This window comes from Photinus pyralis, unplaced genomic scaffold (assembly GCF_008802855.1).
Source record: "Photinus pyralis isolate 1611_PpyrPB1 unplaced genomic scaffold, Ppyr1.3 Ppyr1.4_LG3b, whole genome shotgun sequence".
NCBI lineage: Eukaryota > Metazoa > Arthropoda > Insecta > Coleoptera > Lampyridae > Photinus > Photinus pyralis.
In genome coordinates this window covers 2,046,929-2,119,017 of record NW_022170510.1, presented here as the reverse complement: position 1 = coordinate 2,119,017, position 72,089 = coordinate 2,046,929, and the positions used below count along the sequence as shown (strand labels likewise).

At 35.7% G+C, this 72,089-nt stretch overlaps 3 protein-coding genes across 3 annotated transcripts; 1 reads left to right on the top strand and 2 right to left on the bottom strand.

Annotated features, from left to right (window-relative positions):
- Positions 1 to 4,891: 4,891 nt before the first annotated feature.
- LOC116166975 (pro-resilin-like) lies at positions 4,892 to 6,400 on the top strand. Its single transcript, XM_031482202.1, has 3 exons — positions 4,892 to 5,053; positions 5,105 to 5,156; positions 5,205 to 6,400. Exons 1-3 carry the CDS (start codon positions 5,033 to 5,035, stop codon positions 6,323 to 6,325), a joined length of 1,194 nt encoding a protein of 397 aa, XP_031338062.1. The 5' UTR covers positions 4,892 to 5,032; the 3' UTR covers positions 6,326 to 6,400.
- A 3-nt stretch (positions 6,401 to 6,403) lies between these two features.
- Positions 6,404 to 14,942, bottom strand: LOC116166974 (high-affinity choline transporter 1). The gene is made up of 5 exons (XM_031482200.1): positions 14,649 to 14,942; positions 14,291 to 14,465; positions 13,550 to 14,242; positions 13,178 to 13,499; positions 6,404 to 13,129 (listed from the first exon to the last, which is right to left on the bottom strand). Exons 2-5 carry the CDS (start codon positions 14,454 to 14,456, stop codon positions 12,535 to 12,537), a joined length of 1,776 nt encoding a protein of 591 aa, XP_031338060.1. The 5' UTR covers positions 14,457 to 14,465; positions 14,649 to 14,942; the 3' UTR covers positions 6,404 to 12,534.
- Positions 14,943 to 28,777: 13,835 nt separating this feature from the next.
- Positions 28,778 to 68,546, bottom strand: LOC116167406 (ras-related and estrogen-regulated growth inhibitor). Its single transcript, XM_031482758.1, has 4 exons — positions 68,434 to 68,546; positions 64,202 to 64,338; positions 29,722 to 30,033; positions 28,778 to 29,673 (listed from the first exon to the last, which is right to left on the bottom strand). Exons 1-4 carry the CDS (start codon positions 68,537 to 68,539, stop codon positions 29,239 to 29,241), a joined length of 990 nt encoding a protein of 329 aa, XP_031338618.1. The 5' UTR covers positions 68,540 to 68,546; the 3' UTR covers positions 28,778 to 29,238.
- Between the last annotated feature and the right edge of the window lie 3,543 nt (positions 68,547 to 72,089).

Here is a 72,089-nt window from a genome sequence, read left to right as displayed (position 1 = left end):
AAAATTTTACCGGCGCCGTAGAGGATTAATTCAGTCCGTGAAATATGTAGACTGACGTTATTGTGTTATCCGGCAATTCGCTATACAATGATCCTACAATTCCCTGTAATTTATTTGGTGACAATAAACTTATTATTATTAATGATTTCACACAAATATATTTATTATTTGCAAATTTGGTGAAGTATTCGTTATTTGCTATAACTGCGTAATCGAAAGCAGAGAAACAGAGCGTTTCTTTTGAAAATTATATATAGAAATTGTTTTTTTAGACAAAATTAGGTACTCCATTATTCATGTAACAAGCCATATTAAATTTCAGCGTAATTAGTAAAAAAAATACTTTTCAATACAAACGAACTTTAATTAAATATTTCCACACTGTAAATAAAGAGCTTAAATAAACGTCTTAACATTTTATAAGCAAAAATAACATTACATTCCGCTACATCAAAGAATTTCAATTACCTCAAAAGAGACTATTAAGAAGTTTCATATTTTGTACTAGTACATTATAAGTCGAACAATTTTCGAATCAGATGCCAAGATCTCCGCCTCGTTTAATTAAAATTAATCGAGGAATTCTGTTGGATAAGTAAAAATGCAAAATAAAAGTTCCACAGCTTAAGGGTTGATGTTGCAGTGTCGCAAACAGTCAGGGGTGGAAACCCATCCATTTTAGTTGATCTATTATACTTTTTCCCATATGTTCAAGTTTAGACGAGTCACTTCGTACAGAGTAATGGTGTTGTGAGTTTATACAATCATTACAGTCATTAGATCATTAAGATATCGCCAATAGAATCAAAGGTTTATTGTGCGTCGCTAACCAACGAAACCATACACCTTTGTTTTTATTGGCTATTTCTTAATGACCTAATGATAGGGAGGTATTGATAATGATTATATAAACCCACCATAAGAAAATGAGGTTAATTTACAATTCAGAAATCAAACAATATTTCAATATCTAGAATTCCTCTTTGTTAACGCGTTTCTTTTTAGGTTATGTCATATGTAGTAATTTAATTACCTTTGTTTTACCTATATCGCAATCCGAAACCCGTTTATTAATGGTGTACGTAAGTTCGAATTAATTGGAATTTGGTGCGATTTTTGCATTGTATCTTTGCGATATATTTTTCTGTGTACGTTACTCGCTTTCGAATTAAAGAGTGCTACCTGTGGATTAGCCGGAACTGAGCTATTACGTTGTCAGTAATATCGAAGAATCGCTAAGCAAATGTTATCTCACTTACCGGAAATTGCAAAAGTGCAGGTAACCTGTTGGTAATTGCTTTTGTCGTTAGTTTATCTTTCTGTTTATCTTTGCCAATATATATACTAGGTAACTTTTGCAACTATCATCACTCTATACCATAAATCGCCCCAATTCCCTAGATGTAGCTATTCTGAAAATTTTAAGCGGATTTCAAATTTGCATACTCTTCATTATCTTATCTGGATTTACTTATTTCCACAGCAAGCGCTTTTCTTATCACAACAACCTCCTCGAAATTGCAACGACCAAACTTTCAGATTCTATCTTTCATAAACATATAGTAGGGGAGCTAGCACGAAATCCACTGAACGAGAATGATCAAAATTTTAACCGATGGAGTTCCATTTTGCCCTATCAGAGTATGCTAAAATCGATCGTCTGCCGCCTCAAGTCATATGACTTAAGGCGCTGCGGGTACTTCTTGCGGTGCCAATTCTGAAAGGTTGTTTTTCGAGAAAATAAGTTATCCACCAAATGAAAACGTTGATAATAGCTCTTAAAAGATATTTAAAAAAATCGCGCACATTTGATAACTCCGTAAAAAAACATTTCTTAGTCGGTTTTTCACGAACTTTCTGCGGATATAACTAGGTTACGGTTGGATGAATGAAGCTGATTTTTCTTACAGACTAATGATAGGCACAGCTAATTATAAAATATCTTATAATGTTCAGATGATAAGATAGTCTTATAATTATTATAATTATTATATAATTAGAGAAAAAATTTAAAAACGAAACACCGTTAAGTCATTAGTAGTACCTATCATCAGTCTGTAAAAAAAAATCAGCTTCATTCGTCTAACCGTAACCTAGTTATATCCGTAGAAAGATCGTGAAAAACCGACTAAGAATTGTTTTTTTACGGAGTTATCAAATGCGCACGATTTTTTTCAATATTTTTTTAAGATTAATTATCAACGTTTTCATTTGGTGTATAACTTATTTTCTCGAAAAACAACCTTTCAGAATTGGTAAGGGAAGAAGTACCCGCAGCGCCTTAAGTCATATGACCTGAGGCGGCAGACGATCGTTTTTAGCATACTCTGATAGGGCCAAATGGAACTCCATCGGTTAAAATTTTGATCATTCTCGTTCAGTGGATTTCGTGCTAGCTCCCCTACTAATAATATTTCCACAATTTCTGCAAATAAATAAAAGTTCTGGAATCTGGATAATATTAATTTGCGTGCATTTGAAATTCCCTTACAAGTTGAAAAAGTACCTTGCGCCCGACCACCGAATTGCCTCCCCTATTGAACAAGAATTGCATTTTTGAAATGGTTACTTCTATTCGCTCGGTATGTTTTGGGCGGGAGTAAAATCATCCTAACACCACACATTGTAGAGTGCTCTTTTATATTCTGTGGTCATCACGCGTAACGCTCGGCAGGCACAGGCGAGCTCGGCACGCTCACCCACACTACCTTGTTTAAAGCAATTTTGTCCATTTGAAAGGAAATATGGCATTAAAATCGTGGATGTGTCTTTGAAATTGATTAATATACATATTTGAAGCGTAATGGATGGATTCAAAGTAAATAAAAATAATATAAAATAAAATATAATAAAATTTGAATTCATTTATACAGGTATGTCATAAGTTTAACAAACTAAATTTACTTGCAATGCTATTACAGGTTTCGTAGGTATGAATGATTCAACGGAAAAAGGAACTTGATCGATTTCCGTGCATCTTATTCAAACATACTAAAAAGTGTAGAAAATAACTAGAAATATCGGTGAGGTGCCGACTATTCGTAATCTAGTAAGCATTTTCTGACATCGTGACAACTTCCTTGATTTTTTTTTCGGAAATTGTTGGTATTTCCGCAATAATTGTCAGTAATAGCAGCCTCGGAAGGTTGCTCGAAATTGAAAGGTTCGTTACAACGTTGACATTATGTCTTAAACGAAACGATGAATAGCGCAATCATATTCTTATTTGTAAATAAACCATCTGCGGGCTTAATTGGATCTAAATATTAACGAGTTAACAATAAGAGGGTTGCTGAAAATCAATAATCGCTTTCCAGTGAACAGCTTTAAAATACTGCCTGCTCATCGTTATCATGCACTTTACTTTCGACTATAATAGTTCGTATACATTATTGTGTTTGTTAGGGGTACCAAATTTGGATATTATTATTACATTTGCATGCTGACTATGGGTCTTATGCATTAAACATGATAACTCGATTTTGAATACAGACCATCTCAATACGAATGGCCCTCTCCCACTCCGTTCCAAACGTTTAAATTTCCATTTCTTTTCAAGACTTTTTGTGCGAGCTTTCTGCTGGTTTTCGGCGGCGAAAGAATTATTTTGAGCTGTCACAAGTTAACGGGGCTACGTTACAAGTAGTGGTGCGTTTTTAATTATTTCATACTGTTACGGACGAAAAATAAAAAATAGGAGGTCCCAAATTCAAATATCATGATCAAAATTTGTGTTCAATCTCAAATTAAAGCTTAAAGAAAATTGAAATTCACATACCTGGTGACCAAACATTATTATCAACTTTCTGTTCAGCTGCTTTGAAGAGAGGTACAAACTATAAGGGCATGACTGGGTACGCCTTAAACTTCCCTATGTAAAAAAACAACTTTCTTCAATAAAAGAGCTAGTCTTTAGCATACGTTTCACACTCAACATCAGGAAAATGATTGCCGCTATTCCGGAAGGAAACGTTTTCGAATTTAAATTAAAGCTCTATCTTTTACCCAACTCCACTATAATTTTTCTTCTATACCGGTTTGAATAAATTTTGCAGTGTGAGCTCCCTACACTAATTGTTGCACAACTCTGCTTAATTTTGCGTGCAGTGGTGAACAAAAATCACACCAGTCACAAATGTTGACTAATTGAGATACGGTGCGCCGCTATATTTAATTATTATTGCTTTTCTTAAGCGGAAAGTACACGTTCTCTTCAATTATAGTACGAAGCGAGGAAGAACCTTTTCCTTATTAATTCAATGAAACTAATTAGTTGGGAGCAACTATCAGTAGGTATAGTAAGTTTATGTCAACTCTCAATCTATTGATAAATAAAGACAAAGGTGTCTTGCACAGCACGCAGTAAACTCTAACAACTTCCGTGGATGAAAAGTATTAAACACTTGTAATTATGCCTTACGATCTGAGAATTACAGCATAATTAACGTACATATAAGATCAGTCAATGTAGTGCTAGGTAAATATTAATCCGTCAAGTTCGATTATTGCGATTGTTATGTAAATATTCTACAGAAACTTTTAGAAGACAGAAATTTGTAAAATACTTCCCAAATTGGGTTTAATTCTATGGCAAATTTATTATAATTATAGGTTTTACGTTGGTGATGATAGTCATTACTGTTTTTCATAATAACATGGCATTAAGTGATTGCACTCGATTTGGATGAAATTGCAAAAGGTTAAAGTTTTCGTATTTCAGCGGTGCTGACGAACTTAATTAATTCTTTCAAAATCTGCGTATAAAAAAAACTAATTTAGTTAACATCCTTAATAGCTAAATGAATTCAAGGACACAAATCTTAGGTACCCCTTTGAAATGGTATGACATTCCGCAAGGTCTTCTTTTAGCTCATCTCCCACACAAATAAAATTAACGAATGTACTTTCACCTACAATAAATCTAGGACTATAAATATGTGCGGACGCTACTACCAGTCATTGTTAAAGCGGAAGACATCCGCTAAAGAGTTGAATTTGCTTCGCTTCTTTTAACAGTAAAAATAACATCAAGATGCATTCGTTATCTGTTGTGGTAAGTCCAAGTGACGTGCATCTATGCGGTTTGAAACGATGTTGTTTTTAGGTTTGCGCCTTATTCGTACAGTGCTTAGCCGGGGCCGTTGAAAAACGGGAAGGTGTGTACAACATTTGATTGTTACAATTATGTTATGTCATAATTTCAGCTCCTCTACCCTCTAATACGTACTTACCGGCGAATTCAGGATTTGGGGGAGGTCACTCGCAAAATGGCTACAATTATAATGCACCCCAGAATTTCGGAGGCGTAAGTGCTAACGGTGCGTTTAAAAGTTCTGGTTTTGGCGGCAAATCTAGTGTTAGTGGAAGTTACCTACCTCCTTCAACTAGCTACGGAACCCCCTCTCAACAATACGGGACACCCTCCTTCGGTGGTCGTGATTTCGGATCCAGACCCTCATCGCAATATGGAGCTCCATCTTTCGGTGGACAGTCCGGACATGGAAGTTTCGGTGGACATTCCGGGCATGGAAGTTTCGGTGGACATTCCGGAAGTTTTGGTCAACCATCGTCCCAATACGGAGCACCTTCTTCTGGAAGTTCATTCGGATCTAGCTTCGGAAAATCGTCGCCATCTCAAAGCTACGGAGCGCCTTCGCAGTACAGTGCACCCTCATCTCAATACGGCGCACCATCTTCTCAATATAGCGCTCCCTCTTCCCAATATGGCGCTCCTTCATCTGGATCGCACGGATTCGGATCTGGATTCGGTAAATCGTCACAAATCTCTCAACAGTACGGTGCTCCATCATCCCAATATGGTGCTCCTTCCTCCCAATACAGCTCACCTTCATCCCAATACAGCGCGCCTTCGTCACAGTATGGTGCTCCCTCGTCCCAATACGGCGCACCTTCATTCGGAGGATCTGGGTCTGGATTCGGAAAATCGCCATCATCTCAATACGGAGCTCCATCGCAATCGTACGGTGCACCATCCAAATTTTCATCGTCTCCATCTCAAAGCTACGGAGCACCTTCCTCGTTCTCTTCGCCCTCTCAACAGTACGGCGCTCCATCCCAGAGCTACGGCGCACCTTCAGGCCATAGCTCCGGACACGGTCATGGATCCCGTCCTTCATCTTCCTATGGAGCACCATCATTCGGCAGCGGAGGCTACTCTGGATCAGGATTTGGTGGCGCTTCATCCTTCGGTGGTGGACACTCGGGCGGTTACCAAGGACATCATGGAGGTTCCTCTCCCTCGCAATCTTATGGTGCTCCATCCGGCGGTCAGGGTTACGCCAACAATGGTGGGTATTCATATTAGAACGAATTGTGCATTGTAAACTAATTTGTAAATAAACATTAAAGTATTTATTGCATAAATTAGAAAAATAAATAATTTAACTGACCTATTTATTTTTTAGTAGCATCTTATTTCGATTGTGTTCTACATTTTTATGCACAGGGACACTATTACAGCAGATAATACATTCATGCATAACAGTCTTAAATTATATACATGGATATCAACAACAATACACTTTATTTTTTCACTAACCTCTACGTGTATAAAAGTTATTCAAAAAAGAAATATATACTAACCGTTTTATAGATTATACAAAATTATTACACATGATTCTTTACCTAAATTAAATAGGTACTAAGTTATTATTGAGACTACTTACGTAGCTTACTTAGGGAGTTACTTAATTATTTTAATGAATATTAAAATAATTATTGAATAAATGATATGTCGTTTTCAGTACATTAACTATCTTCTAAACCTTTTATGTTGCAACAATCACATCAAGATTAAGTAACACTTAATTTATTACCAGAAAGATTTACAACAGTTTCACAGTAACAAGGTATTTGTGTAGCAACGTGTGCGTAAAGTGAAAATAATAACAGATTACATTAATCTATGAACCATTATTTTCTTATTTATCTAATTGAAAATCCCGCCCTACACGTATTTAATAAACGTTCCCGTGGCTTTTTGAAAAAAATGTTTCGGATTTGTACTACGTTGATGAAATATGGGAATGTGTACAGCGTAATGTTTTGAATGAGAATGACCATTTAGTATAATTTACTGTAAAATATAATTTAAGTACTCACGGGATCATTGTGCAGAAACTTTCTTGATTTATTAACACTTTGCAGTTACTTACATTCTTTTAAAAGGCATGTTGGAACAACCGACTCAAACCCAAAGTGGTGACCTACTTCAAAATGAACTAAGATTAACATTACAATGGGTTGCTTTTAGAATTTGAATTATAAAAACTATGGGAATGCTTTACGTATACTGTCAGACATCGTGCATCGTGGTTGTGGGTATAGAAATTCTTTAAACCAGATTAAATTATATCCTCAAAGTTGAATGAAATGTTTACTATCAATGCGAGGAAGAGCCAGTATTCTTCATGTTTTTCAATTCCAATTTGTGAATCACAATACAGAGGTGGTAATGTCATTCGAAAATAATCTCATTCTAATGCAAAAGCGGCCATAAATGTCAATTACAAACCGCATCCTGCCAGTTGGATACTTTTTTCCAACCCTAATAGCAAAAGGGTTCTACAATTACAGTACAAAGCATTCCTTCATATTCAATATTGCATTAACGCATTGCATAGGCGTTTTCATTAATGACTTTTTGTATTATGTTTATTAACGGTGAATAATTCGCTGTTAAAAGCTTGCATCTCAATAGTCGATATCAGCACTACTATCGACACAGTTTCGTTCACAACCGTCACTGATTTCCAGTTTTCATATTACGTACAGTGAAGTTTTTGGGGTACACTATAAACAGGGATGCGCTAAAATTTTGATTCGGAAAGCTGATAATAACCCATAGTACAATATCCGACATAAGCTCAATCTTCGCTCATCTGATTATGGAGTGAAATACATTTTTTAGCAATCTTAATATGTAAACAAACACATTGGAAATGGGTTGCCTGAAGAAATTAAACCCTTAATTTATTAAATATTAATTACATTAATTTCAATTAATAGTAGTCTTGACTTAATTTTTTTAGGCAACCCATTCCCAATGTGTTTGTTTACATATTAAGATTGCTAAAAAATGTATTTCATTCGGTAAACAGATGGGCCAAGGTTAAACTTATGTGGGATCTTAGACTACCACAGAAACGATTCTATCTTCAAACATTTTTGAATTACTTTCTTCTGAATATTAGTTATTTCCAGAAAACGATGGATCATTTCTTATTTTACGTCAACCTGTTTTGCTAGCCCTTGACAACTTTCTCGTACTTGGTGAGAGAACACTAAACGACAGAAACATACAGGGGGTACAAATTAAAAAAATTGAGTGCTACAGAGACTCAATACAAGCATTGTATTCTAATAGACGAAGAGCCCAAACAACCGAAAATTTGGATTTTTTCTTAATATTATCACAGCAACCATAGCAGACGGAAGAATGGAATCTGCGACTTTAATTTTCGTGTTTGTTTTGTAAAGCTCTTCCTAAAACGCCAAGACCTCTAAACAACGATGTAAAAAATAATTCTTCTCTCGACAAATTTAGTATTTAGGGTTTTTTTTTGTAGAAAACAGCGAATCCTCCAATTGATCAGTAATTGTCTAGTTTCGCTGTTTTCATGGCCCTTTTGTTTATGAGTAGGAATTTTGGAAACATTTTTCAAGAACCAAAAAGGCAAATGTGTTAGTTTCATCCTCAAACAAAACATTCTGTACATTACAATGCTAAATCCGACTACTTTAGTGGTGTCTTCCATTATTAACGAGCGACCAAAAGCGAGTTTATGATTTTGGACTTCCGTCCGTCTGTCTGTGGACTCGATAACTCACTAACGGTTTCGAATTTTCCAATTCTGTTTTCAGCAATAGGTAGACAATGGTCAAGGGACTAAATGATTAAATTTTGGTCAATTCGTCAACCGGAAGTGTCCTTATGCAGTTTAATGCAGCCTAATTCTCTACTCCACCATATCAAAGTGTACGCATTGCAGAATACAGTCGTAAATGGTAACCAAAGAATTATTCCAGTTGCTAGAGCCTTCTAGAAATTCATTTTTGAGTCACTTCATCATGTTGAATATGACATCCTTCTTTCCATGAAAAGGAAAAAAATTCTGGCTTAATTGATCGGTAATCTAATTTATTATTACGCAAATGACAGAAATATTTTGGTTTTCAAGAAAGTTTTAAGGGGTTAAAGCAACAAATGTGACCAGAAGCGTGTACGTTTGAAACTAGATATGGAAATTTTGTTATCTTCCAAAAAGAACCTTGGGTCGCTACAGGAGACATTTTGTAACTCCTCAAAATTAATCTCTGAACTCACGCATTCGGCCGTAGCTATGTTGAATTTTTTAAATTTCCTATTATCAGTATTTTGTGAACAATTGTTAGGTACAGCAGGCTGAATTGTTAAGATTTGGTACTATTCACTTCCCTTTTGCACCTATTGTGGGCCTTTTTGCAAGTATCATCCAAACTTCTATATCTACAGATGTGTTTATATGAACTTCTCCTGGACCATACCAACACCGCAATGTCTCTTATTTGGCGAGATACGAAAAATTCGTCAAATGTAATTTTATATGCGACTATCCAATCGCATATTCAAATTTCCGGTTTAACCGGTAATTGATGCAACTTTTGTTTTTCAAATGCACTGCCTGTTTTTTTACGATATTTGAAAGGAGCAACCAATTAGCTGTACGACAATAAACTATGCATATGCACATAAAAAAACATGGAATTTCTAGCATGCCGTGTGCTGTCGGGATGTACAATATCTGTTGCATTACACGAGGAGATCGTATCTCGTAAAAGTAAATCTTCAAAACGGAACATTTAACAAGTTATTGTAGGTGTTTTCTGCACACGGCATGCTACATTTCATACATTTTCTAAATATTGAATAACAAATTTCTCTGTTTTTTTTGTGTATTAGCCATGTTAGCCATTTTTATGTTGTCGTACAGCTAATTGATTGCTCCTTTCAAATATCGTAAGAAATCATAGGCATTGCATTTGAAAAACAAAAATTGCATCGATTTCCGGTTAAAGTGATACTGGAAATTTCAAAATACGTTCGGATAAGATCGTAATATCACATACAAAACTATATTTGATAATTTTATCGTATCTCGCCAAATAAAAGAGATATTGAGGTGACCCTTTTATCTCGAACGCACTGTATTCACTCTTCCTCCTGAAACCCTGATAATAGGGTAACTTAAATGAAATGCTGATTTGAGTACGAGGATTTCCGAAACTCAAAAAAAGGTAATCGTTTTATGTCATAAAAATGAACACAATGGAGCTACTTTACCACCTTTCTAAAATTATAAATTCCAACTCCCCTTATTTTTAAAAAAATGCCGTAAAGAAAATTTTCATGGAAACATTTCATTCAGAAGAAGGTGCAAACATGATCCTAATTTTTTATTGTAATAGGGTGAATTTTTAGTCCATTATTGAGCCGTTAGTTTGGATTAGGGTAACAAATTAGTACCAAGCTACTGGTCAACTACAGACATTGCTTATGCCCGTAGGTATCATACTTTATTGTTGATTTTTTATCCTTTTTTAAACTTCTCAGTTCAAAAGTTATGGATACGAGTACTCCACTTTACCTGGCAAATTCTTACCGACCATTAATATCTGCCATTTACATGCCAATTTAATGGCATAGGTAGCCGATTTTTCGGTTTTCCAGATCCAGAAAATTTAACAGTGTACGGATACGCCATTTTTTTGAAAAAAGACCTAACCACAGCTTTCCCCTGAGGTAACTATTTAAGAATATATTAGGAATTTTGCATTATAGATCTCTTGTTACCTCGCACAAACCACCACTCTATAAGTGGATCATTGCATATTTTCAAGAGTTCCGTGTTTGATTTTCATTTGAGGTCTAAAATCCAGCAAAAGTTTTACATTTCTTTGTTTTCTTTCTATCTGAAAGAGGAATTGCAATAATATTGCACCATAACGGAAATGTATAATTCGCCTATCAACAATTCAAGCAATAATCCCCATTTGCACAAAAAAAGCTCTCAGTTGTGCTGAATACATTAAACATTTCCATGACCCAAATCAGAATTGAAAAACTTAAATGCGACTGGGTTCTCCCCACACCTATGCTCTAAACCACTAGGTAGGTAATCAATTAATTGTATGTCCACGCAATTTAACGGGAATGTATACCATTTGTGTTACTTCGCCGGCATTACCCCACAGCATGTCATACTGTTATTTAGCCATGTAAGTTCTTATAATAAAGGACTTTTTATGTGCTCGATTCTCCGTCGTCGGTCTGCCTGTCTGGTTGTCTGTCTGTCTGTCCTAGAGACTTCGGCTTTTCGCTAATTGGTCTATATTTGCCCGTTATTCAACATTTACAGTTGCGTTACGCGGCAACACCGGCGAGTAGGGTTTGAAAATTTTTTTAAATGTAGAACTTTAATAATGATATTCAATTGAGTAGTTCACGGTTCCTAAAGTCTGGAACATTTTGATACCTGGAAATCATTATAATATAATCTGGAAAATAGGTTTTTCTAGATCATAAACGTCAAATCACAATCTATATAATGTGCAGATGATACTAGTGTGAGTAGATTCTGAATTTACTGTTGAATGATTTTTAAGATCATGGAAGAGTCAAAAGGAATCGCAGTAAACGGAGTCATTTCCAATGAGTATAAAATTGTAAGCGATTTTACCATGATACCAACAGGTACTGACAATAAAATGCTTCATTGTCCTAACTTTTTGGATCGCAGTCCTAATAGCTCTTGTTACATTCAATTTGCTCGAGAGATTTACTTCGTAAAGTACGTCGTTGTCTTGGGCGTATACAGTGATGAAGTTGACCATGCTGATGAAGAGTACTTACAATACTTACATAATTTATACTCATTTGCACATTTAGCTTATTTATATCTCGATCGCGTCCAAATGTTACACACAATCTTAATTAAATGCAGTGTAAGAACCTTATTGATTTGTTCCCTATTTTGGTGACGTATTTTCAAACTAAAAACGTAACTAAATCTACAAAGTAGGTACTACTGTTAGCGTGAGTCCGCATTATGTGCCAAATAATTGTGTTGTCGGTAATTACGTTATTACCCTAGCTTTTAATAATTACCCTAATTGAAAACTTTCTCGAACTCCATACACGAATCTAGAATAAATAACTCCGTGCCGTCTCTTTTTCCGCTAATACTGCTTATAGTATATGATACACATTTGTACAACACTTACTTTAAAAGAGCAACAATGATATGCATTAGTTGAGTAGGAACGGATTCCTTGATATGTTTAGTTACGTTTATACAAGAATAACTTACTTTCGATGCAAATATAACTTTGTTAAATAAATATTAATAATTCGAACAATCCTACAACTTTGTTTGCAACTAGAAATAGTGCAAATATATGCCGACCAGCGGCTGTTTAAGACCTACATAGCACCTAACCAAGGAGGGTATTATTAGGTTGCATTTTAGAATTCCGCTATAGTGTGGTTTGCACTTCACCTGGATTAATATTGCCTTTGGTACCGCCACCGCTTCCTACAGATGCCTTTAACCGTTCCACCTCAGCTTGTGGGATGTCATCGTCGGCCTCAAGTGCTGGGTTTACTCTACCGTTCCTTTCATCTTTGCCAACCATAGTGGCAGACCCGTACATTTTTCCCATTGCACCCGATGCCATTACAGACATTTGTTCACCGTCTTCCGATGGTTCACCGACCCTCTGCACATCTTCAGGAATATTAACTACGCAGCGGAATATGTCATATCCTGGTGCTAATCGACCAGTTTCGAACACCCATTTTGACCACCACGATACTAATATTAATGTAATTAACGAAAGTAACATCGCCATCGTTCTAAAAGGAAACAACTGCACTTGGTTTACTTCGTCCCATCCAGGATAATGTATAAATGGTTCCAAATGCATCACCGGTTCTCCTCCAGAAAGACGTACAAAGAAAGCTACTATGTAAGCAGCTAAACTACCGTACGTATTACAGTAATTTTTAAAATGCACTACCATCAACAGTTGTGGGAACAAAATTACATACACGAGATCGGAGCACATCGACCTTGAACCAGAGCGGTCATAATAACAGCACAGATTAGATTCTACTCACCATAATCCATAGATAGAAGGTATAGTTAAAGCCATAATCGTAGAAAGTACACCAACAATAAATATTGAAACACGCATCACCCAAATAATTTCCATTTCGGATGCTCGTTGTCTAAATATTAACTTATACACATTTCTCGCAAACATTGAACTAGCGGACAGCACGCTTGAATCGGCGGATGACATAACGGCAGCCGATACCGCACCTAATCCAAAGAATGATACGAAATCGGGTGTTAAATATTGCAGCACCATCGGCAAAATCATCGGTGTTTCTACGTCGCTCAACGGATATGGACCTTTATAGGCTGTTTCATTCCATGCTAATGATTGGAGAATGTTACCATTGCTATATTTGTATCGGCCATATTACCTGTGGCTTTTGCGATTGCACCAATCAGAACCGGAGGTATGGCCATTAAAACGCATCCAAATGCAGCAACATACGACAGTACTTGTGCTCGCCCAGCCGATTTACTGGACAGGACTCGTTGGAAATACACCTGCCAGGGAATTCCTCCAAAAATTAGCAATAGTCCATAATCTAGGTAATAGAAATATTCTTCTGACTTGACTTCCCCGATCCAATCAGCTTCAATTGACGACAACGGCACAACGTGCTCGTTATACCAGGCAAACGGAATACACATCCACAATCCGATAAATATGCAAAACAACTGAATGACGTCCGTATATGCAACAGAGTATAAACCTCCAAATAATGTGTAAAATACTGCTATGCATGCGCTAAATATAACGCTTGTCCGATGATCCATGTCAATTATTACGCTTAAAGTAGCTCCTAAAGCTGCTAAAATGCCAGCAGCCCAAAACACTTCGCCACACAGCGCAGGTAGAAAAAGTAAACCGCCCATCCGTTCACCAAAACAGTCTTGTAAGGGATCTAACATAGTGACATAGCCTTGTTTCCTCATTTCGTTGGCGAAAAAAATTCCGCCGAACACCAAACTCAGTGCATATCCGAAAGGTGCCTGACACCATACCAATCCCCTCGTGTATATTGCTTCTGCAGTTCCATTTATGTAGCCACCTCCTACCCATGTAGCTGCAAAAGAACTGATTACAACAATTATCGGCGCAAACATCATCTCACCGGTCATTGTGAAGATCCCAACGAAAAGCCCAATGTTACGTCCGGCAAGCATCACCTCTTCCTCCGAATCATTTCCCTCTTCTTTTTTCCTACCTGCCCAAATGCCGACTGCGAGGATCAGTACGTAAAATATTACAATGGAAATTACTCCGGCTATATTAATCATTTTTGGTATCTAGAATTAAAGAAACCCCATTTTATCATACTTTGGGTGCTTATTGATTATTGAGTTTATAGGTTGAAATTATGCTAGAGATCAATTGCCCTTGGAAGGCAATTTCAGGGCTACTCATTCTTAAATTGTAAATGTAATTTGACAGGTGGGAAGTACGCAACATTAATTAGAATAATTATTTACCTCTTGATGCTATGACGATTTAGTATCTAATGTTGAAAACTTTAGGCTATACTTATAGTAGTAAATATCTAATAAAATATATGTGATATATAACACCGGTCCACATTTATATTTAAAACAGTTTATTTACTAAGATGGACTGCTTGTAATGTAAACAACAGTCACCCCAGCGAAGGGATGTCTTCTGCGAGGGACTGTTTCTGGTCCTAAATCCTAGGCCGCACATCGGCGCTCTTTGGCCTCATCAAACCTACGTATTCCCAGTAATTTGGAGAATATCACACGTATTGTACGCGGTCACGGCCAGGACTGTCTTGCTCCCAGAAAACCAGGTATTGATCCCGCATGACGTAAGCTCGGCGCAGGACACCATTGGGCGTCGGATACCCCGCGCCCATCGAAATGAGTAAAATTTTGAGGAAACCAAACATGATCGCGCATAGGTTTCTCTATTGGCGATGGTATTTGGCAATCCCACCCAACACCCACGCTATTCTTTTTACACCCCGTTCAACCGCCTACAAATGCGTTCGATAGTGCATTTACATCACGTTGAGGTATAAATTAACCCTTTAAGTAGGTCAAATCTACGGGGGTGCGATGCATAGTAAACCAAATATCGCACCACCGTAAGCCCTATTAACCACTTGTACCGAATTCGCGTAACAAATCCTCGTGCTAATTTTAGTTGAAATTAATTCACATCACTCTGCCTCAAATAAATCATTCAGAAAGCGTGACGTGAATTTTCCTTCTAATAAGGGCGACTATCTCGCCTTGGTTTGGTGTAATTACGTTGAACGTACCTTAGAATGTAGTAAGAGCTTTTTTTAGTTTAAAAGGCGTTTTTTGTATCGATCGTGCATCGGGAGAAACACGCTACTAGGTCCTTGATGTGACATCCCAATGCAATAATATTTAAACTTTAGATAGAGACTTACTATAAGAGTACAGGGAATCGTTTGGAGCTGACAACTTGAGAAACGCGTAACAACCATTATGCCTGCTTTTAACAGAAAGTAGGTACTTATACATAATTAAATCCAATTTGTAAGTATAGCAATTTAGTTGCCTACTACTTGTAATTCTTGCTCGATAAACAAAACTAAAATAGCCAAGTACGTTCGTTATTAATAACTGTAGACGCCCTAATAACTGATTCTAGAGGAAAACAGTGTATGTTCAAGTTGTTTGGCAAAAAATGGTAAACAGACCTGCAACACAAACATGTTTACGAGGAAATAGTGTCTTTCGAACGAAAGTGATGTAGAAAAGAACGACAGGAACACAGGCAATAAGTTTTGTGTATACGAGTAATGTTAAAGAACAAGAATGCAAAAGAATATGTTGCAAATCAAAGATGTTGTTTGTAGCGATTTAGGGAAACGGAAAAATAGTGCCATAGCAAGCAATATGTCCTCAACATAAAACCTACTTACCCTCCTACCAGAGACTTCCCGAGAATTCTCAGAGACTTCCCGGGAATTCCCAAAGACTTCCCGGGAATTGCCAAGAACTTCACGGGAATTCCCAGAGACTTCCTGGGAATTTCTGAGAATTCCCAGAGACTTCCTGAGAATTCCTAGACTTCTTGGAAATTCCCAGAGAATTCCTAGGAATTCCCAAATACTTCCCGGAAATTCCCAGAAACTACCCAGGATTTTCCATATTCATGATACTAATGGGGGTGTTCAAGCCAGATCTGGCACTTAAACTCGAGCTTATAGTCAGCGATTTTAATGAAACTTCATTTTTGTTTTAGCAGCGCAGATTTTTAGAATTAAAAAAAGCTTAAGTAATTTCAGCGTTTTAAACGAGACGGTTGTTTTTCCCATTCTTAAGTTCCATCGATCGATCGATGGCTTCATGTCCATCGTTTTAAAAGGGAACGGATGGACCAATGAACGCCAAAAAATAAGCAAGGCCCTTTTGACATCTCCGTTAGTTATGAACCGAATTGCAAGAAATTTTGTATGTAGGCACCTCGGATAAAAATAAAACTAATGCCGAAGTAGAAAATGTGTTTTGCGCATGCGCAATTTGTTTTCCAAATATTTAATTGAAATGTTATATACATCCTCGTCGCCATTGGCAGCGTCAGGCAAAGTACTATAGGCACCTCGAATAAAAGTAAACCTAATGCTGAATCAAAAAAATGTATTTTTAGCATGCGCAATCCGATTTTTTTTATTTGTTAAGAGATTTAGTTCTAGTGTTCGCAAAAACTCGACGCTAACCAAGATGCCGCGGGTGTCATCCATTGAACCTAATGTGACGTTCGATTCTGAAGATGTCTGTAATGAAAGAGATCCGTAATGAGAGAGATCGGCTCACAGCACAGGTGTATTTTCTTTAAATTACACTTTAGGTCAAAAGTCTTTGGCAAAAATCATAAACTATTAAGACCTATAATTTCATTGAAATCGTCCAAAAGTGAAGATCTCACTTGAAATCCCCCTTATCTAGAAATCCAGAGTGCGGACCTGTGAAAATAATAACTAGCTGTATGCCAAGTGCTAAGGAGATTAGTAATTGGGAAAAATCAGGAAAATTAACCTAAGCGACATTATTCCATGATTTGATTTCAAACAAAGAATACAAAACTAATAAAAACATAAACAAATAAATCATAAACTAAAAAACAAACAAATACTGTCGATGTGTAAATAAAAAAAACAGCAGCAGCAGAAAATTAGCACAAATTAAAAGTCAAACTTTTTCAGTGTTGGACATTTTTTGGTGATAACCTGTCGCTCGAATTTTGAAACTTTGAATGGGTGGGAGTCCACCATCTTAATTGGGCCATAAAATATGAATTTTTCCGTCATATCGGGAGAGCAGAAAGAGAGCAGAACCATTCCATAGTTCCCGTACGCCATATCCATTTGCCAGGAAATGTTTGATGCAGATATTCCTGTACCTTAATTCCAAAATGAGGGGGTGTCCCATCTTGCTGAAACCATATTTTTTCTGCTTGTAGATCTGGACCGTTCTTATTCAGAAACAATCGTGTAACATCTGGATCAATTGATTCTTGCAAACTTGCAAAGGTGTATCGAGCAGAGTTTAAGTTTCCAGTTATGAAATATGGTCCTACGATATTTCCACTATTAATGATTTTAATAATAATGCTTGCTGTTTCTAAGATACCTTGATGAACTATCTACAAAATTTCAATTTCAGTGTTTTAATAATTTTAATTTAATTTTTTTGTTGAAAGTTGAGAAAAGAATTAAAATATCAGATAATGTACAGGGTGTTTATTACTACGTAACACACGTTGAAGAGCTCCAAAACTTTTGAATAAAACCTTTTTGATATCTTGCATATTTTTCCCGATAATCGACCGTTTCCAGACTTATCAGCATCCCTGTATACGGGGTGGTGACTGGACTATCGCTCTATAGGAATTTCAATCGTAATTTTTTAATTTTCGATTATTGGCTCCCCTAATTATTTTAGAAATAAAGTCTATTTAGGTTTTTTTGTAGAGAAAGAAATTACGAATCATCCGTAGGTACATTCCATTGTTTCCTTTTTATAAATTCAGAAACAGTACAAAATTAAAAATTAAAACCTAGTTAAAAACTGTTGCGTTTGTAAAGTCGGTAATGCCATGGTATAATGAAATCAAACAAAAGCGCCTGCATTTGCCAATAGTTAGCTTTGCTTGATCTCGCCGATTTTCTTTAAAGTACCAGTTTTTATAGTTATCCAATTTCTTGGTTTCAAAGTTCAAAAAATTAAAAGGTATTGTATGCATGCGGATTCGTAATTTTTTTCCTTACAAAACACCTAAATAGACTTTATTTTTAAAATAATTAGGGGAGCCAATTACTATTGAAATTCCTATGGTGCGTTGTTCAAGTCATCATCCGGTATAAAGGTTAACGATTAATAAATTAATGTGTCAGTTTTGACAGGAATCTGGTTGACAGGGGAGGTAGTCGGGTAAAGTCTTACTGCCACAGTCACGGAAACAAAAATTTCCTACCATAAAGTAGGAGCAAAATACATAAAAGTCACGAAAATGACACAATACTTTTAGGACCCTTTGGGACCGAGTAGGCGAGCACTTTAACTTCCGAGCCAAGTAGTGTCATTATTTTACTGACGAGTTTTGTATTCAATTTCACACGACATCCTCTTCGTTAATATAAGGTTCAATTTGCATTACCTTTTTTGTAATGGTTAATCTGTCAGTGATGACATGAGTCATTAGAAATTACCAATGTGACAAATGCGACCGGAAAAGTGACAGGTGCGGCCGGTAAAGTGATAGGGTTCAGGGAACGTAGTCAGATAACGTGTTAATGCCAATCACTGTCAAGGAACTAAAATTGCCTGACATAACGTCTGCATGAATATGAAGCTTTTAGAACGATTTCATGTAAATTACATTACTTGGGCATTAATATCTAGACCCTTAACGAGTACGTACTTTTACTTGAACTTGACAATCTTAACTTCTCATTCATTTTTAATGGCCTGTTCAAGAAATATTTTCCTCAAATTGTATTTTATGTCTATTGGCTCCCAATACACTTCAAAGTGCTTTAAAAATTCATTCCTCTACGTAATCATCATCTTCACCAACCCATTTAAATTATTATTTCATATGACAGTCAAATCATTTATATGCATTCTAAGAAATGGGAATGGTGACAGTATATCGAATAACGTAAGCGCATTATTGACTTGATGGTAAAAATGGCTGGTTGTTGAACGTTTAAAAATCAACTAATGGGTCGTTTCATTTGATGTTTAGAACTGCACTTTTCCAAAGAAAACACTTTCAAATGACGTCACCATGCCTTTCAGATAATCATGTGTGGATAATTTGCGACAATTCAGTTGTCCCGTGAATTGATTAGGTATGTATTTATATAAACAGAAGTCTAATGTTGCTAAAACACGACCGCAGCATTCCTTCAGCAATTGGTGTAAGGTATCCAGAAATCCATGGGGTAATACTAGTCAGTACTATCATACACATCAAAGCGGTCGCCAAGCGACTGATTACTGACTGATGGCTGTGCTTCCAGATATCAAATACCAATCCATTGAGTATGTAATGACAGAAACCACAACAATAACAACAAAACTGTTTGGAAATATAAACTGAAAAATTCACTGTGGAACAGGAACGGCATCCCTACAAGGATTCGTATCAAATATCAATGCCCATGTGGTCACCGGAGTCGGTGGCCAAACCTAAATTCCAATTGGCTAAACTACTGCCTATGAATACAGCCACCTATATTTTCCGGACGTATCTTCAATTCCAGAGGTGCATGAGCAATCAAAGGTTTGCGGTTGGTCAGTGAATAAGAACGGGATTGTACCCAAAAAATCACAAATGCAGCTCCTGACATATACTATAAATAATATGTAAATGCCAGAAAAGTTGCAGCACTGCAGCCTGCAATTGGCAAACAGAAGGAGAGGTAATGTCCTCCACACTTTGCCCAGGACATGCATGACGGGACACTTATTTGGATAAACTAGGAACGAAACTAAAGTTTTCCGCATGTTACATTAAATCGGACAGCTAATTTCTATGGAAATAAAAGTGATTCAATATATGAAATATGTACCATTAACGGTAAATACGAAGGATCCGATTTTTGATAGTATAACAGTTAAATCAAGCAAATTAATTAAATTCAGTGTGGTTTTCTTGTTCTTAAAACCCTACAAAAACAAGTTACGTGATGATTTAGGCTCACGCGACGTGACGTAAAATATCTTATTTCAGAACTTCTTTCAGAATTCAAAGCTACTTCATTATAATAATAATTAGAAAAAACCTACAGAAGTTTAAATTCGAGTTTTCTGAAAGTATAAAATTCACTTTCACTCAGACACTCACATCTCATTTTCTATGAATAAATTTTGAAAGCTTTATTTTATACAACAATTCGAGCCTAAATTCACGGAACTTTGAAATTAATTTGTAGTATAAGTGACCTATACCAATACCTACTTATAAAAGTATGGTACCTCCACCTGATAGAGCAAAAACTATTCAAACCTAAAGCAACGAACAATAATAATTATAAGTTACTCTTTGTCGAAAGTTAAATGACATATTTGGAACGCGGTTCTAACATAAAAAAGCGAGATTATTTTTTGTAAGTACAACTTTCTATTTTTGTTATAAAATACGCGAACCACATTAAAAACAGTTTGTTAAATAGGGTATAGAAAGAAATCAATGCAAATTCATGAAATCCATACAAGGAATGTGTTCGCTGGACATATAGTGCCATCTAACGTATAGCTGTGATATTAGGAAATTGGAGAGCAGGACATAAATAAGAGAAATCTGATCGATAAAAAGGAATCCCTTTATTGATACATTTAGTTGGAAATCTGTGACCTCTATCGGGATAAAATGTATGCAAATTAGAAAAATTTAACCAGAATATAATTTAGTATGTATAGCCATTCGACGTTGTTTATTCATTTATAAACAATGGCAGAGGTATGCATTTAATTATAATGAACTTACTACCCATTATACATCTCACTTTTAATAATACAGAGCTGGGCAGTATTCGATTTTGTAAATACTTTTTAGTATTCAAATCCTTTAAAGTATTCAAATACTTTGTAATTAAACACCTTTATTGAAGGAGTATTTGTATTTGTAACTCAAATACTTTCACAAATATTTAGTATTCGAATACTTCGCAAAGTATTTGACCTTCCTTTATTACCAAAAATCGACTACTCCAAAATTTCTCGGGAAAATACTTTTTCTTATTAATTTTGGTGGGTAGAATCCAAAACAATTCGTACTTTTTCGCTCAGACTTCTCAATCAAAAGTTATAGATTAGAAACCAAAGTCGAAAAAAAATTCAAAGGGCTGTAACTTTTGAACTAGTAGCCCAATCTTGGAACTGTTTGAAATTATTGATCCTACAGGCCACATTCTATAAGAACATTTTTTTTTCGAGTCGATCTGAGACAATTTTTTTTTCGGGGCTCAAAAAAAGGCAGTGTATAACCTTCCTTTTTTCCCAAAAATCGACTACACCAAAATTTCTCGGGAAAACATATTTTTTTATTAATTTTGGTGCGTAGAATCCAAAACAATTCGTACTTTTAGGCTCAGTTTCTCAATCAAAAGTTATGGACTAGAAACAAATGTTGAAAAAAAATTCAAAGGGCTGTAACTTGTGAACTAGTAGTCCAATCTTGGAACTGTTTGAAATTATGGATTCTACAGGCCACATTCTATAAGAAAATTTTTTTTCCGGGTCGATATGAGACAATTTTTTCTTCGGGCTCAAAAAAAGGCAGTGTATAACCTTCCTTGTTTACCAAAAATCGACTACACCAAAATTTCTCGGGAAAACACTTTATCTTATTAATTTTGGGGCGTAGAATCCAAAACAATTCGCACTTTTTCGCTCAGATTTCTCAATCAAAAGTTATGGACTAGAAACCAATGCTGAAAAAAAATTCAAAGGGCTGTAACTTTTGAAATAGTAGCCCAATCTTGGAACTGTTTGAAATTATGGATTCTACAGGCCACATTCTATAAGAAAATTTTTTCCGGGTCGATCTGAGACAATTTTTTTTTCGGGGCTCAAAAAAAGGCAATGTATAACCTTCCTTTTTTACCAAAAATCGACTACACCAAAATTTCTCGGGAAAACACTTTTTCTTATTAATTTTGGTGCGTAGAATCCAAAACAATTCGTAATTTTTCGATCAGACTTCTCAATCAAAAGTTATAGACTAGAAACCAATTTCGAAAGAAAATTCAAAGGGCTGTAACTTTTGAACTATAGTAGCCCAATCTTGGAACTGTTTGAAATTATGGATTCTACAGGCCACATTCTATAAGAAAATTTTTTTTCCGGGTCGATCTGAGACAATTTTTTTCTCGGGCCTCAAAAAAAGGCAGTGTATAACCTTCCTTTTTTACCAAAAATCGACTACACCAAAATTTCTGGGGAAAACACTTTTTCTTATTAATTTTGGTGCGTAGAATCCAAAACAATTCGTACTTTTTCGATCAGACTTCTCAATCAAAAGTTATGACTAGAAACCAATTTCGAAAAAAAATTCAAAGGGCTGTAACTTTTGAACTAGTAGCCCAATCTTGGAACTGTTTGAAATTATGGATTCTACAGGCCACATTCCATAAGAAAATTTTTTTTCCGGATCGATCTGAGACAATTTTTTCTTCGGGGCTCAAAAAAAGGCAGTGTATAACCTTCCTTTTTTACCAAAAATCGACTACACCAAAATTTCTCGGGAAAACACTTTTTCGTATTAATTTTGGGGCGTAGAATCCAAAACAATTCGTACTTTTTCGATCAGACTTCTCAATAAAGAGTTATAGACTAGAAACCAATATCGAAAAAAAATTCAAAGGGCTGTAACTTTTGAACTAGTAGATCAATCTTGGAACTGTTTGAAATTATGGATTCTATAGGCCACATTCTATAAGAACATTTTTTTTCCGGGTCGATCTGAGACAATTTTTTTTCGGGCCTTTTAACGGCACAAAAAGTGTTCCCAACAAAAAACATGTTAGTTCTAATGTTCCCTATAGTTTCTGATAATGATTTTTTAAATTAAATCAAAGCACCGAAATAGAAAAAATAGTATGAAAAACGCGTGTTACAATGCTTTATTGTAATACTCCTATCTTGCGGGCACTCGTGGCTACGCTTCGCGTCGCCACTCGTGCCACAAGATAGTCGTATTACAATAGGTCGCATTGTTACCTAAATAAATCACCATTCTTTGGAGAAAGTATAGGTCCTTACACGTATTTTGCCCGGTTGCCCCAGGAAACCTTTTTTTACTCTATGGTTAAACAAAATATTATTCACTACCAGTATTTATCGTATTGACTGCTGTCAAAATATTGGTAGAGGTTTATCGCTATTCTCTTTTCCTTTTAATATAGCCACATTTTTATCTCTTTTAACTTTTGTAAAGGGTTGTTAAGGGAAGGGAAATTTCGTCTCATGTAACTAGATTTAAATTGAAATGGACCGCGAATTTTTTTCCCACAAACCTTTGAATTAAGATAGACTAATCAAATCTGTAAAATATGGCTGAAAGTAAGTAGGTAGGTAGGTACATAAATACTACAGCCACTACAGGTATTAAGTGATTAATTGACCATATATTCGAATAAACCATACTTCTATTGTATGTATATAAAGAAAGTATCAAGGAGCCATTGAAAAGTAAGGTTTCCTATTTTTTTTCACTTATAATTGCACAAGAGGTTTGTATTTTACCGAGTAAATTTGGGTTGTTTAGGTAATGAAAATCTGTTGCCTAGCAATTCGACGAGTAAAACTGTCAACTAATAAAAATGCGACACCGAAGGTGGAGCATTTTTAGGTTGACAGTTTTTCGAGTTCAATTGCTAAAAGGAAACAGATTTGAATTTCAACAATACAAATTTACTCGGTCTAAATACAAACCTCGAGTGCAATTCGGCAGGACAATTTAACGAACAAGAAATTCACCAAACTAATCAATTATTGACAGACGTCAAACTAGTCATATGGAAAAGGATAACGCGATAATTGGTTCAAAATGAATAAGTGAAAAAACCACTAGTGCATTTGTCGCTGGAAAAGTTGCAGGTAACTTTTGCCGCTGTCAAAGTGACAATTGCACTGCGGCTTATGCGATTTTTTATACATGAGTTGAATTGTCATAGAAAATCAATTTTATTCACAACTTTCCGCTGGGAGGTTTGAACGTTTAGCTATTTTTTATAAAGTCGCCTTAACGATTTATCACTTTTTGCGTAAGTGTGGTGTCACACTATGCGTTTTTACCGCTCCCGCTAAAATGCTCCTGTTTGACGGGATGATAATATCACACGTTATTAAATGGTACCAGTCACATATATGCGTTTTCGCCGCACCAACCGGATGCAACCGCATCCTGCTGCCGCTGCGCAGGATGACATGACAACCCAATGACATGAAACCACGTGTTGTTGCACGTTGGTTGTCATCAGTTGTCACACTGAGCGTTGCAACCGGGTGTTTTGTTAGGTTTACAATGTTTGATGTCGGTTTATTCATCTAGTGCGTGCATGCAAAAACTGCACTGTGGGAAAAACAATCTAAAGAGTATGTAGACAAAAGCTGTAGGGAGAAATCATGGGTAGAAATTGAATTTTTGGACATTCGGTAATATACAAAAAATGTTTTCTTGTTCATTCGAATTTTTTCATAAAACTTCGCGAACCTATTAGTAGATTCTCGTCCTGAATTAAAAGGATCAATCTAGTATTGACAATATATCTACTTTCGCAATAGCCCCTCCGCCTCAAGCGCATAAACCATCTTTAACAATAATTGAGACATGACACTACTTAGACTGCCAAAATATAGCAAAAACGCATCCCGTTAAACCGGAATAGTGTGACAAGTAGATCTCATCCTGTCAAACCGCATCCGTTTTAGCGGGAGCGGTAAAAACGCATAGTGTGACACCACACTAACTCATACCCCTCTTCCGTCGCGCCGTGAAGCCAACTAATGACTTTCTCGTCTGACTTGAATTTCTGTCCCCCAAGGTGTTTTTTGAAAGCAGGAAACAAGTAATGATATGATATCCCAGATGAATCCATTGTGTTGTCGCTTGATGTGATACATGTGGACGCGCATTGTCATAATGCAAACACACTCCTTTGGTGATGCTAACCCTTCTTTTGATTTGGATGGCTTGCCGAAGTCTCTTAAGAGCCTCGCAGTAGCTTTGTGAGTTGATTGTTGTTCATTTCGGCATGACATCCAGTGTTGAAGTAAAACGTCCTTTTACCACCAACTTTATCTAAGGTGGTGTCTTTTGTTATAATTTAATATTCGTATCTGCCATTATAGAAACTGTTTTAATAAAAACGTTGTTCAAGTTGATGCTTAATCGCAGCTTTTGCCCAATTTAATACCATCAACAAATTCGACAGTATTTTCGATTAAATCGGTGCAATTTGTGGTGACACTATTTTTATCTTGAACGAATACGTAACGGTTTAAAATTTCCTGTTCAATATTTAGATTTAGTTGGGGAGCAACCGGAACTATATAGGAGTTGGCAGAATTCTCAATCTACTGAATTTATTACATACACGTTTTTCTATTAATAAGGGATTGAATTCTCTGAGTTTACAAAGCGACCTTATTATATACTCAATTGTGGTTTGCATGTCAATATGAACAAGATTATTTAAAATTTGTTGTTCATTGGTGCTATTGGTAAACATACGTAGGTAATAAAAATTCCGCTCGCAGTTTGTACTACACTTTTAAGTTAATACTCAAATTGCAATAATTTTTGTCTGAAGGTTATCTTTTGATTTAAAAGTATTGGTAATAATAGGACAATCACCCTAATTACAGGCAAGATGCACAATTGAGTCCAAGCCGCAAGTATTGGTCAGAATATCTTGCTGTCGTTTAATATACTATTAGGTTTTAATTCAGGACAATTTCCGTTTCGGATACTATTAATCTGTATTGACTGTTGATTTTGGTTTAAATCAATTGCCATTGCATTTTTTTTTCAAATAAGACGTTCTCTTCCCCTTAGTGGCGACCACTGCTCCTTTCTAATACAGTATAAACTCTTCCGTGTTGTGGATTGGTTCTACAAAAAAAAATCGAGTAGTTAACATTACGTAAACTTGATCAATTAGAGTACAAAAGTAGATGCGTATGTGTTACCCATATAAGTGTTCATACCTATGCGTAGTAGGGTAAGGGACTCGACCGACGAACTTATATCACAGATTTATAAATCTGTGCTTATATCTATCCCCGGGGTCATTACGATAAAAAATGGACAAATTTATACATATGATTGACAAACAACATTGGATTGAGTTTCTATCATGGTTAGGTACTATTAATTTAATAACAATGCTATTAATTAGTGTTCAAATATGTATAGATATGCACCACACTGGCTAACAGAAGCAAGAAAATTCCTGTAAAGAAGTCATTACATTCAAAGGTGCATCTGGAAGATGGATATACAGGCGATCTCCAGGCAAAAAGAGCTACATCCTCGTCCCGCTGCCTAGTCGCTTTAAATGCTATTACAACGCCTTATTTTTATCGTGTATAGACACTTACTAAACGGACCAATACGAGAATATCAGTGATAATTTTGTTGTTGTTGTGCTGGGGCTGAAAACATGGACTTCTCTTTCGAATAAGCCCAGGAAAAGATACGAAGGAGGTAAAAAGGTTTCAACCAATTAACTTGCTTCAAACATCACAAATATATTTCGTAACCAACATTTTTGACAATAAAATCAAATACTTCCTGGGAAGTCTTAATACTTAGGCCAATACGAAATACAAAAGCTTTAATCACAACGTCAGCAACAATATAATTATACATTACTTAGGAAACTAATTATATATTTACACGAATAACAATCACAGTGAAACAATGGTCCAAATGTTGAATTAAAGTGTATACTGTGATATTTATTAAGAAGGAGACATATGGATTTACGTGTATTGTTTTTCCCTGTTCTACTATCAAATGACAATGAAGGGTGCCTAACTTTATGCATCTAATAACTGATTAAAACAAATAAAGATCTGGCTGTTATATTAATTAATTTGACTATTGTTGCTTTGGCTTCACAGAAAATAAATCTCTTAGGCTCCTTAGAACTGTTACTGGCAATATACCAATTAATATCAACTCTTTTTTCAGTTTAATCATTGAATCCTCAATTCTTCACTCAGCGGTTTAATCCATCGCACACGAACGAAAATAAAAATACTGAAGCCAAAGCAACATTTTTAATTTCATTATTACGCAGGCCAGATCTTTACTTGTTTTAAAAAGTTATTTTGGATGCATAAAATTCGGCGCTTTTCAAAAGATTTTGTCATTTAAAAGTTGACATAGAGAAAAACAATACATGTAAACCCATATGTCTACTTCTTAATAAACATTACTCTATATTACAGAGTGTGCAATTGGTACATTCAAAATAAAGAGTACTTATCATTAAATATTAAACTTCCTTCATGTGAGAATTATGCCCTGTTTGTGATTTGATATTAGGGCGAAAATACTGACATCTTGACAATAGCCCTATGTTGGGTGTATCTGTTGTACACTCTGTATGTATTACGATACAATAAATATGTATCAGACAGATAACAATCAATACAGCACAATTAATAGATAACCATGTGATTCGATTAGCTTCTTTTCAAATAAAATATTCTACGTAGGTACATGATTTCGGTACCGATATTGATAGTGATAATGATTAATTTATTAACAGTACTTGTTGGTATAAATGACATTGCGAACATCCCATTGGTGGAATATAATAGATTATCTTGCGAAAATCAATAATTATAAAATTGATCTGTTGCGCTCATTTCCAATGTTCGTAGACAAGTAACCATTTATAACATTAATCCTTTTTACATTATTTGTTTTATGGAACGTACCAAAATAGCAATGTTTGTGCATGATGCAACTCGATCGCATAGATTTGGTCTTCATTCTAACCGTCGCGTCGTTTGGGATAAAAATGTAGATATAAATACGAAACCTATAGCCGCTTGGAATTTACTAATACTGCACAAAAGCATTGAATAAGTAGTTATAGATTTATAGATATCGTAATATATTACCCATATACAGTGTGTCTCAGATCGCGTGCAATTGCATTGCATGGGTAACTTTCTTATTATTAAAGATTGAGAATTGGTTAATGGACAATGTTTTGCAGTTTTAGATGCTTATTTAAAATTTCCTTGTGGAAATTCAAAATGTCGAATAGGTTTGACGTGAATTCAAAAAAACTAATTGAATTTACATCAAACCTATTCGACATTTTGAATTTCCACGAGGAAATTTTAAATAACATCTAAAACTGCAAAACATTGTCCATTTAACCAATTAATTCTCTATCTTTAATAATAAGAAAGGTACCCATGCAACCGCAAGCGATCTGGGACACCCTGTATATCCCCGATATACCCATTGACGCATTTCTTATGATACTTTTTTGATTTTCTGTTTATAGATAAGTAGAATTCCAAAAATATTTACAGAACATCCAACATCTATTTGTGTATATTAAACAACAGAATATAAGTAAACAGGTTTAATAATTAGAACTACTAATTGCTCTCCTGACACACATTATGCAAAATACGCATCTAAAACGAAATCTGCATGTACTAATACTCCGTTAGTTAGAATGGTTTTACGCTTTAGTAAATTGACGGTGGACACCTACGTTAACATCTGCAATGTACAATAGCAAAGTGCGTGTAACTTATGATACCGTTTCGTTCTGGCATGTACAACACGTTGCGTCGTGTAGGTATCTTTACAAGGACGTAAATAATTAAAAAATTGTCAGGGTAGCAATAGAGCGTTTTCGTCAACATTATGATCGTTATACATATTATTGTCAAAACATGCTCAAACGTTTATAAAACTCTTCTAATCCGATTTACTAATAAATTTCGTGTAAATACGTATAAAATCGCTTAATTGGATATGTGTATTAAGCCATTTTGTCAATGTAGGGCTACTTTCGTTAGCCTAGTAACTAGCATTGTTTCCCTTCATTGATATACTCATTCTTCTATTGGCTCTTGTGTAAAACATTTCGGGATTTGATTCGGCAGCGGGTGGTGGATATCGCCACCGCCAAGGTCTTTGCAAAAGATGGCCGTCGGTGGAAGCCCTTTCTCGAAAGGGACCTATGGATTCGCTAGGACTAGATGAAGTACTCGCTTTACTAGTTTCTGATTCCGCGTCCTCTTCCAATTCTATCTCAGTCCATCGATGGCCAATAGCGACGGAAGATTTCGAGTTTAAAGACGAAACGGCGACTGGAGATACTGTCGAGGAACATATCAACCTGACAGTGTCAGGGGAAACAGCTTCCTTCTCACTGCCGGATCTTTTCAATTTACTCGGACACTTACTTTGTAGTCTCCAAAAACGGCAGACATCGCGAAAAACAGCGAACACCTTAAACGTTCCTGTGAATTACCCCTTTTCAAACGAGATTATATTTACCTGCTCAATACTCTCACGAACGGAAATTTCATGAAAACAAATGCAACCGATTTCTTTGCTTCTCCTTTGTCCCTCTTCCAACGATACCATCCTGTCTTCGCTCTGATCAGTCTTATTTCCTACTAAAAGCACCGGAACATCGCAAGGACTGTCCTTTGAACCTCCACCCAGACGCCTTCTCCTCTTGTTATAGTTAATTAGAAACTTAAGGCGATTGCACTCATCAAATGAACACTTGTCGGTTACGGAATAAACCAAAATAAACGCTTCCGCCCAACGAATATTCGCTTCCAATGCTAAACACTCGGTTTCCTATAAAGAAAAAAGAATGATAATTGATATTTTTTATTAAAGTTACATCAGCATACTGTTAGAATTTCGTTTCGTTTATAACGTTTACTACGTATATAAAAAAATTTGCATTCAAAATATACTCAACTTCCACATTGAACTGTGACTTTCTAGACATGTATTTCAGCTTTTATTTCTCTACAACGATTTAATGCAACTTTAAATCTTTAATAAAAATATAAATAAGAAATACGGATTAGGTACACAAACTGAAATAGACGATTTACATTTTTCCGTTTCAAGGGTTTTCCAATTTTTCTTTTCCGAGCGGGTATAAAAGTGTAATTTTGCGTAACGCATAATTGCACAGCTTTATCTCCTAATCGTAAACAATCAACGCAGTGAACTGCGCTAATGAATAAAATGCGATTGTTTTAACTATTGAGAATGAAACAAGTGGAATGAAATAATTTATCTTTAGTGATACAATAAAGCTTTCTAAAGCTGTAAATTCACACCTGTTCCATTTATACCGAGATGCTGCAGTGTTCAAGTATTTATTTACTAATGAATTTACAACCAGGAGACGCGCGTTTGTTACACGCTCATCACATCATATATAATATATGTAATGTAATCCTCCATTTTTTGGGGTTCGTTGAGATTCTTTAATATATAAAAAGGAACCACAATTGTTTATTGTTTCTATAAAGCTATAATATATTGGCATGCAAAGGAGAAACCTAATTTATGGATAATAAATAGTAAAGCGTAAATAAGGTTCACATGCGTTAGTTTAGGTTCCCGTATTCCACTGTATTCTACAAGGAAAGTCCTCAATTAACACCAACAATCACCATCAGATGCGTTTCGCGATTGCACTGGGTAGGTATAATGGGGAAGGGTACATTTCGAACAGGTGAACATCCGTTACATTATTAACTGATGCGTTATTTTAATTAGGGCCAATGAAACAAATAATTCTAATAGACAAGTCCACACAATAAGTGCTTGGTAACTGCAGTTCTGGTAATTTGAACAACATTTTTGTTCTATTTTATTGAACCAATGCGATGAATCCAAAAGAATTTCCATAAAGAATTGAATCAAATTTCAAATGATCACAACGCACCCTATGCGCAATTGAAGAGATCTCCGCAACGGTGCGAGATACAATGTAGGTTAAATGGGGACAAAGGTGCCCCTTTTTGAAATTTTAATGAGATATCACCGAAAAAATGATAATGTCCAATTTCGTTTTCATTTTCCCTAGCTTAAACGGTCGGAAATGGACGGTTCCCGTTAGCACCTTTTATCGGCACTTTTTTTCGGAGAATCTGAATCTGTTTGCAGAATTTCCAGAGCACGCTAAATATGTAGAAGCTACAGGCTACTACTTTCTTATTTCTTATAGGCACCATATTGGATTTTTACGGAAACACAAAGAGGACAAAAAATAAAAATAATGACGTGTCACTCACACTCTACACTTTTACGTAAATTTACAAGAAAAGTTTCAAACGAATTTTACATTCACTTCTCAACAAAACATCCCCGCAGGCCCGTAGCTAGGGGGTGGCCAGGTGGGGGCCAGCCCCACCTAGAATGTGTTCTTGCCCCCACTGGAAATTGAAAACAATCTTTATTCATCTTTTATCCACTATAGGAATTTTGGTACTAAGCTCGCAAATAAATCAAAAAGCACCATACCCGCTCAAGTGCTCTATTTAGTGTGTATGTATAAAAACCAAAATGCATAAAATATGCACTACCTACACATATTACTCGATCCACCATGAAGCATTTTTGGGATGTTCATATATGAAGAATTTTTGTGAACAAAAAAGTAGCATAAAAAATATAGTAAAAGGTTTCTGATATTAAACAATACAGGGTGTCTTTTGGGAGCTTTAGTTAAACGTTTCTGGGAAAGTAAAATAGGTATGTTTTTGAAATTTTGTACTTATTCTGAAGGCCGAATCGATGCCAAATATTTTCAAAATGGCCGCACTTCTGGAAACACCGGAAGTAGATAGTAACTTTGTTATTTTAAATGGCAACCCCTATTTTTTATTGCATTTTTGGATTCTCGTAAAATTTCAGTTCTTTTGATACCCACATGTCTATATCTGCCATTTATGGATTTTAAGTTATTTTGACTTTAAGAAAAAAAATGGCGGATGCAGATTGTACCTTGATAATTGATTAAAAACGGTTATAGTCATGCCAACCTATTTTTATCAGTGCATAGAGAACGAATGGGCTTTATGTTAGTGCACTTAAAACAAAGTTAAGTTGCATGCGACCACTCCTATGTAGATCCAAATTTATGAAACTTCAAAGATTAAAACGGAACGTTTGAACTGAACCTTTGAATATAAAATTTTATATTCAAAGATTGAACTCACTTCCGACGTCAGCGTCCGGCATTACTCAAGGTAACATTTATTCTTATAATGTGACCTAGTACTTGGCATTATCGGTGCGAATTTGTGGTCGGAATATCATTTTACAAGTTGGCAATCGTTGTCAGATTCAGTAAACGAATTTATTCGATCATTATTGAATCAGGGGTTTATTTATTTGGTGGAATTAAGTATGAGTTTTATTTGAAGTGTAATGTAAATGTGTGGGATTCGCGGTAGATGTTTTGTATGCGCGGAAATTTAATTTCCTTTTATTAAGTTTATTAATTTTGATTGTCGTTGAAGAATAATATACAGGGTCGATATTAAAGATGAAACCAAACCTCTCACGCTCAAACTGTGCGAGCACCATCTTGAGTTTTTTAAATGGTAACATAAAGTCATTTATTAAAAAAAAATCAAGGTGACCGTCGCATTGAAAAACCATGTGTAACAATGTAACGTCAAAGTATGGTAATAATTTCAAATGAAAACGTTTTAATTTTGATGCCCATCTTTAATAGGGAACTTGTATATCAGTATTTTCGTATTGAATGTCATTATTACTTCCCTGGTATCTTCCCAGTTTTATACAGAGCTAGTTCAACTTTTTAAAGAAGCTGGGTAGCATTCTATGCAAAGAGGTTATAAAGATTATTTGCCCAGAACGAATCAACCGCTGTGCAAGTTCTAAAATCCTTTTATTTCATCATACTTGAGCTAGCTGGCCATTTATGTAGCGGGTTTGACCCAAAGCAGCATCAGATTAACTCAATGTTCTGGTCACATCTCCTATCGTAATCATCTTCGCAGATGCTTCTAAAGTATTTTGTATGAATGAAAAAAAAATAACAAAAGCAAAGTGGATATAGCTGTAAGTGTTTTCGAGAATGTCAAAAAATAAGACGTGAACTGTGTCAAATTTATTAATTTTTTGTCTTGGTTTTTTTAAAAAATAATTCATAACCACATTATCGAAATTAAATTCTTGGGGTATGGGTATGAGTATTTGGACAATATTTTAAAAAATGCAAGCAGTTTTTGAATTGTGTAAAGTAATGTGAATAAATGTATTGATGGCAACGGGGGCAACTCCAAACATTTATAATAAAGAATTGTCAATATTGAGTTTTTCATACCTTGCTGGAACCGAAGAGACCCTCGAAAATATGTCCATGTAACGTGCAAGTACGGACAATGTCCTTACTAGATCACCAATCACTTAAATGTGGTTCGCTTAGAATTTATAATTTCCCTCGGATGCTACAATAGGATTTTGTTATTCATCGTCTCGTCTTGTGTACAATATTTTTTATCGTTCACCTATTCCAAACCCTTTGCCTCCGTTTTCTTTATTGAGATAACCCGTGAGAAATCAAATATTGTTATGGACTCCCAAGTGTTACATCCCGGAAAACTGTCAACCTAAGATAGTGACAGGCCTGAGTTCAGACCAACAGCACAACTTGCCTTACTTTAATGACGTTTAAGAAATAGTCGACACTAAAAGTAATTTCTTAACGTACATACAGAGTTCAAAGAATCCGAATAAGCTTAGTAATCAACGAGAATATTTAAAGACGGTTGGAAAGAAGAGAATATTAAGAAACCATGCATTTAGAGGTAGAACTCAAATTTCACATTAATAATTACTTTCCTTAAAATTGCGTAGAGTAATCATAATGATCCAATAGCCTTATTGACTTTCTCTCGCTTTCCAAACGATTGAGAAATTCAATTATACCTACTTGAAAAATCCTTATTCCAACAGTTGGTGTGTAGGTAATCCATTGTTCTAATCTAAAATTTTCGAAATGCTCACGAACAACTTGATATTTAAACAAATACCTAGTCAAATTTTACAAATTGAAAGTAAATATTAATGTTCTTAGAGAGGAAGGACATGATTAGCAGAAAACGGTTGGCATTCCATTTAAGTTGGGACATTTTATCGTTTCGCCCGATAAAAAAATTCTTATTGCTACTGATGACGATAAGGAACATAAAGTTTCAAGCAAAAGAAAAAATAAGTTGAAAGTAACGCACGGTTGCGGTTACAGCATTATTATGGAATTGGAACGATATAAAAATGAGTAAAATTTTAAGACGGCGAGTTTGTATGTCAACGAGAGACTGCGGTTAATGATTTTTTCGTTCAAGTGTGGTTCTGGGTATATAACGAGATATAGCAAGATTTAGTCAAACATGGCCATTTCCATAGATAGTAGTTCTCTAGTCTGCCCTGATGGCCGAGATGACAAAAGGGCGCTGTGAGTGTTGAATCGATTAGGCTCAACTTTTGACATTGAGTTTTATGCAATTCGGTTCATAACTAACGGAGATGTCATTCCTTATTTTTTGCCCACATTGCCAATTCAGTAACAAAATTTCATCGTATACGGTGCATCCCTACTCTTTTAAATCGATGGACATTAAGCCATCGAGTGAGTGGGCGCCCCTACGGCGAGCGAGCGAGCGATTAGACGATTGGGAGAAATCATAATCGTCTCGCTAAACAACTCGACGCTAAAATCACATCACTGTGCAAAAGTTGGATGTGCGGTTCTTCCTTTTTTTCTGAACAACCATAAGAGTTATGCAGACTGGTGGCACTTCTTTGAATAGGTTTTTGGGCATGCAATTTCCGTTTTGCAAAAAACTTTTAAAATTCCTACCACAAAAGGGCTCATGCGGGTGCCAACAAATCTGGCTTCGGCAAAATTTAGTATCTGGGGGTTTTTAAACATGAAAATCACGAATCCGAAATCAGTTCTCGAAAGTTCGAATAAAAAATTCCACTGAAATCCTTGCCGGAATAACGAAAATGGAGAGAATTCTACGAAATTGGTTGACTAGTTCTTTAAGATCACTTTTCAAACTAAAAACTTATGCTCATTTAAAAATTGGTCCTTCAGATCAAAAAAGTATCCCTTGCCTACTACTGGGCGATCTAATTTCGTATATACTCAGTTGAATTGAAAATTTCGCAAAAAACAAAAAATTCAGGTTATTATATTGGAAGGAAGACTGGAAAATGAACTGGGTCATATTTTTAGAGACCAATATAATGGCCTAATCGGTCGATTCTGTACAGTTTACCATGCTCTTCACGTAAAATGAGTACGGTTTTAATTTGCCTAACACAGAATTTCATAGAAGCTTCAGACGTGTCATCTCCAAGAAAGGAAGGTAAATATTTACATTAGACGAGGTAAATATCGCTAGTATGTTACTAAACGAAATAGCCAAGTTTACGATCCTTTAGTGTATAGTGAAAATGTGCGTTTGTATCTTCAAAATTATTAACGTTTATTAAAAATGGTTGTGTTCCTAAAGTACCTGGGGTTTGTTATGAAATGAGTTCAAGTAATGTAACAATTTTAATCAAAATTATTGAGCGGATATCAAAAGCAGGTTTACAACTGTAATCTCAAAGGGACCCGCTTTGAGAAAATTGAAAAAACCGCTACAGGTCAAGATCGTGGTAACGCATATACATATATTGTATCATGATAATGTGTATTATATTATAATACAAGTATACAGAAAAATAGCATTTAAAGCACGCACACCGATTTATTTTTTCGGAGAGCTTAAAGCGATTCGCGACATCCCGTTTGCATTTCGCTGCTCAAACGTTGAACTTTGAAGCGGTATAATTGAGGTCGTCCGAAACTTATATTTTTCTCAAGTCTACTCTATTGATCTCCTAAAAGCTGGTAAAAGCTCGACTGGCATAACAAGATTGATTCGAGTACGGCGAAACCGCTACCCGTAGGCGCTTCTGTTTAAAATGAAAAAAATTAATTTTAGATAGTAACATCAAAAGAACACCAACTTTATTATTTATATTATTTAGGACCGTTCTTTCGTGTTTCACTTAAACTTGCCTGACAGTTAGTTTCCATGGATTTATTAGACATATAGACATTGACTTTGCACACTAACATAGATATTTGTAGTGCCCTAATTCCAGAAGCCAGAGCAGTTCAAATTACTGCAGTATAAAGCAAGACCCGACTTTTATGCAAAGAAGGTTTAGTATTTTTTGTTCCGACTTGTTGGAATAACTGTAAAGTGCTTTGTGCGTTTTGTAAGTATACTTTGAATAACTTAAATATCCGAAATTGTTTAGAAATTCTGCAAGATGCGTTTTCATATTTGAGAAAAGTTCCTATAACTTTACAATGGACAAGGCAAGTAATTTTCACATAGAAATCTACTGTCTGTAATATGAACATAATGAAACCCAGAAATGGTATTTTACATTATTAGCCAAGTAAGTAAGTTTTTTCTAGCGATAGGAAAAGTTGATTGGCGATCTTTTCCTTTGCCCACATACCATAAATGTTAAGGATTTTTACTGAAAATGGAAACGCAACACGACAATAATACAAAAAACAGGGATGTCGCAACTAAAATCTTCTGAACCGATTTTCACCACATATAGGTACAATTTAAATAAAATGGTTATAAAGGTGTCGCGCCGGCTTTTACTTTTTACAGCTACCTACCTACGGTTTTTCCTTTATAAACGTTCTTTCGAGAAACGTGTATTGATTAATGGTAACCCAATCATTAAAACTAAATAGCAATCATCTGAGTTTATCACAGCACAACATCGAATTGAAATCCGATCTGCTTGATACACATTTCGCATCTCTCTAGTACGCTTGAAAACATCTGGACAAATTCCCGACAAGAATCAACTATGTGACTGTGTTAACTGGAGTGATGGCTGCATCTTTTACAGAGCCCCTTGAAAAGAAGTCGAGTAGCGTAAAATCTGAATTTTTTAGCTCTTAGGTGAATTCGTTCTAGAGTCCAACCCAACGTTCTCCAAAAACCTGATTTAAATAATTTACAGCTAGTTGCGCATTATGAGACAAGTTTTGTTCAACTTTGCCAGGAGAAAGTCATCTAAATAGGTTTCTTGCGAAGAAAGCTAATTCACAGTTAATACTTCATACGACCCGCCAATTTCATTAAAAATTCGAATTAATTAATTAATATGATTATGATAATGATCTTTGATTATGTTACGCGTGCAGCATCTAGTGGACGCGGTCCGAAGTTTCCAAGACGTCTTTGAAGATGTATTTCTTGTTTCAGAGATATCGCCAGGTATTTTCCAGAATTTTCGTCGCGATATATACCGGGTGGGCCAATAAAACAACACGTGTTTTAGAAGTAAGCAACATTTTTAAGCCATATATTGCAACAAATCTTAAGAACACAAATGAAAATTTGGATACAAGCTGAATATGGAGATTTATTATCCACATCTGGAAAATGTTGTATGCAAAATCGTGGCAATTTCTGTAAAAAATGATTTTTACGATAACAAAAAATAGATCAAGACCAAAAAGGAATAGATAATTATTGATTTCTTTAAACATGCTTTTTATTGGTATTTTCAACTGTGGCCCGTGGTGCATATGAAAAATTTTATTTTGGCCCCTTGGAAAAAAAAAGGTTGCCCATGCCTGCTTTAGACGGAAGAACTGCTTTATGAACTCATACTTTCTGTCTCTGTTTCTCCAGGCCTGTTACTATGCCAACTCCTTAAGTATAGAAATGTTAAATATTCTTCTTCTGCAATTGGTAACAATTCGGGTAAGAATTAGTTCATAGATGAATTTCAAGTCAAGCGTGTTCGATGACAATCTCGATTTATAAAGGGGCAATTGCAATTTTGTAGTTACTTAGTGTTAAAAAATTAAAAATCAGCGAAAGTGACAACTCTTGGGTTTTTATTACCTACTGCATTGGCAATATGGTTTATTCATGTATCACAAAATATAATGTAACGGAAATGCTCCAGACATGACGTCGCCTTTGGCGCTCTGGAATTTTCTACGCGCGCGATTATTCGAGAATGTACTGGACTTACATTGCTTGCGTGTATAAATGGTTGCGGACCGAACATCGCGGCAGTCTACTACCGAACGAGTACGGACGAAACAACGAGCGCGGAAATATAAATTGCGAAGTGTGTGTGATATAAATAATCGATATAAATTGTACGGTTTTTATAGTGTTTTAGTTTTGTTTAATAAATATTGATATAAATCGAACCCGAATTTATAAAACACGTTAAATTGGTGTCAGAAGTGGGATTAATTAAATTAATTAAAAGTAAGATTAAATTAAGTGCTTGTGCTTGTGTATGCCTGTAACAAGATCTGCTGCCGCTAAAATGGAAGAAACGATGCTCAATTTGCTCCAGCAAATCCAAAATGGCCAACAGGTGTTGCAACAAGAAATGAAAAGCACCCAAGAAAATTCTAGAAATATTCAAGAGAAGTTGGAAGAAAATTCTAGAAATTTTGAAGAGAAGTTCGAGAAGATGGAGGAAAATTCTAGAAAGATTAATGAAGAAAATTCTAGAAATATTCAAGAGAAGTTGGAAGAAAATTCTAGAAATTTTGAAGAGAAGTTCGAGAAAATGGAAGAAAATTCTAGAAAGATTAATGAAGGAAATTCTAGAAATATTCAAGAGAAGTTCGAGAAGTTGGAAGAAAATTCTAGAAAGATTAATGAAGAAAATTCTAGAAATATTCAAGAGAAATTCGAGAAGATGGAGGAAAATTCTAGAAAGATTATCGAAGAAGTCTCTACATCAATTGAAGAAAAATTTGAAGATAGAATTACGGAAGTTTCCAAAACATTTAAAGCAACATTCGTTGAGATTGAGCACAAGTATGAAGAGCTGCGCGAGCAATTCTTGCGACTGACTACGGAAGAGCGTACTAGTAGTGCCCCAGATGAATTACTGATGGACCGTCTTCTTGAGGTGCCACAGTCTACTCATTACAAGAAGGTCGACCCAGAAACAAATACAAGAGTCGAAGGCGACGTTCAGCAAGCCACCTAGTTTTGATGGTAAGATTTCTTGGACCACGTACATTCGACAGTTTGAAGCAGCGGCTGCGGCAAATAAATGGACTCTTCAAGACAAAACTACAGCCCTGATTCTTGCTCTGAGAGGAGATGCTCTGGATGTGTTGCGGACTATCCCCGAGGATCAACAGAACTTCTAACAAATAGTAGCGCGACTCGAAAAGCGATATGGCGATAAACACCTTCAGCAAGTTTACTATGCCCAAGTCAAGAACCGAATGCAGAAACCTGGAGAAAGTTTGCAGGAACTTGAAGCGGACATCGCTAGACTGATTTGATTGGCATATCCTACGGCACCGGAGAGCTTTCTTGATCAACATGCTGTACAAACATTTATCGATGCCGTTCGTGATGGAGATGCCCAGCAGGCTTTGAGACTGGCTAGGCACGACAAAATTGAGAAAGCTTTGGCCCATGCGGTAGAATTCGAAGCCGCCAAGAAAGCTAGTCATGGAAGTGCGCGAGTACGTATGGTGGAACCTCGCAGTGACAGCCGGGTAAGAACCATCGAAGAGGAAGGTGGTTCTGAAAGTTTTGAAGAAAAGGTCAGTAAAGTAGTGGAAGAAAAGGTCAGTAAAGTAGTGGAAGAAAAGGTCAGTAAAGTAATGGAAGAAAAGGTCAATAAAGCAATACAGTCACTGGCAAAGAAACGTGAACCACGATGTTGGAATTGCGGCGAGATTGGACACGTTCGCCGCAACTGCCAAAAAACCATTACAGCAGTCGGAAAACTAAGAAAGGTCGACAGGAAGGGGCTATCGTCGACCTGCAGAAACAAAGCCCCGATCTTCACTGTAAACATTACGTCGTCTGGAAAAGTTCTGAGTCTGTACATCGACGGCCGAGTTAATGGAGAAGACAGATCCTTGCTAGTAGACACAGGTGCAACAAGAACTATTGCAAGACCAGAGTTATTGAAGAATCATTTTCGGATCTCATCTTCGACCGTGCAGTTAAAAACAGCAACTGGTGAAAGAATAAAAACGCACGGAGAAATACAAATGTCTGTCACCATCGGAAAGACCACCATCAATCACCAGGTGCTAATTGCTGATATTTCTGATCAATTCATCTTGAGGATGGATCTTCTTAAGAAACTCGGAGCTGTGTTAGACGTGAAAAAGGGCGTGTTAAAGGTCGGCGATGAAGAACTCCCTTTCCATGAAGACAAAGAAGATGTTATCCGCCTGTTAACCACTCATGACGTCATTATACCAGGACTTAGTGAAAAAATTATAATGGCCACTTTAGATGGATATTGGCAAGACGAGCATAGTCACCCATAAAATAAATACTGGCAATTCCCAACCGATTAGACAACAGCCAAGGCGACTCCCCTTGGCTAAACGAGACGAAGCTGAGGAGATTATTAGAGACATGAGAAAACAAGGTGCCATCGAGCCATCGAATAGTCCTTGGTCATCACCGATAGTGCTTGTAAAGAAGAAGGATGGCTCCACAAGATTTTGCGTTGACTACCGTCTATTAAATTCGGTCACCAAGAAAGATAGCTATCCACTGCTAAGAATAGACGACACCTTGGACACTCTATCTGGAGCCCAATGGTTTTCCACACTCGACCTAAAGAGTGGTTATTGGCAAGTGGGGATGGAATCGACAGATCGAGAGAAGACCGCGTTTTCTATAGGCTCTGGACTTTGGCAATTCACAGTAATGCCTTTCGGATTGTGTAATGCCCCCGCGACGTTTGAGAGACTTATGGAAGCAGTTCTAAAGGGACTAACGTGGCAGACATGTCTGGTATATTTGGATGATGTAATTGTCGTAGGAAAAACTTTTGAAGAACACCTAAAGAACCTGAGAGAGGTGTTTGGACGATTACGAGAGGCCAATTTAAAACTAAGTCCCAGGAAATGCTTTATGTTCCAAAAAGAAGTTAAATATTTGGGGCACATCGTATCTCGTGATGGTGTTACAGCTGACCCAGAGAAGATTATAGCGATTCAAGAGTGGCCGATTCCTGAGAACAAGCACGAGATTCGAAATTTCCTCGGTTTGTGCATCTATTATAGACGATTCGTGAAAGGATTTGCCAACATTGCCAAACCATTAATAAAGTTGACAGAAGAGGGCAATGAGTACGAATGGAGTGAAGACTGTCAAAGAGCTTTCGAACATCTCCGACAAGCTCTTACTAGCGCACCTATCCTTGGCTACCCCAGAAATGAAGGAAAGTTTGTGCTAGATACCGATGCCAGTAACACCGCCATTGGAGCTGTTCTCTCTCAATTGCAAGACGGACAGAAAAGAGTCATTGCCTATTTCAGCAAAGTACTGTCGAAACCCGAGAGGAATTATTGTGTGACTAGGCGAGAGCTCCTGGGTGTGGTAAAGGCATGCGAACATTTCCATAAATATCTTTACGGCCGCAAGTTCCTGATAAGGACAGATCATGCAGCGCTAAAGTGGCTCTTGCAGTTCCGAAACCCAGAAGGACAGGTGGCAAGATGGTTAGAACGTCTTCAGGAATATGACTACGACATTGAACACAGGGCTGGAAAAGTTCACAATAATGCAGACGCTTTGTCAAGAAGACCGTGCAAGGACAACTGCACACATTGTTCTAGAATAGAAGACAAGATTGGCCATCTGCGACGAACAACTGTAGAGAGTGAGGAATGGAAGCCAAGCGAAATCAAAACGGCCCAAGAAAACGACCCAAGTATAAAAACTGTTCTGAATTGGATGCGCCACGGACAAAGGCCAGGCTGGCAAGACATTAGTGCCACAAGTCCTGAAGTAAAGAGTTATTGGGGCCAATGGAATAGCCTGACTCTGAAAGACAACCTGTTGTATAGGACCTTTGAAAGTGAAGATGGCACCGAATCGACGCTGCAATTAGTAGTACCTAGAAGCAAAGTGTCGGAAGTATTGCGAAAATTGCATGACGGCGCTTCCGGAGGACACTTTGGTACTACGAAAACGTTGCAAAGGGTACGTGAGCGATTCTATTGGGTCAACCGTAAAGAAGATGTCCGGCGATGGTGTCAAAAATGTGAGTTATGTGCTACTGGAAACGGAACAGTTTCCAAGAAGAAGGCACCCATGAGGCAGTATAACGTTGGTAGTCCGATGGAACGAGTTGCTATCGATATCGCAGGACCGTTTCCCGAGACAGATGGCGGAAATAAATATATCCTAGTCGCTATGGATTATTTCACAAAGTGGACTGAAGCTTACGCCATTCCAAACCAAAAGGCAGCAACAGTTGCAGAAGTGTTGGTAAAGGAGTTCTTTACACGTTTTGGTGTTCCTATAGAAATCCATTCAGACCAAGGAAGGAACTTTGAATCGGCTTTGTTCCAAGATGTTTGTCGATTGGTAGGAGCCAATAAAACCAGAACAACACCTTTGCATCCTCAGTCAGATGGAATGGTTGAGAGAATAAATCGAACGATGGGTAAATATCTTTCAAAAGTCGTGGCAGAACATCAGAAAAATTGGGACCAGTACCTCCACCTGTTCCTTATGGCATATCGATCAGCCGTCAACGACACCACGGGTCAGACTCCTGCCTGCCTTATGTTGGGTCGTGAACTACGCCTTCCATGTGATCTCGAGTTTGGGCGTAAACCCCATGAAGAATATGTCGCAGGTGAAAATTATGTTGACCAATTAAAGGCGAAGATGAACGATATTCACGACTTGGCTAGAAGTCATATTCAGATTGCCAGCGATCGCATGAAAAATCAATACAACCTCCGCTCGGTCAATGAAACTTTTGAAGCTGGAGATCTGGTATGGCTGCACAATCCACAGAGGCGAAGAGGTCTTTCTCCCAAGCTACAAAGACAATGGGAAGGTCCATATGAGGTGATCAAGAAAATAAATGACGTGATATATCGTATCAGAATGAACCACCGGAAACCGAAAGTTGTCCACATTAATCGACTCGCACGATATGCCGGATCCAACAACAACGAAGAAGTTAGAGGTAAGTATTCGAGAAGAGGAACGCAGCTTTGGGATCGAGCCAAACTTTAACGATTTTATGTCAAATTACGCCCAGCGGAAGAAAGCTCGATTTGGCGTTACTCAGGAAATTTGTCAAAATATTTTTGAGCTTCCGGTTAACGTTTCCATTGCCCATTGTGTCGCCGAAGACCTTCGCATGGGTAGAGGTATAGCTTCCGTATTCCGGAAAAGATTTGGAAGAATAGACGAGTTGATAAAGCAAAGACCACGAGTGGGTAAAGTACTGCACTTGGAAGATAGTCAACGCTCTTTGTTCTACTTGGTTTCAAAGAAAACGTCAGAAGGCAAACCCACCTATGAAAACCTCTGGTCTGCTTTAAAAAGCTTAAGGAAACTCATGGCATACTATGACATAAATAGCTTGGCGATTCCGAAGATTGGATGTGGTTTAGATGGGTTGGACTGGAAAATAGTGCGAACCATGATCGAAGTGATTTTTAGAAACACTAGCGTTCGAATTATAGTATGCTGCTTCAACCCACAGGGGACGACCCTCCGCAAAACTGTGGACTGTTACTTTTTCAAGAAAGGTGTTTGTCGAGCAGGCTCTGACTGCAGATTCCGACACGAGGTATTAAAAAGTAATACTAACGCAGTTTCTGAACGAGACGTCCAGAATTAAGAAGGGGGCAGTGTAACGGAAATGTTCCAGACATGACGTCGCCTTTGGCGCTCTGGAATTTTCTACGCGTATTCGAGAATGTTCGGGACTTACATTGCTTGCGTGTATAAATGGTTGCGGACCGAACATCGCGGCAGTTTACTATCGAACGAGATCGAGTACGTATGAAACATTAGAGCGCGGAAATATAAATTGCGAAGTGTGTGATATAAATAATTGATATAAATTGTACGGTTTTTTTTTGTAGTGTTTAGTTTTGTTTAATAAATATTGATATAAATCGAACCCGAATTTATAAATCACGTTACAATAAGTAATAGAAAATCACATTTAGAAGTACGGAAATCCTCGACATTACTAGTCGAATATTGTGAAAACCACTTATTATATCGGTCTGAATTATCGCATGTCTTCTTTTGTAAAAATGGTCTGTTGGGGTAAAATGCTTTCAATATAGTAGTATTTTATACTATTTTAAGTGGAACATCACACATTTTATTACTATTTCTAATTACACATTTTAAATAATGTGCTAAGAGTAATTAAAGTGAATGTGAACTAGCTTTTACTAGTAGAGACCCAATAGGGGTTCTGGCGCAATTATCGTCAAAACCCCATGTATATAATTGAATTTTGGTAGTTTTTGGATCATTCCGGTGCACATGCGCCCCCTATCCCTTTACCAACATGTCCATCAGTGTTTGTACAAGGGGCATGACCATAAAGTAATCTAAAAACTACTAAAATGGATCTTAGAATTTCCGATAAGAAATGCATGGGGTTTTGACGATAATTGCGCCAAAACTCCTGTGCGAGCCGTGCTCCATTAAAGTCACCGAAGAATGCTTTTCAAGCGTGTGGTGCACTATACTTTTCCTATACTGCTACTGAACGTTGTTCTGCTATTAATAACAGTGTGTGTGAAAAATTGTTACTTTAGTAATAGCCGGTGTATCTATAAGGTACAACCTTTAAACCGATTTTGCGTTAGTTTTTGGCCATGTATGTACACACTTAGAAACAATACCATACAAATTTACTTGATGTCGTATACCGGGTGTCGTGCCCAGCAGTACGATCTCGGAATTATGTCAGTTAAATGAACAGAAATGTGCCTATTTCAGGGCCAAATGGAATCATGTTTTTGTTGTTTCGATAGCTCATAGCCTACTACATATCGATGAAAACTCAAAATTGACTTTTGTTCAAAAGACGATAGTTTTATTATTTTATTTTATAACATAATATGTTAAATTGACATTTTAATAGGAGTAGGATAATCTTTAACCGTTAGGGTAGATAAATCGATCATCTTAACCGCTATGATAGATAAAGTGAAATATATGAGTGTGCATTCTAATGACATCTGTCATTCTTATTTCAAATGGGCCGCTAAGTACGATAAATGACACACATGACCTATGACAATGCTGTTTCTATGGAAACGCCCGAGGCGCCAGAACCTAAGCCTGCTGTTTTTACGTCTAAATCCTGGTCTAAATTAAATTTAGGATTGTCAGAAGTTTTCCTGTGACTTATATGACTTCTACTATAAAATAAAGTTTTGTATTATACACGACTATAAAGAGAAACTAACCGTCTCGACAAAGTTAATTCATTCAATATATAGTCAGGTGTATAGTAGATATGAAAATTATTTCTACGCTTATGATTTCTACTTGAACATGTACATCGCATCTCTTTTGTTGTATTTTTAAATCATCAGCCATCACCTATTGAGAAATATGTTCTTGGTTTCCCGAATCACGAGTTGTGTTCAAGTGTCCAAAATAGTGTATTAAGGGGCAGCGTATGGGACGCTTCCCTTGTATTTTCCTATAGTAGCCTTCTGTCTGAGCTATTGCCGAGATCCTCTTTCTGACTCAATTTTATCGTGATTTTTCGTAAAGGTGACTTCATCTAATATAACAGATTTGCCTAAATTATAATTTGATTTTTTTAATTCAGAAAAAAGAAAAAACAGTTTTATTAAATCGCCCCATGCCCTATCCAGTGTGTGGAGAGTGTGATTTCTAACCGAAAGATTAAGTATGATCCGCTTTGCAATGAAGTGCAAGCCCTTAGGTTTTCGTCGCGTAATGGTGCAGGTGTGGCAGTGACTCCATGTGTAAAACTGCCTTATAAACTCGAAACAACATTCATTTTTCCTGATCTAATTAAACTTTTATATTTAATTATAGTGAGTGCTCTTTTCTAATTAGTTAAGAGAAGCGGGTCCGATTCTACTAATTCTTCTTTATGAATTTTACATTACTTCCTTATAATCCAAAATGCTCAGCGATAGCAAAGCGGGTATGTTTTTACAATTTCCACACGACTGCGTGGATGATATTTCTATTGCATTATTAATACAATATTTTTTTAAATGGTTGTTTTTATTCTGCGTCTTGATCATTCTAAATTATGCGGGTCACTCTGTAATTGGGCGCAAGCCTGTTGAGTTGAAGGCCCAGAACAAGAAAAGGATAATAAATAAATAAATAAATAAATATAAGTATTAATGAAAGTTAATGCTCTAATGACGAAGGAAATTTTAAACGGCAAATGGATGCTGGAAAATCTTGAATCATACAAAAGTACTTTTTAGGGTAGTCGTTAAATAACTAATAAATTAAAAGTGATATATCAAAAACGTCGTCTTCTAATGGAAATCACTTAAGCTTTATAATTTCTCCCTATAGAAAGCTTGTACAACGCATCAGAATGCGGATTATTTGGGACTAATTGTCGACAGGTCGCACAGCACATTTCCAAATGCAAAAAGCCTATTTCCAAGAGAACATAATTATATTCATCTCTAATAAACCCACCATCACTGCAGTAAATACTGAACTGATTATTCGCTATAGCGAATAATGGGTCTTACTATTACATTGTAACCTATAATGATAATAGATAAATTTCATTACGGTACGGTAACAAGGGGCATACAAATTATGATGTGGTGTTATTATTAATATTTTATCCAAACCGTCCAATAAAGAAGTCGTTATACATGTTTGATTGTAGTCGACAAAGTACACATTATCCACTCTAGTGGATAATATTTTTATTACACAAATAATACTCGCAACTCCATGGAAACCTCGCCCTAAGCGCCTTATATTTGTTTATTTTATAGATGTTAAATTGGCAATAGGTTTGAGTCTAGTTTAGTCTAAGTCGCTCTTTAACGGTGAGGGTAGATAAAGTGATCACTTTAACCGCAAATGTAGATGAAGTAAAACAGATGATTGTGCATCCTAATGACATTTGTCATTCTTATTACAATTGGGACGCGGAGCACGATGTAATATGACTTTCCGAACATATGACAAGGGTGTTTCCATGGAATCGATCGCGACGTCAAAATCTAAACTTGCTATTTTTGACGTCTAAATGAAATTCAGTATTGCCAGAAGCTTTACAATGATATGGTTTCTGCCATAAAATAATGTTTTGTAAATACACGACGATAAAGGGAAACTTACAATCTCCTGATAGTTAATTCATAATTCAATGGTTGAAATATCCCTTTATCGTCTTATATAATAAATAACTATTCATGTAGGTTATGAAATTATAATCGGCATTTTTTCGGGGGTTCGACGTGGCGGTCCTGCAGCATGGCATTTCCGATTGGCGGACTTAACTCGTTTGAATTTTTTCTGTGAGGTCAAGTCAAGAACCTCGCCTACTCACAACCAGCGAGAACATCCAAGAGACTGCAAGGACCGCATGCCAATGCAGAAGTTATGGTGGGTGACAAAATAGAAGCGGTAAGATGCTTAGAATAGCAAGGAGGTAATTTTTGAATATGTGCTTCTATTATAAGCCCCTTTAGACAGCAGTAAGTAATTTTTGTCTTAAAATCAGTGGAAATTGAAGACGATCAAAGTATGTATTCAATTGTTGATAAATAGAGAAGCAAACGTGCCTATTTGTTTTTAATCTTATTAATGGAGTTAATGAAGATATTAAAAAAATTTCTAGAAAATGTCTGTTTCGTTTTCAAATGCCAATCAACTTAAGGCGGCTAGGGACAGGCCATTCAAAATTTAAGCTGCGCCTACGCAAATAATTATATAGGCAACCAATCGTGCAATTCGACAAGTTTCATCAGACATAAGCTACCTGCAAATGACCTCATCTTCCTACAATAAAACCAGATTCCAGACCCTCATTAGCGGCTATTCAACAAAAGTAACTGATTTATGGAATTTCAACTTTCTGCTGATGTTTTACAGTTTTACTAATACTGGAAACCTTTGAATATAGAATAGGAAATCAAAGCTGAGAGCTCTACATACCTATATAAAAATATTACTAATGTATTACTTTCTAAGATATCATTCCTACTTACTTCCTATATAGGGATTTACAATAATGACTTTTTGAGATTTGGACTTGGGTAATGAAGGGAACAATTTCCGAAACAAGAACAACTGGTCTTCAATTTTTGTGGTTCATAGCACAAATTTATTTAAACAATTATCACATCCGATCAAACTACGGCCCCATAGAGTTCTAAATTTATATGATAACGATTTTCACAGGTGCGCGGATGTAAGAATGGTATTTTTCTTCAATTAGATGAACAGTTTTCGATATTTCGCATGGCTTCCGCAATGTAGCCCGGTATTTGCTGCGTTTTCAACCTTCCCCCATTTATCAAATTATATATCTGAATTCTGATCTAATTTACAACAAAATAAATGACTCATTTTTTATTACAAAAAATGTTTTAATAGATTTTCGGAAATTTTCCAATTCCAACACGACATTCGCCTGATGCTTTACGAAAATAGTTTATTTGGCTAGCCGTCAAACCTTCAGTGGAATTATCAAAAGCATAGGTAGATTAAAAAATTATCAAAGTCCTCGTGTGGGATCGAAGAGAGATCAGCGCATTTTTGTGTGGCAGATCAGTATTGTATTAGCCACCATCAAAAAGATCTATATCGCAAGCTAACACAATCCCTTTGTCGGTACCCCCTTCCGACGTCCCGTTCACCCACAAATCGCATTTAGATGAATTTTGCTAAAAACTCTCCACAAAATAGTTCTCAATTTTTGGGGCACTTCTCATAACTCTATTAGCCACGATCGCGATTCGAGCTTTCAGAAACAAAATTCGCAGAGGAAGATACCTTTTGGGCGCCCTAAGTCAACTACCCCTCGCAGACGTACGTGCGCCTTGTAAAATGAGGTTAATTTTGTACCCAGGAAAAAAACAAATTTTCACCACGCAGTTGTGTCCGTTTACAAGATCTTTCCAACGGCACCATTTTGAAAACAATCTGAAATGTGGTGGCCCCCGCCAAGATCTTACTGATGGTGGAGTAAAACTTCAAACACAAATTAGGGATGCACGATACGTCGGACGCGAGTACCGACGAAGGGAATGTGGTAGCTTCGACAAAATCTCACACGAGGACTTTGACAATTTTTTACTAACGACATGCTGAAATAAAAAATTATCACTGTAATACTACTAGTGCTTGCTATTTCCGGAAACTTTTCGAGCTCACGCATATTTGAACTTTCGCAAAATATTCGTGAGCAAGAAAAAAATTCTATTCAAGCACTGTGGTATTCGGTAAGAAAATTTCACACCATAGTGACCCTCAACGAAAAAGTGACGTTTTATGTCAAAACATTATTACCTTTTTACGTTTTGGTTGCCATGGAAATGTGACACGAAAACACGAAAAAAAATAAATCGCTACATTTAATGACTTTCTATGTCTCTATCAATTTCCGATAAGACCTCTAGTTAGAATTAATATTTGGGCTTCAAAAATTACTCAAAAGTTTCGACTTTTATTGCAAATTTCAGTGACCATTGTGTGTTGCCTATCCTCTATCCCTAGCCCCCTTAACCCACGCTGCTAATTGAATTTTGGGATTTGATCCCCATTTCCGGCATAGGCTGGATGTTCGCTTATGACCACGAAAATCTTTGAACCTTATTTGATAATCCAATTTCTTTACTCAGTTGCATAGCTTAAAAGCTTTTCGAGAAAAAAGCCTGGAACCGATGAGAAAATAGATTCGGTATTTAGTTATGTTCGCCAATTACCTATATAAATCCCTGAGGAACTGCGACATAACCGATTCCCGTGAAAAGACCTTAATAATTTGTCATGGTCATACGTTCCTTTACCGTTGATGATTATACCAATTTATTTTAATTGAAAAACATCGTTTGAATAAACATAATAATTAATTACATCAAATCAAAACGCGCGTACGCACTCGTAAAGATGTAAGATATAATTAATTTGACAAGAAAACATCTTCTCATTGAACATATTTCACAAATTCTCCTTTAATAAAAAATACGGTGTTACACGCACGTGGATCTTATTTTCCTTAGAATTGGATAATTTCAAATATATGCACAATATTTACGGCAATTTATTAATATCACGAAATATGAGTGAAGTAAATCTAGAATAAACACGTCTTGGTAGTCTTTCCTTGTACTATGTAATAAAATATATCTAGAAAGTGACTATAGGTATAGATTAGACTCCTTAAAGTTTGTAAGTTTTATTAGGTGTTCAAATCTTTCGAATGCTAGATCTTTCCAATAAGCGGCACTGGCGATAAATCTACTTGATCGGTGTTTATGTGCTTCCAAAGTGTTTCCAAAAGCACATAAACTATAAATTAAAGGCGTTATTTCGTTGTAACATGTCCGACGTTTTTTACGCCGACAAAGAAAATATAAATATGACGTTAAAATTAGAGGTAGTTAGATCTATTCTTCGAGAGAGACACAACGAGTTCCTTTAGTGACAAGTTTCACTAAATATAACTATAATAACAAACACATAATATCAATTAGAGTATAACCTCACCAATTAGGTACTCTTAAAATGTGCTTTATACGCTAAATTGGAATCGATATGTTATATTAGCCTTTACCGCCTTTAGGCTCCAATGACCCGTGAATACTAAAGAGGTTTTGATGGATTTGAGTTTGAACGCACGTGTAGGCGGTAGTCGTCAAGAAACTTTCTAGATGACAAAGTGTTACGCTTAAACACAAACGTCACTGATAGGAAAATTTTTAAATTTGATGGATTCAAAAATATTTCCGCTCTAGAGATCCTAATACGATCTTTATTTATCCCAGACAAAGTTGCGTTCTAAAGGTTGAAAACATGGATTACCTACTCATTACCCCAATTTCGTAAATAACTTGCGGAAGGTGCAGTTGCTACCGGGAAAGATCTGCTGTGTTTGATATTGTTTGGTATTCCACATTTATCGACTCCGAAAAAAGTTTATCTATCATGTCGCATTATAAAGAAAGATATTAGAATTAGGCTACAAATGAATGAGTTATCACCCCCACGTTGGTCTCGGTAGCGCATGCACACCAACGAGCGTAACGGAGAGTTCTGTTGCATTGCCTCCATGCGCATATACAATGTGTCCAAGAAAATAATGTCTATCATGGGAATCTCTGATACCTACCATAGAAGATACGACAATCGCCAAAATAGGAGAAAGTTGCGCAATTAAAAGATTACTATCATGCAGTAAAGAAGACCAGAAAATTCCTTCCTAAAATATGCCAGAAAAAACCAAATTTGGCAATTTTGTTTTTGTATTTTTTCGATGTTATTTGAACAGATACAAAAATAAAAAACACTTTCTCATTACAGCTTTTTGAACTCTACAAGACAGCGTTAAGAGTTTTTAATACAACGTTTCGTTTCGGAGAAATCATCATCAAGTTTATTTTTTTTTATGGCACGCAAGAAAAGTTTAGGCTGTATTGAGGAGCATTTTTATTACGAATTTGTATTCGCTACTCAGTGTGGGATGTATTGTACAAAAAGAACAAAAGCTGAAATTTCGGTTGGTTTCAACAGTACGGTGCACAATGCTCTACTATGTAAGAATATGTTTAATTTTTCTGTGTCTATTCAAATAACATTAGTAAAAAAAATTAATAAAATCGGCAAATTTCAGATTTTCTGGCATATCTTCGGAAGAAATCGGAATTTTCAGGTTTTCTTTACTGCATGAAAATATCCGTTTAATTGCGCCACTTTCCCTAGTTTGGCCATCTCCGCATCTTCTATGTTTTCCGAGGTACCCATTTTTAACATCCTTATCTTGGACACAATGCATATGCGCCTCAGAGCGATCCGATTGTAGGAAACATTAACAAACAGTGGCGGTGAGTCTATCTGCATTTAAACCTTCAAAAAACGCATTTAAATAATTATAAAAATGAAGTTGATGCAAAAAGGGCAGAGGCAGAGTAATGTTGAATCGTTCCCATGATGTAAAAAATAATGGGAATATTTACCCGATCATCAAGCACCAAGTATTAACACTTTCTTTAAAATTCAATAGCCTGTATCTCAAAAATGGTTACAGATAATATAGATCTATCTTCAATCTTCGTAGACCTTAACGTATAACCTAAAAATTTACTGTGGCTAGCACTTCTGCTCTTCTGTGAATATGTGTAACAAATTTGGTTTAAATCGGTTCAGTCGTTTAGCCGGAAATAGGAGTACAGACAGACAGACCGACAGACCAATTGACATTATCGAGGTTTTGTCTGATTCGGATTCCTGGTGCTTCAAAACATGTGTATTTCCGTAAAAAAATGGGGAGTAATTTTTCACCTCAATGCAATACCTACCCCTCCCCCTTATTATCGTGAGGGTGGTAAAAATTGAATGTATACAGAGTGTCACATTTAAAATTTTCAAGTTGGGGGCTGTGGACCGCTTTTGGAAAATCCTGTATGAATAATACTACAAAATTTGAAAAATTGTGCTCGGGACAAACATTTGTATCTTTCTTTCTACAAGGGGGAAAATGTGGACGTGGGCAGCATTCAAAAAGTTATTAAAATTCCAATGTTTGATTTATTTTTAATTATTTACGGTTTTTTCTTAATTTTTTTAAGCACTGCAAAGAAACAAGTTTGTAATATTTTTGAAAAGACATTTGAATGACCTGTAAAATGAGGTGTCGCTAACCTTATTTTCCTATTTAAATTGTAAGGCTTACTTTTACCCACATTAGAGGATCGATCTAATTTCATGTATGCGTACCCTATAAATGTCCCCCTTAAATATGAAGTTGACGTGTTTTTGTTTTTCTGTAGATTTTTTGTTACGGCTCAGATATTTGTGGTGGTACGTTTTCAAATTGACACACTGTTGACTGTATAGCGTATACACTGTCTCCAAAATAAGTATGCCTATCATGGGGATCTTCGGAAACCATAGAAATTACGATGATCAAATTATCGAAAAGTTTCGCAATTAAACAGTTATTATCGTGTTTTAAAGAAAACAAGAAAATTCCGATTACTTCCGACGATATGCCATAAAAACCGAAATTTCCGGATTTCGTTTATATTTTTTTCTGAGTTTATTTGAACAGATATAAAAAATAAAAAAACACATTTTCTCATTTGCCACTTTTTGAGCACTATAAGACACCGTTGGGAGTTTTTAAATACAACGTTTCGTTGCGGAGAAACCATCACCATTATTTTCTCAAATGGCCCGTAAAAAAGTACGCACTGTATTGAGTAGCATTTCTTATTACGAATACAACGATAGAAGGTGTACAAAAAAATGCTGGAAACTGTTGGTTTCATCAGAATAGGCACCCGCACACAACCCCCTAATAGTGGGAGAATACCTACCTATCGGCCAACATTTCTGGAGAATTTCTCGCATTTTCCAACTTTTGTTTTTTTGTGTGTGCCATAATATATCATGAAAAATAAACCTGTGACCATTTTAGTAGCATGCCATGGGTTACTCTAGTCTAGTCAAATAAATCGTTTAATATCGCGATCTTTCCCTTCTTGTACGTAATATTTAATGGGGTTTAAGCCATAATCTAGAGAAATGTTTCCATACAAAACAACTTCAGTCCAATTAACTTTCGTTGGATGCGTGCCTCACCACATTTTCACCAAAAAAATACGGTTTCGTTTGTAATTTCAATTGAACTTACTCTGAGCATACTCTCAATTTTGTGTATTTCCATTTTTAATCCATAATGTAGCTAGCAACAACTTTTAAAAGGGATAGAATTCATTTACGCCCCGTTACCGAATGGAAGTTTCTCAACTTCACTAATTAAGGCATGGTTACTTATTGCGTGTATTAATTTAATGTCAAGTCTGGTGTTTCAGATATGTATAACCACTCGTTATGTGGTAGCCAAACTGTAATTTTAACGCGAGTTTTAATTACACGAATCATCTCTTTTGTATAATGATGAAAGAATGTAGCACATTTTTTTTAAGATTGATTATTGTGTATTGTAAAATGGGATCATTTACAACACACTCCATTACTTCTGAAAGTGGGAAAGCGGTTATCAACGGATTTATTCATTAATTCGCGTAGGAAGTAGTCGTCTCCCAATCATTAAATTACGCATACAATGTATTATTATGCATTTTTAGTGTAAAATTTGGGACTTACGACTCAACTCGCATTTCATATTCCATTAGCGTTATTATGTTCAAAGGGACCATTAAACCGTTTTATGGGATTTACGTTTCCAAACTTGGACGTGAACATTATTTTAGTTTCACGCAACTAAGCACGAGTTCTACCGTTGATACTTTTTCTGACAAGCGGATCTTAACTCTCTGGAAGATGGACATTTTAGTTGCCCTTTTGGCCATTATTTAGACTTTAAGTAAAGGAGTGATAGAATAGATTTTGTTACATAAAATTTTCTGCTTAACAACTGTCGGCGGTTCTACAGCAGTACATACGTATTATACAGTGTGGGACTTTGAAAACTTACAATATATTTATATTTACATCAATAAAATGATAAAAGTGATTGTTGTAAAAGCATTGAATAAAGAATCAGAATCTGAATTATTCAATGGTAAAAGGGAGAATCCTAATGACGTATTTTCAATCATTTGAATTGTTTGTTCCACGCTATAAGCTATTTTTAAAAATAAACAAAGAACTAGATGGAAGATAATAATACAAAATTATGGTTAGTTTTTGAGTTCGTCCTACCTTTGTATGACTAGATAAAAGCATGTTTAATAAGCTTTCCAGAGAGGTCTCACAGGTGGGGTATTGTAATTTAAAATTTTTACGTCAAATCAGCTGATTACTGAAAAACGAAAAGCTAGAAAGCGTTGGCAATTAACTAAACACCCAGAAGACAAGCGTATATACAATAGACTTGCTCATAAATGAAAAGCACTGCTGCAAAAGCTAAAAAGGAAGCATTACAAAAGTACTTACAAGAACTCACCGCAACTCAAGAAACGGACTATTCGCTATGGAAGGCCACAAAGAAGTTAAAACGCCCTCTACCTGCAGTACCACCCCTACAAACTGTAAACAACGAATGGGCAAGAACTCCAAATCAAAAAGCCACTGCATTTGCAGAACACCTTTCCCGAGTATTCAAACCATACCCTGACGACTCAACGCCTGAAGAGAAACTAAACTTGAGATGGAAAAAACCTTAGAAGCTCTTTATCAACTTACGCTACCTTTGAAATCGTTCTCTATCCTCGAAGTGGAGAATACCCTAAAAAAGGAAATCCACCCAAAAAAAGCCCCGGGTTTTGATTTAATAACAGGGAAGATTCTACAAGAGATCTCCGAAAAATGTACTAAGCTTGTAACATACATTTTTAACGCCATTCTTAGAGTGGAATATTTCCCCACGCAATGGAAGGTTGCACAGATCGTCATGATCAATAAACCAGGAAAAAACCCTACTTTCCAAGGCGTTTGAGAAGCTCTTCATGAAACGAATTCAGCCACTGAAAATTAACCGAGACTTGGAAGGAAAGCGCTATTGTTCAGCGGTGTTTTTGGACCTTACCCAGGCCTTTGACAAAGTCTGGCATGAAGGACTTCGTTACAAAATAAAGAAATATCTACCTCACAGTATATTATACTAAGCTCTTACCTGGCGGACAGACACTTTTATGTCAAGCATCAAGAGGCATATACTAAATTATATCCAATACACTCAGGAGTACCTCAAGGAAGTATTTTAGGACCGACTCTGTATCTTATTTATACCTCAGACATCCCCACAAATAGAATGACCGAGATAGCCACTTACGCCGATGACACCTCTATCCTGGCATCCCACATAAATCCATCAAGTGCATTCCGAAATCTACAAACTCACTTAAATACACTTCAATACTGGTTCAGAAGGTGGAAACTCAAAGTAAACGAGACTAAATCCGTACACGTCACCTTCACCATGAAACAAGACACATGCCCACCAGTAACAATGAATGGTGTCCCGATACCACAAGAAAACGACACTAAATACTTGGGAATTCATTTAGACAGGAGACTAACTTGGCTCAAGCATATATTTACAAAGCGAAAACAATTAGGGTTAAAGTTTCGGCAAATGTATTGGTTACTGGGTAGACATTCACAACTTGAACTGAAAAGTAAACTCCTACTCTATAAGACGGGACTTAAACCAATTTGGACTTATGGTATCCCACTGTGGGGTGCAGCTAGCAACTCTAATATAGAAATTCTGCAACGATTCCAGAGCAAAGTGCTGCGAACTATAGTGAATGCACCGTGGTACGTGCCAAATGTAGTTATTCACAAAGATTTAAATACTCAAACAGTGCGGGAAGTGATCACAAAACTAAGTGTAAAAATAGTGATAGAATAAAAGCCCATCCCAATGAACTGACGACCAATTTATATGACGAAGGAAATTTAAAACATCAGACCTAGCAAATAGGTTTGCATAAATATTTTCAAATTATGTTCACAGTGTACATACCATTAAGGTAGTTTAATGATTACAGAGAGTATTCAGTGGAGTATCTCTCGTCATGACAGTATACGTAAACTTAAATTTTCTTGTAACACACAGTGTACTAAATACCCAATAAAACTGGGTATTATACGAATATTGGAGAAATAAAAAAAAAAGTGTCGTCAGTATGGATTTAAAAAATAAGTCATGTTGGATTCCCCCTGGTTTTTAAAGAAACTGTATTTTTTTATTTTTTATCGCTTTTTAATAAAAAGTATAGCCATTGTGCTTTCAACCCCTACACTGTATAAGCCTTATCTGTGGTTTGTGAAAAGACGCTTTCTCGAATGAGTTTACCGATGTGTCTATATCCTTTCGCGAAGCCTTTTTTGAGGCTACAATTCTTACATTTCTTTTCTTATAGAAACGGCTGCTGTGACACCCTATCTTACAAGGCATTCAGCCCTGTCATACGTGCAGGTTATCTTTCAAAAACGTCATTTTGTCTACACTAAATAACGCAAAATAACGTTTTTTTGGCAGATAATCTTCATGTTAAGTTTGACGTTTCTGATACATTACAGCCTACAGGGCTGAATATCAATACAATAATCATTTCATTCTAAACTAATTGTCACGAGAATCGTTTTGACTGCAAAATGCAGTGAAGTAGTTCACTAAGATGGAAAATTTAGCAAATTGGCAATACTACAATGGGACGAGCATCTAAGGAGGTATTTGAAAAGGATATCAGGTGGTCTGATGCGATTTGCATGTTATGTGCCAAACTTCAATTCTAAATGCCACGCAGAATAACAAGCACCCTATACAATGCCAAACGCAAAAAAGCACGCTTTTTCAAATCTCTCAGTTCAGTAGGTACATATAAATATGGAATCTCGACCGAACTAAATTCTTTTTTTTATAGTCAAGTACAGTTAAAGTGATCGAGTAATTTGAATACCCAACTAATTACCATTCCAATCGATTTCACTCTTTGTTCAACTAATGTGAATATTCGAATTGTACGATCCCGTCATATACAACGAAAAAAAGAATGTAAATACATCCACAAATGCAGCAGCTGTCATTCATTTGCGCAAATTTGCACAGCTATAATTTTTTCCTACAATCCTGATGGCAATCGCATACATCCTACATTATTATTGCATGACATGTGGCAATCTTCTTAGTAGAAATATAAAAGACCGATTGTATCACAGACGCTTGTTTGCCCGCAACTGCTCGACATTAATTAAAACCGAGAGATAGAAAAATTGCTGAACATGTCTGTGCCAAACCAACAGTTTAATTCACCTTTTATGACAAATCCAGAGCAATTCCTTTGGAAACCTAAAAGCTTCTGCGTTGCGAAAACACATTCCAAATTCGGTCAAAGTAATAGGAATGCTTCATCCCCACGCGTTTCTACAGCCGATTCGTTTACATAATAATGTGGTTAGAATATACCCGGTTTGCGATGGAAATGCGAGAATATGTTGAAAGTGATATTTGTTACTTCGGATTAAATATATACGGGCTTTCACAGAACTTATATGATTGTGTTATAAAAATATCAACGCATTGAATGTAATACTATAAGAATGCGACTTTATAGTACGTACTGCCAGTAGTGTGACGTATATTCTTCATTCTACTATAGTAGCAACCCATGTGTGTTTGCCTCAAAATTGTATCCAACATTCAAAAGACCATCTACAAACCATGTTGTATTAGAATAGAATAGAAAAGAATATATTTGCCATCAATCATAGTTACAATAATATACAACTATTTAATTATATTGTAGTGAAACATGTCACGTACCTCAGAGCCATATGTCTGTGTTGAGCCTGAGGTTGAGTGTACGTTTTCAATACAAAAAGTAAAAACTAAAAACTACACAAGTATAATATACTAAATATGTTTTTGGAGTTACAAAATGAATATAAATAAAACATAAAAAGAAACAAAGTGGCGCGTTCCAACTCAGAAAAACTTGCTCCAAAATATTCTGGTGGAATGGATGACCAGGATCAACTACACGTTCCCCAATGGATTAGATCAATATTTTTTAGAAAGAGATTAATATTCCAATATTTTTAGGATAAGCATATTTTAACATTTGTTTTACGCAAAAATGCTGAAACGCTTGCTGGTTACCGAAATTGAGTAGTGACGTCGAGCAACAGTAATTCACCTTTTCATTGCTTGCGATGCAGAAAATCTAAAAGATCGTACGGACTCGACGCATAAGACGGGCATTATCTATCGATGACCAAGAAATAATCTACGTAAGCGTCTTTAGTGAATTTGTTGTGTGGTCGCCAATAGTGATTTTTTGCGCACTATAATACGTGTCAAATTGAAAACAGAATTTTCGGAAAAAAATTCAAAAATTCACCAAAAAAGACATCCCCTGAAAAAATATCTTAAATATTGATTATTGAAACATTCTTTTTGATCAAAATCTTATACTAATTATAACATCACCGAAAAATGTTCTTACCAACATGGTTATGCCATAATATAGTACGAGTAGTAGGATTGAATAATAGCTATTTATATATCCCTTCGCCCTTCGCGTCCGGTCCCAAATAACCAAGGGAGAAAATTATACAATTCGACCATTAAAAATACAGAATACGAGTATGGCCAATGTTACAACGCTACCCCAGAAATCACATCAAAAGTACTTATGGAATCCCATTGAATTTAATTTTTTACTCGGTTTTTGCTTATTGCATAGATACTTTTTAACAATTATACAGAAATACGAATGAGTCAGTCATTCAAAGAATAATAACAACAAGCTCCATCGACATACTTAACTAATAATCCGTATATATAAGGAAATATGCAGTAGAACGTCGATTATCCGAACTAATTGGAACTTGGTAGTGATTCGGACAAACAAAACTTCGGTTAATCAAACAGTAGTTACCTTCGTAGTTACAAAATAAATCTGGTATGAGAGGATGAATAAAAATAAGTGCAAGTTTGAATCAATTCTATTACGTCTTAAATGAAATAAATTGTGTAGTAAAACAACTTAGATTGTATCATTGAATAATAAATTCAGATTCTTTATACTCGTATAATGATTGTACAGTAATGTCCTGCCTTATTTTAAACAACAATAGAGCATAGAATTTAAAATAGCTATGTACAGTGTAACAGTATCAAAGACCGCACAATACTATAACGTAAATTTAATTACGTGCTTTATTAATTACAACTAACTAACAATAAATTTATAACAGTAATTATTACCTATTCATCAGTTACAACTTATACATAACATAACTCCAGCTCACCAATTCTGAACTGATAAGAATGTTGGCACTGCGCAAGCACAAAACCAAATTTTGAAACTGGAGTTACATTTGCTTGTATTCCAAGTACCTATGTATCAAATTCCATTTAAATACCTTTATAAATAAAAAAGTTTGCGATTCGGTTGAGAAATAGTCGAGATGCGAAAAGGGCATTGTGAATGTGGATCGATTAGCCTCAACTTTTGACATTGCGTATTATATGTCAAGCTATGCCCATATTGAATTTCATGTTATTCGGTTCATAACTAACGGAGATGTCAAAAGGGCCTTCCTTATTTTTTGGCCTCCATTTCCAATTCACGAATTCCGATCTACAAATTTGATAAAGAATCCACCTGCAAAATTTCATCGTAATCGGTCCGTTCGTTTTCGAGATATCGTGCTAACGGACGGACGGACAGACATCGCAAAATTATAAACTCGCTAGGAGCTCGTTAATAAACGACAATGTTCTAGACTGTTCTTAAAACGATTCAGAATGTTCTACAATAACACACATTTTTCCCGGAAGGATTGCATTACACTCGCCTTCGATCTTATCGTCGATGACTAATCCTTCATGGCACCTTGATGTCTATCGTTTGTAGAACGTAGAACCCAATCGGAGGTTTTTTTTAGTGAGAATTTTATCTTACATAATATTAAGGCGAGTATCTTTATACGTATAACATTGAATAAAAACACTATAAGAAGCCTAACGCTTATGGAAGAAAGCGCGACAAAATTCAATGGTATAACATACTTTAAGGTACCTATAAAATGTTATATTATCGAAAGGTCAATTAACATATCAAAGGTGCAATATTATCTGTAAATGTGTTATGAATGAGTTAGATTTATAAAATAGTCCTGGGTGACCTTTACAAACTTCAAAGAAGTACCTAAACATTTAAAGTTTATTCACCTTTACGTTGTACTGCTATATAAGTTAATACGCAATCTTCACATTTAACCTACGAGATATTAAATTTTGACATTTACTTAATTAAATGTATGTAAATTTGAAATGATATTTCAACAGTAATATTTAATCGATCTTTCATATAACGTATAAGTTATTAGCGTACCTACATTTCGCCTTCTGCAACTGATTTCATACATGACAGAAACATATATTTTTCAGACGATATTAGTTTTTTATATACTTACAAGCATCAATTCTTTTTACAAGCATCAATGCTTTCATAATGAAGCTGTCAGAGGAATCAAATGTCTCCAACACTTCACCCTGTTTACCGATTATTATCACTATACGTTATTACACGCAGAAATCCTCTCTTCATATTTTTTAATTTATTAAAAATATATTTATTTACAAAGCTATGTAAGTATTTAATTTGTTTTTGATAAAGAAACAATGAAGGTATTTCTTTATTAAGTTTCAAGACTCGATAGCATCTAATTTTACGAAAATTCTTATTCCGCGTTACTTTATCCTTTGTTGTCTACCTATGTCCTCGCAGTTATATCGGTGTTTGCGAAATAAGTTGTCATACAATTCCCTACTAGTAAAATGCAATTCACATTACGATTTATTTTTAAGTTCTTCGAGCACCATGCACAGTTGAAAAATTACCATTTTGAATTACGTACAATACATTTCGCAACAAAATTAGGTTTAAAAATAAAACGTGCATAAAGTGAAAAGTATTTCTATAGCTTTTCCTGACAGTGATACGAACGATTATTTTGAAAAACGATACTGTGAGGTAAATCATTCCGTTGTTTATTTAAGCCCGCTTGTAACATTCAATTGTCTAGTCCAAGTTTTTGAAGATGTTTTCACAGCAGCAGGCAGCACACACAAAATAAGCTCATAGGTGAGATTTTTGTAACAAGCGTTGCATCGCATTTCTAATCTGTGCAAAGTATTATCTTCGAGTACATAAAAGTACGGCCTGAGCGCAATGAGAAAGGGTTAAGCCATTCAGCGGCCCTGAATGCATCTGATAAGTGATTGACCAATAAATTAGAAGGTCTTCAAATCTTAATATGATTTGTGCTTTAACGTCATAAAACTGCTAGCAGTCATCAGCCGTCTGCTGTCGACTGTTCCTTCATTGTCTAAATTCTACGGCTTTTCTTGTGCAAATGAAGTTTTACACAAATTTAGCACGTCTTGATCGCAATATTAATATTAGAACCGAAATATAATATTCTACACTGCATCTATTCGACACGAACTGCCATAATTAAACGCAATGCTTTTATGCTCATTTCTTAATAATTGGTATAAAAAATGAACGTTGCAAACATTGCTTTAGTAAATTTCGTAGGAAGCATTTTGTTTCCTACAGAAATGACTTTAATTGGACTAATGAATTCAACGTTACAAACGGCCTCTACATATTAAAATAGCTAGCTACAGAAACAAATGTTCTTGGCTTAAAGTGGTCTTACACAAAACTCCGCAAGTTGTATTACGTCAAGAAAATTCTTCGCTGTTTGATCCCTACTTTATTACTTTATAAAACACCAAAAATCGACATTCAATTGATTTCAATGATTATACGAGAGCAGAGATTTAATAGTCCAGTCAAATTACGGTTTGGGGTGGATGTTATTACTTCACTCAACGAAACCAAGTAGATTCAATGTAAAAAAATCCTCTGAAACCGAAAATCGTAATCCCCCTAACGAAAAAAAATGGGAAAATGTCGTTTTTGGCCGTTTGCACCGACAAATTTAAACTGAGCTTAGCTTAACCGTAGCTTAAAATCCATGGCAACGATTACTGCGACAATGGATGCCGTGGATTTTTGCAAACAGCCATCATTGGAAAACCGATGTAACTAAGGAGGCGCATCATTAAACTACCCGAGAAACTACCCTTACTAATGTTCCTAATTTTTTATCAATATACCGTAAATTCCATCTTTTTGATAGACAGTACCTACATCAGTCAAAGAACCCCGATTTGTAGTCAAATTTCGGATAAGGAAGGAGATGCGATGTATGAAATTCTCCATTTTCTCTTGCCTAAGCCCGTTGTTATTATTTGAGGGTATGTAATAATTTATTGTACAGGCTGGTTGTATTTAATTGTTATTTTTCTTTATGCTATCGACGCTACGGCCTGATAATGGACACAACAAAGGTCGTAAATCGATAGCCTAAAGAAAAATGACAATTAAATATAATCAGCCTGTACAATAAATCCAAACATACTTACCCTCAAATAAAGGAAGGAGATCTCTTGAGTAATCGAGGGAAGAGGTAAAATTAATAGGCAACTACTGAGCTAAACGCAGGCATTTTTCCCATAATTTCTATGATACAGTTTTCTGGTTGCAATTTCACACTCAATAAAAATGAGAAGAAATTGCCAATCAATTTATTTGCAACCGGACTTCCGGTGCAAATTGTTTCAGTGATTTTTGTACATCGACGTGCTGTGGAGTTTTCTTTTCAAAATCCGAAGAATTTTCTTAGTTAATAAATGGAATAATTTCCGAAATATAACAAGAAACGTCAAATGCGAAAAAAACGATATTTTCCCATTTTTTCTTCGTTTTTGGTTTATATGTTCCGGGGAATTTCCGAACAATGCCTAGTTTGCGCATGTGTACAAAAAATATCCTTGGAAAATACACTAAAAATATACATATAAAACTATGAAAATGTGAACAGATTAAGGGTTAAACCAGCACAATTAGAGATTAATATGGAGTAAAGCGTAATCCTAGCTGAGTAAGTATCGATCAAATTAGTTTGGTAAATATCGAAATGGAACCTTATTGTTGAGCGTTTAATCGTTAGACCAACGAATACAATGTGGTCTTTAGACTTTATTTAATACGCGGTAGATTTTACCAGCTTTTCGTCTCTCAGTCCGCAAGAGCCCAATTAAAGCTACATTGCACTACATTTCATCGGTTAACCGCATACTTTAAAGGGGGATTAGCATTCGGGAACCGTAATTGTACGCATTTTCGAAAATTACTAAACCAAGACACGATCGCTCAGATATGGCCACTAAATGTACTTAGTCGAATAGGTCGTCCATAAAGACATTGCGTAAAGTGCTTGGCCCTCTCACTAAAATCCAACCCAGTTACTTTTACGCGCTTCCTGTTGTCACCGCTGTTCCGAATATTATCCCGGTCTTAAATTAAAAGGTTTCAAATTATACTTACATGGGGCTGACCTGCAGTATCTAAAATATCGAAGTATACCATTTCGTTGTCTATGATAGTGTGATACGTGTAAATTTTTTCTAGTGTGGGGTCGTATTCTCCAATATATCTTCTTGTGACAAATCGGACAACCAATGCTGTAAAAACGAGAAGACGAATGTTATACATTTACGCACAAAAGTTCCATATTGTACAATAAAATTATTCAAACAATTTATTAACTTGTCCTATAAGTCTCTAGAATTTGAGTGAAGTTTTCATGTACATTTTATTGAGGATGTTTAAATATTCTCAAAGTTTTCAGAATCGTATTTATTATATTTCTGTCACATTTTAAAATAAGGATTCTAATACTGGCATTATATGTACATTCTGAATCTGAATGAACAGTTCATTACACAACTTAATTCAATTGATCTTCGTTTGAAATTTGTGTATGATATTAATTTAAGGACAACTAATGAAAATAGAGATTAGTAAAGTGAGCATTTTTTACAGTTTTGTATACCTACTCATTAAAATTTCCTTTACAAAATAGGAAAACTGAGGTTCCAATAGAAGCTATTTAAATGAAACCCCTGTTTGTTAAAAAATTAATCTCTCCGTCATTATAAAAGCTATGAGAAACTTTCTTATAGGTCAAACTCAAAATGTAATTCAAGATATATCAATAGTAGGTACCGTTTTTAAATTAATAGGGCACCATATTTGAATTTAACATGACCAAAGAAGGCTTTATTTTCTTTTCAGGAACGCAAGGCAAACTATATGATTGAACAAAGAATTCTTTTCGAAATAAGAAACTTCATAATAAAACTATTTTTGATTGCTTTTACAATGACAGAGATACCCTGGTTTTTTTTATTACTGAATAAAAAGTGAATGAGTTGCGGATGCAATAAATAACGCTGCTGAGTTCCTATACAGGGTCATTCTTGACGAGCGTCAGTTAGAATGATATGGAAAACCTTTGAAAATGAAGATAAACTGATAAGTTCTTTAAGGGTTTTGGCACATGATGAATTGAACTAAAATATTTTCAAGATGGCGCCACTTCCGGAAATACCGGAAGTAGCCATCAACTTTGTTATTTTAAATAGGGCCCCCCTAGTTTTTCTACATTTTCGGATTCTACGTCGAATTTGGAGTACAACGATATCCCATAGTTGACCCTTTGCTCCAAGGGATTCGCCGATATTCAAGTTTTTATGTCAAAAATTGAATTTGCAGGGGTAATTTTAAAAATTTATTATTCGAAAACGGTGAGAGATATTGTAACACAGTTTTCACTGATTTATTAAAGAAAGATCGAATTTTCTTATGGTATGCGTAACAGTTTAAGAAAGTGAGACTACGTCACTTTTTCAAAGCTCTCAACTGTTAAACTTTTAAATATCCATAACTCCATTTTTTCAAATGACACCCCCCATTTTGTTCTTCACCCTTGTTTTCCTTTTTCTCAGACTTTTAATTTGATACAAAATGTCAAAAGCTCCTTCAAACGGTTTCCGAGATATTCCATGTTTTAGCTACTTCTTGTGGAAACTTGATAAAAAAATTAAGTCGCTTGATGTTATTCTTTTGTTTTTATTATGATAATGTTTAAACGTCAAATTTTTGCTGCTTGAACTTATACTTCTCGTCAATAATGGCTCGTTTGGGTTACACTAATGAAGATTTTTTGAATTTAATATTAATACACGGTGGATATAATCGAATAGCGGCCAGGACTTGCCGTCTTTTTTCCGAAAGATATCCTGACAAGGCGCAATCCACAGAGGCTATAATTTGCAAATTAATACAAAATTTCAGGAATAACGGTACGTTTCAAACAAAAATTTAAAAAAAGGAAGCCTGTGCTAGACTCTGAAGAACAAGAAATAACTGTAAAATACGCCAGTACAGAGAATTCTTTGTGCACTCGTGTCTGATATGTCAATTTCTCTTTGGATATCATTAAGCGATGCAGTTGGATTTGCAGCAAAATACGCCAGTAGAGCTGTTATTTCTTGTCCGTCAGAGTCTACCGCAGGCTTCCTTTTTGTATTTTTGTTTGTAACATACCGTTATTCCTGCAAATTTGACGTTTAAACATTCTCATAATAAAAACAAAAGGATTACATCAAGCGAATTAATTTTTTTATTAATTTGCTACAAGAAGTAATTAAAACATGGAATATCTCGGAAACCGTTTGAAGGAGCTTTTGACATTTTGTATCAAATTAAAGGTCTAGGAAAAAGGAAAACAAGGGTGAAGAACAAAATGGGGGGTGCCATTTGAAAAAATGGAGTTACGGATATTTAAAAGTTGAGAGCTTTGGAAAAGTGACGTAGTCTCACTTTCTTAGACTGTTACGCATACCATAAGAAAATTCGATCTTTCTTTAATAAATCACTGAAAATTGTGTTGCAATATCTCTCACCGTTTTCGAATAATAAATTTTTAAAATTACCCCTGCAAATTCAATTTTTGACTTAAAAAATTGAATATCGGCGAAGCCCTTGGAGCAAAGAGTCAACTATGGGATATCGTTGTACTCCAAATTCGACGAAGAATCCGAAAATGTAGAAAAAATAGGGGATCCCTATTTAAAATAACAAAGTTGATGGCTACTTCCGGTATTTCCGGAAGTGGCGCCATCTTGAAAATATTTTAGTTCAATTCATCATGTGCCAAAACCCTTAAAGGACTTATCAGTTTAGTTTCATTTTCAAAGGTTTTCCATATCTTTCTAACTGACGCTCGTCAAGAATGACCCTGTATTGTTAACATACCCTTACACGTTTAATGAAATGCTAAAATTCCAATGACTATTATCATAGAGTAAAATTTACTGTATGCTATTATCTAATGACAAGGATGCGTTGTACAATGCCATGTGACCGCAGAAAAAAGTGGCACGGAGTCGCAGGGAATTTCTCTATTTATGCATATAACCCACGTCATCATAATACAGGTATATTCTAAATGACGTGCCCACATTTAAAAATTCTGGAGGTTGCCATGTAAAAATTGACAATAAAGCAAAATTTACACATATAAGGTGGCTATGAATTAAAAACATGGGCTGGGCATTAAATTTTTAGTGGGTAAGAAATCTTAAAGAGGGAGAAAAAATATTTGTATTAATTACATGAACGGTGTGTTTAATATAAAACGGCCGTTGAAAACGAACCGAGAACAGGGTGTAATAGTAGGTACAATTGTGGAAAAGAACATCGGGTTTGTGGTTCTATTGATTAAATTCTTCCTGCAATTTTCTTCGCCTTCTTTTTATTGTAGTACGTTTGGACCTACCTTTCGTCTGTACTTTACTTCCCAGGCTAACTCAGATAAAAAAGGGTTAAGAACTGGAAAGCATTCGGTTTATTTTTCCTTCATTGAAGGTACATTACTAATTGCGAATTCATAACCAATAATTTAGAGAAGTGCTAATTCACTTAGTAGCAGAATATTTAGGACTTTGAATATAACCTCAACTTTAGCTTGCTTCTGAAATAAATCTTTTTACTACTTTTGTAAGTCAGTAATAACTGTGAAAAAAATTTCAAAAAGTTATGTCACATTTGAGTACATTTCGGTATTATGATTAAATAATGAAATCAATACCATTCTTACAATCTTCTAAATTGATAAAAACCTAATTCCTAGCTAAACTACGTGTCTCTGCTGGCCAGATAATTAAATTATCTGCGCAAACAATGAAACCCGTGATTCTAAACAAGCAAATTTATATCATTAAGTAAGCGTTCAGTGAGACGCCCGAAAATATACGCGAACCATCCACTGACATTTGATGCACTAAATGACTAAACCATATATCCTTGATATCAAAGTTGGTTCCATAATTTTCTACATACATTGACGATACATTGGTGTGTATCAGTTGTAAGGGTGAGAATGTGAATGAAAACCTTAAGGAATCGATCTAGATCAATACTGTAATACTTAGTCTAAGAAAAGCGGACTGAAAGTAAATCCTGAAAAAGCAGCGGCGATTTATATTACAGTGATCTTCAGCCTCCTGACCTTAGTAAGGAAACTTTCAGTAGGAGATTTTGAGACTAGCTACAATAAATAATTTAACTCTTCGGAAAGCTATAATGTATAAGCTATGCGAAACATTCTTATCTCATCCCATCACAACTGTCAACCACTCTGTTTACATTTTGCTCACACAACCGTAAAATATGAAGTAAAATAATTACATAACATAAATAGTGCTACTCACCGGTCTTTCCTACTCCAGTTTGCCCAAGTACCATAACTTTTAGGGATTTTTGGCGAGGATAAAATCCTAATTTAACAAATGAGGATTTAGGCGATGTGGCGATCATTTCGTGCTGCAATAAAAAAAACGAAACAAATTACTAAAAGAGAACATGTATGCGATAGTATCTATTGATAATGAGTTAATATTAGGTCGAGCTAGTTTGAATGAGTGTAAAGTTATATAATTTCAATTTTATTTTATGTATAGGTAACGCATTGCGCAAGGCAATCGCGTATTAGAAACAGCTTTCTAGAGAAATGCTCCTGATGCACGGAAATTTCAAAGAGGTTGAGCTGTGTAGGTACCACTAAACTATTGTTGAGAGTAAATTCAGCTTATGTGCTTACATAAAATATGAAACCTACAAATTAAGGGTACCAAAACTAAGCAAGCGTTATGTGCGCAGATATCAAATGCGGTAGTATAATTTCTATTTCCATAACGAAAATCTCATTCCGCCCTTTAAGTGACGTCAAGCACAAAATTTGTAAGTAGGAAGTACAGAGGAAACTCGTTAATAATTTACGCTAACAGCTGACCTAAAAAAAGAAACCCCAATTAAAAAGAGCATAAATTTCAATACATCACTCCGAGGGGTGGAGTTCTGCAAGCAACCTTTGTCTCAAGATGCGGCAAGAGATTTCCAGAAAAATAACTCATTCTTGTTATTTTAGAAGTAGGCCACATTTATTAAAGTTTACGATCGAAATTGTTAATCTTTTCTTACAATCTGTTTGCTTGAATTTTGAGTTCCATCAATGATAAGGTTATAATAAAAAGAAATTAAAGTCACTCGGCCTAGGGACTTTTACGAAGAATTATCTCTTGATATAGCAGCTATTGTAAAAGGAGAGTTGTTAATGTCAATGTGAAAAATGCTCAAACTATGTAAGTTTTTCCTATAAAACTGCAAATCGTCAAAGAACCCAAAAATGCCTTGGAATTGGTAAAAATCTTTGTTTTGGCGACGAATGCGCGTTGTTTATAAACGGAACGGTGAAATAAGATTAGTCTTTTTTCGGGAAGGATCTGCACACTAAGCGCAGAGACTTAAGATTGGGAATGCGTTCCTCTTTTTATCGAACAAAATTTTAATTAAAATAGTATTACTGCAAAATACGGCCGAACCTCTTACTCGACAGAATGTGAAGAACCGGCAATCGATGGATGGGAGACAATTCAGTTAATTTTCAACAAAATGGCTTTCATACAGGGTTACTTTGAACGATTTATTAAATCAAATGCTTTTTGGAAAGCTTTTTAAAGTGTCACATTTGAAGTGAAATATAGAATATCGAGGTTCCAGTGTTGTTCGTTCCATGTCCTACCGAAACAGTGTTTAGTATTTGATGATACCTTTTACTTAAATACGCTTACTACCCGTTGAAGGTTTATAAATTGACACCCTGTATACACATTCATTGCGACAACTATGTTTTACAGTATAACTTAGGTTTACTTGAATAGTCGTAGTTCACTTTCTCTCTCAGTTGGTATATTTACTATATACTTCCTTGATAGTTACAAAGGCGTAAAGGCATTGAAACGTAATTACATCCTTATTTACTTAGGGTCGGACAGGGCCTGTCGAATATTGGGGAAATTACGACGCGGCTCTCGTCCCCTGATACCACCTCGAATGGCTCTCTTACATAATTATAATTTATTATGGTAATAAAAATAATTAAAAGTGTGCAGTCGAACAGAACTGCAGATTTTAGTTAGTCGTTAAATACCGCCAGGACTTGTATTAAATGAATACAATTTTATTAGAATATATATATATATATATATATATATATATATATATATATATATACCAACAGTCTGAAGTCGTTTGGATAATAACAGCTAATCAGTTGTTAAAGAAAATATATAATGAAAATTCCGTCTAAATTCATTTGACCACTCGTCCCATTTAGACATTAGTGGGGAGAGTACCTATTAAAACTTAGAGGTTCAAAATTATTTCCCTGATAATCATATTCATAGTGGAATTTCAAAGGTAAATTTGTCAACCGCGGTGTACCTAAACGTTGTGTGGCCTATTATTGCATGTATGCATTGAATAAGTACTTCAATGATGTATGTCAATACAATAGCACCTTGTTTCAAAATGGATTTAAGAAGTCGGGCTCCGTCAAGTCGCAGGAAAACGCAGGGCAAACTTATCTAGGTAGTGTTTGACTACAGAAAAAGCTGATGAAAAAAGTTGGATTCTGGTATCTAGGGAGCCAAAAAGACAGCCTAGTTTTGCTGGCGAAGAATGATTCGTTTAATGACTGTACTCCATGTCAAAGGAGGTGTTCAGTAATTAATACCAAATAGTGGAGATTAGTCTTGGAAATTTTTTTTTAGATTCACGTTGTACTATCGAAGCGATCGTTGTTTCAGTTTGATATGAGACCTTTTGCCGACTTGAGAAATTCCAAGACACAATGGGTGTTAATTAGAACTATGCATTTAGAAATATTACCCGGCAAATTAAGTAAGTATAATTAGCGATAACTGATTAAATAAGATGCATTGGATTAGGTCGGTAGGGGTCTCAAAAAAAGTGCACTCAATTAATTTAAATGCTAAGACAGACTTTTAGGATGTACACAGACTACACAATTAATTAAGAAACTTTTAATTTTTGGATGTACATAACCGAAAAAGCTGTCGGCTGGGAAAACCGTCGATCCCTCCATGAAATATCCAAATTTTATAAAAGGTAAAGTGTTGATTAGAAGGGATCTTTTTGCATTTTGCATCTTCGCAGGTTACGTTCGTAAGTACCGTAATTTATGAGCTTTTCCGTAAATTTCGTTTGGCAAACGTACCGTATTTAAGATCATCGATCTTTTTTGCCGTTGGTGTTTTAACGGAAACGTAAGATCTTTTACCTTTGATGGTTTGCGAATTACATGATTGTAAATACCGCATGAATTTTTTATACATTCCATAAATTAATTTTGCATTCATACAGTTTGTTTTTGGCTTCTACATTAAATAGATCGCGGCGTATTTGCAGCTTTTGCTTTTTCTTACACAGAAATTTCTACCGCTCCATATTATTGCAAGGTACCTAAGCTTTTTTCTAATTGCTATTCCATTAATTAAAGGGGAGATATTGTTTCGTTTTCCTGCATTTGCTTTTCCGGAGACACCGCTAATTTGTGTTTTGATGCTGGCATTCCCATAATTTTGTTTTAGTGCTTCCGAAGTGATCGCAGTAAATTAATGTGTCATTTTCCTGACTTTTATGTAAATAACTATTGCATCTGTAGCTCCAGCATAAATAATTTACTAGAACTTTATGAAATCAAATACAATTGAAGACAATGCCTATAAACTCAAAAAAAAATTATAAAATTATGAAAGAGAGTATGATGAGTTTTTGAAATGATACCTAGGAAACTAAACCGGAAATTCATTTTACTGAAAAGATTTATAAGACTTCTACGCTATTGGATAAATACTCCATTTTGAAGACAATGCTTAACTACGTGGACGGGTATTAGGGGTTAACATTTTAACCCCTTAACAGTGGTTTACAGAGCCAAGTTGGAGGCTCGATGGCCCTACTGACAGAATAATAATGTCTGGATTATAATGGGTGTAGTTCAGCC

Bases quoted from the DNA above. Each gene is read 5' to 3' on its own strand.
- LOC116167406 (XM_031482758.1), bottom strand. From the start codon at position 68,539: ATGATCGCCACATCGCCTAAATCCTCATTTGTTAAATTAGGATTTTAT. The intron at 64,339-68,433 runs GTGAGTAGCACT...TCGTTTTTACAG, and splicing joins AACTGGAGTAGGAAAGACCG to CATTGGTTGTCCGATTTGTC. The intron at 30,034-64,201 runs GTAAGTATAATT...TTTTCTTTATAG, and splicing joins ATACTGCAGGTCAGCCCCAT to GAAACCGAGTGTTTAGCATT.
- LOC116166974 (XM_031482200.1), bottom strand. From the start codon at position 14,456: ATGATTAATATAGCCGGAGTAATTTCCATTGTAATATTTTACGTACTG. The intron at 14,243-14,290 runs GTGAGATGATGT...GTTCTTTTGCAG, and splicing joins TGGGATCTTCACAATGACCG to CTACATGGGTAGGAGGTGGC. The intron at 13,130-13,177 runs GTGAGTAGAATC...CTCTGGTTCAAG, and splicing joins CCTTCTATCTATGGATTATG to GTCGATGTGCTCCGATCTCG.
- LOC116166975 (XM_031482202.1), top strand. From the start codon at position 5,033: ATGCATTCGTTATCTGTTGTG. The intron at 5,054-5,104 runs GTAAGTCCAAGT...TGTTGTTTTTAG, and splicing joins TGCATTCGTTATCTGTTGTG to GTTTGCGCCTTATTCGTACA. The intron at 5,157-5,204 runs GTGTGTACAACA...TCATAATTTCAG, and splicing joins GGCCGTTGAAAAACGGGAAG to CTCCTCTACCCTCTAATACG.